Raw genomic sequence first — 72,089 nt, 5'->3', positions numbered from 1 at the left:
TATCTCGAAAAATTGTCTAAGATGTCTAGGGCTATCGGGGCATTTATCTGGGGGTCTCGAAGGTATAGAAGAACATCGTCTGCGTACAAGGAAATGATGTTGTCCGTACCGCCAATACTTATGCCCGCATCAAACAGCTGTTTCCTGAAATAAATTGCTACTGGTTCCAGGCCTAGTATATATAGCATTGGCGAGAGCGGGCATCCTTGTCTGGTTCCCCTCTGAATAGCCCAGGCTCCCGACACCAAGCCCCCTGTCTTGACTCTTGCCACTGGGTTACTGTAAAGGACCTTGACCCATCGGATGAAGTATTCACCCAGTCCAAACTCCCTCAGGGTTTCGGTTAGCCACTCCCAGTAGATCGAGTCGAAGGCCTTGATGGCATCGAGCGAGAGGACTGCCAGGTCTTCTTTGTATTCCTCTGTCTGTGCCATTATGTGCTGAAGCCTTCTCAAATTGGCTGTAGTGTTGCGTCCAGGGACAAAACCACACTGGTCCTCATGTACCAGGGAGCCTATAACCTTTGAGAGCCTTTTAGCGAGTATGGTCGTGAGAATTTTGCTATCATAATTTAGGAGCGCAAGTGGGCGATATGAGTCACATTTTTCAGGTGGTTTTCCTGGCTTGAGCATCGGTACTATGAGGGTCTCTCTCATGGTGCCTGGCAGCGTGCCTTTCTCGAATGCCTCCGCGTAGACTTTGTGTAGTATGGGAGAGAGAATCTTTTCGTATGTCTTGTAGAACTCGGGGGTAAGGCCATCGGTCCCAGGGGTCTTGCTTGTGGAGAGGGACCTAATCGCGTCGGTGATGTCTTCGATCGTAATGACCTCTCCTAGCATATTTCTTTGCTCGGGGGCCAGTTTAGGTAGGTCTACTTCTTCGAGGGTGTCTCTTATGTCTGACTCGGGTATAAGGTCGCTGTGAGCATATAATTCCGCATAGAAGTCAGTGAAGGCCTTGTTTATTGCTTGTTGTGTTTTGTGGCTTGTGCCGTTACTGTCTCTGATCTCTGTAAGGGCCTGCTTCGGATGTTCCTTCCGGCACAACCAGGCTAGTATCCTGCCTGGCTTATCCGCCTCTTTATGGGCTTTCATGGTGCGGGTAGAGAAGTCAAACTTCGAGAGCCTTTCCCATGCTGTTCTGCATTCCTCCCTAATTTCTCTCAACTTGCTCTCTGTCTCAATTGTGGGGGGGGAGTTGGTTTCGAGGTGCTTGATCTTTTCCTCCTTGGCCTCCAGTTCCCTCCTCAATTGTTTCCTGATTCCACCCGCCTCAGCAATCACCTCTCCCCTCGTCACCACCTTCATTGCCTCCCAGAGAGTACTCCATTTTACTACTGATCCCTTATTGATCTCTATATACTCCTCTAGTTTCTCAGCCAGGTGGTCCTTAAATGCAGGGTCAGATAGTGTCTCCACTGGCATACGCCACGTTGGGATAGGAGGTAGGGGGGGTCGCAGGCTGAACTGCACTAATAGTGGGGAGTGATCTGAGATTGATCTGCCCAGGTACTCTGCGGACTCGACCTGGGGGGTCAGTTCGTTGTTTATGAAGAGGTAGTCTATCCTGGTGTGCAGATTATGGGGGGCAGAGTAGAATGAATATGATCTGTCTGTGGGGTGAAGGTCTCGCCAGGTGTCCACCATGTGCAGGTCTTCAATTGTTCTGTGGAGGGCCAGCGCAGGGAGATTATTGTTTCGGCGTGGTGTGGTGGATCTATCCAATTCCACATTAATGACGCAGTTGAAGTCGCCTCCCCACAGGAGGTTATGGTCTCTGTAGAGCACGAGTTTAGCGCACATCTCCTTGAGGAAAGAGGGTATACCATGCTGGGGGAAGTACGAGTTTACTATGCATATACGGGTGCCCTCCAGCATGCCCCATATCAGCAAGTACCTGCCTTCGGTATCCTGCTCCATCCCCAGCTGTTGAAATGGTGTGTCTGGGCTCACCCACGTATACACACCTCTTGCATACTTCGAGTATGATGATCCGTAGCCTTGGCCCCCCCAGTAGTTTGGTAGCTTATTTGCAGAGTCGGCCGAGAGGTGTGTTTCTTGTAGGAGTGCGATTGATACTTTCTTCCTCTTTAGATAGGAGTGAATTCGATTTCTCCTAAGGTAGGACCCCAGCCCCCTGACGTTCCATGTGATTACTCTAAGTTTTGGTGCCATTGCTTGGTTGTGTTAGTTATTGAGGAGGGGTTCACGACCACTTCGGGATTTTTCAGCTTGTTATTGTGAGCCATGATCTGTCCAGAATGAGTGGAGTGATTAGCTCCTGTGGTGAGGTTTGGGTTCGGTTCCATTTGGGCGGATGTTCTCGGAGTAAGGGCAGTCAGAACGATGATAACATGTGTGAAACAATTAAAACCTGTGCACCCAGCGACTGACACAACGGTGGAGTGCTCAGGTGCTCCCGCGCTGCCTGTCCCAATCCGGGTGTCTGGCGCGGGTAGGTGTGTGCTGGCAACTGGCCTGCACTGGTTTTTCGTGGGGTCGAGGTCTTCGTCCATGCGTGGGAGAACGGGCGAGCCCCGCAGCCTTTTAGCAGCTCACATAGTAGTTTTGCTTCTTGAGATTAGAGTTCCCTGCCCTCTCAGGCTGCTGTAGAAGGGTACAAGCATCTGTGTCGGGGCGTGCAGCCCTCATCTTTAGGTACCTTCGTTAAGTTTCCCGTGTGGGGATTCCATAGGGATATCAGCCAGGTTATTGTGCTCCATCCACATGTTAGCCGCAGCTGGAGTCTCGAGAAATATTGATTTTCCTTTGTAGATTACCTTCAACCTGGAGGGATATAGGAGCATATATTTTAGGTCTAGTTTCCTCAGCCTGGCCTTAACCGGGACAAAGGAGTTCCTCGCTCTCTGGACCGCCTGGGTATAATCAGGGTATATCGTGATTCTCGAGTTGCCTCGTATTATCTCTCCTCCCTCCCTTGAAAACTTCAGGATCACCTCCCGGTCTCGGAAATTGAGGACCTTCGCTATGATGGGGCGAGGGTAGGAGCCTGGGGGTGGTTTCTTCTGGAGCGATCTGTGTGCTCTCTCTATGGAGAAGCCCTGCGAGAGGTTCTCCGCTCCGATCTCTTGTTGGATTAAGGATTCCACGAAGGTCGTCGGGTCAGCAGTCTCTGTCCCCTCCGGTATGCCCAGTATCCTGATGTTGCTGCGTCTAGCGCGACCCTCCGCTTCCTCGGACCTCGCCTCCAGCAGGGTCACTTTACGTTTAAGCTCTGCCAGTTCTGATTTCATGGCTGCCGATTCAGTCGCCATATCCTCTTGATGGGACTCCACAGCGGTGACACGTTCAGCTAGGTTGCGAGCGTCTTGCCTTATCAGCTGGATGTCAGCTTTTACTTCCCCTATCTTTGTGTCTATGAATGATTTTAGGGCCTCAATCGCCCCTAGCAGCTGGTCATGCTTGGTGTCCGGGTTGTCTCGTGTTGCTGAGTTATCTGTTGAGGTCTGGGCGATGGGGTGAGATTTCGCCGTGACAAAAGGATCTAGGGTGGCATTTTTGGTTTTGTTTCTTGCTGCCGCCATGATGGGCTGTTACAGTTCTGGTCGGGAGCGCAAGGGGATTCCCGTCGGGGCAGGCGGCCTCTCTGCCTGGCTTAATTTCGGTGGGACATAGAGGTTCGGGGATAATGGACCCCGTGTGGGTCGAGATCCGGGCGCGCCGCGGGTGTGGGCGCCCCGCCTTCAGTGGGACAGGAGAGGACAAAAGAGGTCTGGGTCCCACCGGGAGATAGCGTTGCCCAATGAGGTTAGCTAGGGAGAGTGCAGGAGTCGGGGGTTCGGTGGGAGCCGCCTGGGGTGGGCAGGCAAGGTCCCGCCACCCCGTGAGAGAGTCGCCGGGCCCGGAACGCCGGGAAGACCTCACCTGTGAACGTAGTTTGGGTGGGTCTGGAACCAGTTCGAGGAGTGTAGGTCTGCGTTGGTGGGGGGGTCCGCTCCCCGGAGAATAGGCGGTCCGAGTCAGGAATGCAGTAGGTGGAGAAGGTCCAGTAGCTCCGACTCGGCGACCCCCTCCACAGTCGCGCTCCGGCTTCGTTGGCGGTGTGTCGGTGGATCGACGGGGTCTTGTAGTGGTCCTCGCCCCGGGACGGTAGGGGCAGTGATAGAGGCGCCTGGAGGGCTGGGATCTGGTCCCCGCAGGGTGTGCGCTCCCTGTCCCGCTCCGGGGTCGGTCCGAGATCGTCAAATCATCATGGCCGCCATCTTGGAAGTCTCTTATGGGAGAGAGGGGGAGCCCGACCGGAGCGTCTCAGCGGGTCCCGGCTCTCCGTTTTTTGTCAGGGCAAGAAGTCGGGTGCAGCCAATCGCCTGATTTACGGCTGCACCAAAGGCTGGGCGCCGCAGAGGAGCCGCGACGCTCGAAACGGGAAGCGATCCCGCGCCTCGGTCAGATCCCGTGCACCTCTCTCAGGGGGCCGGGGGAGGTCGGGGCGAAGCGTCGGAGAAGCTCCCCGACCTCCGATTTCTGTCGGAACAAGTCGTAGGGTGCAGCTAATCGCCTGATGTACAGCTGCACCGAAGGATGGTCTGATTTGTTGGGTTTTCGGTACCCAGAACAGGATCGGACTGCGCGGCTCGGCCGGAGCTCACGGGAACCGCGTCCTCACACCATGGACATCAGGCCACGCCCCCCTATGGTGCACTATCATGTGTATATGTAGAGGAAGCAGCGTTACGCAGAATGGATAGTGTATCGTGGATCGATGACATAGTGAGGACAGGACAAAGTTCATGTACCTGAGATGCAGGAGAAGTCTGGAAAATGAGCCGGCACAGCAGACGCTAACCGGCACTAACCGGCTATTCCCTAATGCGCCAGCGCTAACACACCAGGGGACTAATAAAATGCGCATCAAGGACTACAAGAATACTTGGATTTGTAGTTCTCTCTGTAATGGGCAGGATAATGTGAAACAAGATTCAGTGCAATGCTACCAAGAGGAGGTTTAAATACAATACACAATCAACGCGTTTTAGAATTCATGAAATAAGTAGATACGCTAAAATAATGGAATGGCTAAAATACACAATCAACAAGATTTAAAGTTCATAAAATAAGTCGAAATGCTATAAAAAAAAATGCAAAGCTAACAGCAAACAAACTAACAGCAGCAATGTTATAAGGTCAAGGAACTCTGAGGTGACTTGCAATACATGTTTTACATATGGAAAGGGGCCACACACTGTCATTCCCTTTAATACCTATGCTCTTGCTTAATGTCTTGTAATAGATCTTCATTTGCTGATCCATATAATCAATATAGAATCTGTTCGGATTTTAAAAAGCTAACATGCAGTATTGACTGTGTTGCAGAAAAATAGCTTAAACATTTTAATAACATGCATTGAAAAACATTTTAATTGTGTACTTAAAGATAAGTAATAACATGCAGCTGTTTGTTCACATAGATTAACATTCAGCAGTGCACAGATTAAACATTCTACCATAAACAGTTCCTTGGCAAATAATCGTTGTAAAGTATCACAGAATACTATTGAACAAGCAAGGGATTTGAAAAGCTTGTGACGGCTTTAATTAAATGCTGTAATGCCAGCTGGAATTCTGACCTTTCCGGGCTCAAGCAGCAGGTGTTGTGATGTCACAAGGGAAGCATAATAACTGATTACACAGCAGCTGCGATGTCATTTTCCTATTAGAGATCAGTTGTGATTTCACAACTAGCCTGTAATAAGAACATTATTTCCAGGCTCTTATACGGATATTGCAGGCTGTCATGTACTATTAGAACATTATTTACAGGCTTGTATATGGACATTGTGGGCTGCAATGTATATCCTTATAGTATTGTACAGTATTTCATAAAAGATTACTTTTCATTAAGCCAAGAGGCTTGGGTTCATTGTGGATTGTTATAATGGTTGCATTGCATAGCCAAACATGTGTTGCTGACAAGCTTGTGCCTTCTTTCAGTTGCAGTGAATTTGTGGGATCTGAGAAGAATTTGGCTGGAGGATCAAAGGGAACCGCTGTAAATGTAGCTTTGTAGTTATATGTCAAGCTCTTTGAAGGTCTATCCGGGAATGCATATGCGGGTAGGTTAGAAGTATTAAGGGCCTTATGGGAATCCAGGGTCCAGCGCAATTGATTCTGAGGTCTTTTTCCTGGTGATTAGCCTTGAAGCCCAATTCTGGATCATTTGGTGAAACCAAATGTGGTGTTTGAGCCGTCCAACTTAGAGTTTGTGTAGTCCAAACTAGAATTTATTTTTTGCTTCCCATTATTGTTCCGAGACATCTTTGGTGGATGAAAAGGTGTATCCGTGTTGGACTCCACATAAGACATGAGGGGAACCAGGGTACAAGTTTGAATCTGAGTACATGAACTGTGTCTGGTAGTGCACACTACACATGGTCACCATGCTATAGACTACCCCATTTTATAATTTTTACTCCTGTTTAACCAATGTTCTCTTATAACTCCTTATTTGGATTTAGGTGGAAGCAGTAACATTGCAGTAAACAACATTTGAGCGGAAATAAGACATCTGCACATGCACACACACTGTGGTATCAGCACATTTTTCTATGTTTAGATGGTAATACATTAATGCTGTACTAACACTAGTGTGCAATATTATACTTCATGAATGAGACAATGGGGGTCATTCCGCGTTTGGAGGAAGCCATGGTGCTATTAGCTATTAGCACCATGGCTGCCTCCAAACTCGGGTATGGGTAGTCGAAATGGGGACTTACCAGGACATTCAGACCTATCAGGTAAGTCCCCATTTCGAAAAGCATTTCCCATTCCCATTTGAGGCCCCACAGGGCTCAATGGGAATGGGGAAGGAGCTAACAAAGGGCCCGCACATTGCGGGCCCGTTGTTAGCTCCATGGTCCCTTAACGGCACCCGCTAAGGGCGGCTGGTAAAACCAGCCGGCCCTAGTGGGACCCGCTAAGGGACCTCGGAATGCAGTGGTAGGGGGTTAACGGTACCGGATCCTTACCGGTGCCGTTAACCCCCTACCGCCATACTCGGAATGACCCCAATGTCATTCCGAGTATGGCGAGGATCTGTTACACTCACCTGGCTCCCACAGAGGCGTTGATCGGAACTGGACAGCTGCGGTCTCCACCAATGTGATGCGTAGGGCCGAGATGATGGACTGGACTGGCCCACCTAGCTACGTTTGCTTGGCCTGTAGGAATATTCTTCTGCAAATGGAGAAAGGGAATTAACCACCCGCGGAGTTGAGCGTAAATCCCCCCGCCCCCGCTGTTCTCCCCACAGATCGCCTTTGATGTCCCCTCATATAGTCTCACCTGATGGTTTGAAAAGATGAGCTCTCCATCCTGCATTGAGCGCAGGGGCGCGTTGATAACCAGTTGCTTCACTGGCTCGAAGGAATTGGTGAGTTCCAGAACAATATTGACTCCGAGATTCCCGGCAAGACGCCGTAAGTATAAAGTTCATAAGAGTTCAAATGCCTGACTTTCACTCTTGTCCGATTCCTTGCAGGTTGCAGCTTCACCCTAATGAAGAGTTCCTCGTGGCAACCGGTAGTATTCTGGTAAGGATTTGTATTTTCCAACACAGTTCGATAAAATAAAGTCAATATGTAACCTGTTGCTTTCTCCCTTAATCAGGCGCTGAGAGAAAGTATGAAGTCTTGGGGAATAATACCTCTGGCGGTAAAATCAGGTAAGTCTGTTGTGGTGAGGAGGGTTCCCCTTGTTAGTCCCTTTGTTTCACCTTGCTGTCCTTTTGTTTCCCCTTAGGGGCCGGGGTTCGGTCAAGATGCAGTGGAAGCTGCGCCGACCCGTGAAGAGGAATAGTACCCCCGGTGGTAAAATCAGGTAAGTCTATGGGGGGTGTATTCCCTTAGCTCACCTTGCTGTTCTTGTCTTCTCCTTAGGTGCCGGAGTGCGGCAGGAACATGCAGGAGGATGCGGTGGAATGTGAAGATGCTGCGAATGCCGGTGAGTTCAGCGCGGCGTTGCAGCAGGCGAGGCGACGCGCATAAAATAACTTCTTTCTTCCAGCTCAAAGGCGCGATGGATCAGGAATTCAGGTAAGGATTAAAGGTATTGCTTTTGTTCTAACCTTTTCTCCTTCTTTCTCCCTTTTTCTAGGAGCTCCAAACTCGAGGGTGGGCGTGGCAGAAGGCTGGATGCAGACTTGCAGGCACGGTGAGCGTTACGCTGCTGGATACCGAATAATGCGAAGCGTGCGCTGCTCTTCGGGCTTGGTTTAAATAGCCTCCAAAGTAGTCCCAGGTAAGTATTCCTCCCCAGCCCCGCCCGAGTAAAAAATAGTCCCTAAGTAAAGTAGTCCCTTCCAAGCCTCTTTTGGCTTGGAGCTCTTACAGCATGGTCTGCATCAGGTAAGTTTGCAGCATGGTCTGCATCAGGTAAGTTTTACTCTATGAGCCTGGTGCCTACTGACTCTCCATATGAGCCTGGCGCCAGGACGGGACCCGAATAGCCCCTAGCAGGGGTTGTTGGGCTTGCTTAGGATAACTTGATGCCTGCTTCCGGGGTTGCTGGACGTGGTCTGGACGTGGTCTGGGTCCCTGGGGGTAGGCATCATGACAGCACTCCCCCCCAAGGCCCCTCCTAAAGTCGTTCTTCCCTATGGTTTTGGTTTGTCTGGGAAATTCCGGTGGAATTTTTTCACCAATCTGGTTGCATGAACATGGTCACTAGGTTCCCATGACCTTTCTTGCGGTCCATAACCTTTCCAGTTGATTAAATAAAAGAGTTTTGACTTTATCAGCTTGGAGTCCAGGATGTTCTTAACTTCAAATTCGGTTTCTCTGTTTACAAGGATAGGGTCTGGTGGCTTGATTAGTCTTGTCCCTGGTTGCACTGGCTTCAAAAGTGACACATGAAAGACGGGGTGAATTCGCATATTAGCAGGTAAGTCCAACTTGACAGCCACCGGGTTGATAATGGCCTTAATAGAGTAAGGTCCCAAATATCTGGGGTTAAAGGTCCGTGTTCCCTTTAGAGGTATATGTTTTGTGGCTAACCATACTTGGTCCCCTATCTGGTATTGTGGAGTATCACTTCTATGCCAATCAGCATCTTTCTTGTATTTTCCTTTTGCCTGTTTTAAATGTGTAGTTGCTTCCTTAAAGGCTTGTGTAATCGTAGCGTGCAGATGGTCGACTGCGGGCATTTCTAAGTGTTGGGGTGAGTCAAGGTCTGACGTTCGGGGATGGTGCCCATATAAGGTATAAAAGGGGCTTTGTCCAGTTCCAGAGTGTACTGAATTATTGTATGCATATTCGGCGATCCAAAGAATGTCTTTCCAATTACTCTCAGTCTGATGTAACATACAACGCAGGTATTGTTCGAGAGTCTGGTTGGTCCTCTCCGTTGGTGACTGGTCGATAACCTCACATCAATTTTCGCCAATTGACAGCATTTTTTCCAAAAATGTGAAATGAATTGACTGCCCCGGTCAGAGACCAATATGGACGGAAATCCGTGTATGCGAACATTGTTTTCGAGGAACTCCTTGGCCAGGATTGAAGCTGAAGGTAATCCCTTTAAAGGAATAAAGTGGGCCATCTTGGAAAAAAGATCCACAATAACTAGAATAGTGTTAAATCCATTGCATGGGGGTAGATCAGTAATAAAGTCTAACGATAAGGTGTGCCGTGGTGTAGGCGGAATGACTGAAGGTTGTAAGAGTCCAGCTGGTTTTTTCTTTTGACTTTTGTTTTGGGCGCAAATGCCACAAGACATCACAAATGATTTAATATCCTTTCGCCAGGTGGGCCACCAGAATTGTCTTTTAATTTTAGCTTCAGTTTTTGCAATACCTGGGTGCCCCTCCATTAGGGTATCATGATAACGGGAAATTACTAGCTCTTGTAGTTCCTTGTGTGGCAGAAATAGCTGTCCTTGGTAATAAGTCAGATCATTGGTGACAGAGTAGTTCGGGCCTTTTTTTACCCAGTCCTGCAGGGCTGTAGGATCAAAGAGTTGCTGGATCTTTACCTGAATGTCCTCTAGTGTCTCTAGAGTAGTCATTCCAAGAATTCTTTGTTCGGAAATTATAGGTACTGGTTCTGGGTTCACTTCTGCCTCTGCCATCCCTATTCGAGATAAGGCGTCTGCTTTACCATTCTTACAACCTGGTCGATAGGTTATTACGAAATCAAACTCGGCAAAGAACAATGCCCATCGGAGTTGACGTGACGAGTGGGCCTTGGCTGTCTTTAAATACTGTAAATTCCGGTGATCGGTGATCACAGTAAAGGTATTCCTGGCACCCAGAAGATAGTGCCGTCAAGCCTTGAAGGTGGATATAATGGCTAATAACTCCTTGTCGGTTGCCGCATAGATTAACTCGGGTGCTGAGAACTTTCTGGACCAAAATGCTACTGGATGAAGCTGGCCAGTTTCAGGGTCCTTTTGAGACAGGACAGCTCCCATGGCTAGACTGGATGCATCGGTTTCCACTATGTATGGAAGTTCAGGGCGCGGGCGCTTTAATACAGGTGCAGACGTGAATTTCGCTTTCAGCTCTTGGAAGGCATTTTCAGCTTCTTCAGTCCACATAAAGCGTTTATTTTTTTGCAAGAGTGCTGTGATGGGATGTACAACATGTGAAAAATCTGGGATGAATCTGCGGTAGAAATTGGCAAAGCATGCTTTGTACTCCTTTAACTGAACTTGGTGATGGCCACTTAAGGATTGCGTCCACCTTTCGTGAGTCCATTCGGACTCCCTTTGGGGTCAGGATAAACCCAAGGAATTCAACTTCTATGGCATGAAATACGCATTTTTCCAGTTTTGCATATAGTTTGTGCTGGCGCAATTTCTCAAGGACTGCTCAGACGTGCTTCACATGGTCAGATTCTGAAGAGGAGTATACTAGAATATCATCAATATATACGACAATACAAACGTCAATGAGTTCACGAAGGACATCGTTCATGAAGTATTGGAAGGCTGCTGGTGCATTGCACAACCCGAAAGGCATCACCTGGTATTCGAATAACTCATACTTAGTGCGGAAAGCAGTCTTCCATTCGTCGCCTTCTTTTACACGTAGCAGATGGTATGCCCCCGGAAATCTAATTTAGTGTATATACAAGCGTCCTTCACTTGGTCTAGTAGTTCAGGGATCAGAGGCAATGGGTATCGGTTCTTAACAGTTATCTGGTTCAATGTGCAGTAGTCTATGCACGTTCTGAGGTCACCTTCCTTTTTGGGCACGAAGAACAAAGCTGAAGATGCAGGGGACTTGGATGGGCGAATAAAGCCATTGGCAAGGTACTGGTCTAAGTATTGTCGTAGGTGAAGGTTCTCAGGTTCCGTAAGGGCATAGATCCTGCTACAAGGGGGTTGTGCACCGGGTATGAGATCGATTTGACAATCGTACGATCTGTGAGGAGGTAAGGTGTTTGCCTGTTCTTTTTGGAAGACATCCTGGAATTCTTGGTATTCTGGAGGTAGTTGCATGACTATGGTGGTTACTGTGGCCAGGCCTGCGTTCTGACTTTTCTTTGGGTAACAGGTTTGTGCAAAATCCGGGAAGGTTATTCTCTTATCTCTCCAATCAATACAAGGATTATGTGTTTCCAACCAAGGTATCCCCAGTATTATTTGGAACTGTGGGGCTTTGATTAGATCAAACACAATAGTCTCTCGATGCCCATCCTGACCCAATAGTGTCATCTCTGTGGTGGAATGAGTTACAGGCCCAGAGGCAATTTCAGTTCCATCGACTGTGGTGATTACATCTGAGGTGGTTTTTCGGCAGAGAGGTAGATTCATCCTGGAAGCCAATTCATAGTCCACATAGTTTTCTATGGCCCCGCTCTCAATGTATGCCCTTACTGTGTGCATACGCGATGGCTGCCCTGGATCTACGAGGACCATTGGTATGATGAAATGCGAGGTCTGAGTATCCTTCTTCAAGCTCGGCAAGCAGACCTCTATGCTTGTCGGGCGTGGTCGTTTCCCAAGTCTGACTCGTTATGGCTTTTATCAGCAGCTCCTACCATCTTCTTGGGTGGTTTTACAGGGCAATCCCGTAGAAAATGCCCAGAGGTTCCACAATATAGACACAATTGCATTTGCTGTCTCCTTTCTCTTTCCTTCTGGGTTAAGTATCCTTTAACCCCTCCGATTTGCATGGGTTCTGAAGCATCTGCTCCTTTGGGGTTAGCGTGGGTTTTGACCAACACCCGATTCTGAAACTTGGCTCGATTAGCCTTTCTGTTCTGAAGTCTGTGATCTAATTGGACCACTAAGTCTATATATTCAGCGCAGTCTTGGGGTGGGTTCACGACTTGAGCCAAGACATCCTTGAGTTCTCCTCGAAGCCCTCGATGAAATAACGTGATTCGTTTTACCTCAAGCCATCCAGTTTCCACTATCAACCTATTAAACGTTGCGATGTAGGATAGAAGGTCCTGGTTACCCTGTCGTAGGGACAAAAGTTCGTTATCCAGGGCCTGTCCTTGGGAGTGCCGGGCAAATAGTCTTTCCATGCTCGTTTCAAAGCCCTGAAAATCCAGAAGAATTGGGTCATCCTGAGTAACTAGTGGAATTGACCAATCAGCTGCACTGCCGCTGAGATATGACAATACAAAGGCTACCTTGGCTTGATCATTTGGGAAGGCTCCAGGTCTGCATAAAAAGTGCAGGCGGCATTGGTTCATAAACACAGCAAACCTTTTGGGATCTCCGGCAAGCATTCGGGTGGAGCTAATGGAATATTTCCTGGTAGGTTTATTTGCACAGGGTTACTCGATAACACAGGAGCTGGATTTCCCCCGGAACCAGGTAGGGGTGCTTGTCCAGCCTGGCTTTGCAATAGTTGCCCAGCAAGGTCATCAGTTTGCTCCTTTGACAAAATCAGTTCTCTCCTAAGAGCAATGGTTTCTTGACGGGCGGAATGCACTTCAGCCCTCAGTTCCCCTAGTAATTGGGCCAATTGGTCAGTCTCTGAGGTATCCATAACGCCCAGGTGGGAATTTGTGGGTAGGCTTCGCGTTCTGTTATGCTCACCTGGCTCCCACAGAGGCGTCGATCGGAACTGGACAGCTGCGGTCTCCACCAATGTGACGCGTAGGGCCGAGATGATGGACTGGACTGGCCCACCTAGCTTTGTTTGCTTGACCCGTAGGAATATTCTTCTGCAAATGGAGAAAGTGAATTACCATCCGTGGAGTTGAGCGTAAATCCCCCCACCCCCGCTGTTCTCCCCACAGATCGCCTTTGATGTCCCCTCTTATAGTCTCACCTGATGGTTTGAAAAGATGAGCTCTCCATCCTGCATTGAGCGCAGGGGCGCGTTGATAACCAGTTGCTTCACTGGCTCGAAGGAATTGGTGAGTTCCAGAACAATATTGACTCAGAGATTCCCGGCAAGACGCCGTAAGTATAAAGTCCGTAAGAGTTCAAATGCCTGACTTTCACTCTTGTCCGATTCCTTGCAGGTTGCAGCTTCACCCTAATGAAGAGTTCCTTGTGGCAACCGGTAGTATTCTGGTAAGGATTTGTATTTTCCAACAAAGTTTGATAAAATAAAGTCAATATGCAACCTGTTGCTTTCTCCCTTATTCAGGCACTGAGAGAAAGTATGAAGTCTTGGGGAATAATGCCTCCGGCGGTAAAATCAGGTAAGTCTATTGTGGTGAGGAGGGTTCCCCTTGTTAGTCCCTTTGTTTCACCTTGCTGTCCTTTTAATTCCTCTTTGAGGTCGGGATTCGGCAAAGTTGCAGTGGAAGCTGCGCCGACCCGTGAAGAGGAATAGTACCCCGGTGGTAAAATCAGGTAAGTCTATGGGGGGGTAACTAATATTCCTCTGTGTATTCCCTTAGCTCACCTTGCTGTTCTTGTCTTCTCCTTAGGTGCCGGAGTGCGGCGGGATCATGCAGGAGGATGCGGTGGAATCTGAAGATGCTGCGAAGGCCGGTGAGTTCAGCGCGGCGCTGCAGCAGGCGAGGCGACGCACATAAAATAACTTTTTTCTTCCAGCTCGAAGGCGCGATGGATCGGGAATTCAGGTAAGGATTAAAGGTATTGCTCTTGTTCTAACCTTTTCTCCTTCTTTCTCCCTTTTTCTAGGAGCTCCAAACTCGAGGTGGGCGTGGCAGAAGGCTGGATGCAGACTTGCAGGCACGGTGAGCGTTACGCTGCTGGATGCAGAATAACGCGAAGCATGTGCTGCTATTCGGGTGTGGTTTAAATAGGCTCCAAAGTAGTCCCAGGTAAGTATTCCTCCCCAGCCCCGCCCGAGTAAAAAATAGTCCCTAAGTAAAGTAGTCCCTTCCAAGCCTCTTTTGGCTTGGAGCTCTTGCAGCATGGTCTGCATCAGGTAAGTTTGCAGCATGGTCTGCATCAGGTAAGTTTTACTCTATGAGCCTGGCGCCTATGGCGCCAGGACTGACTATCCATATGAGCCTGGCGCCATAGGCGCCAGGACTGGACCCAAATAGCCCCTAGCAGGGGTGGTTGGTCTTGCTTAGGATAACTTGATGCCTGCTTCCGGGGTTGCTGGACGTGGTCTGGGTCCCCGGGGGTAGGCATCATGGCAGGATCATTGTGAACCCTTGGCAAATAGGAAAAGCACAGCATAGGAAGCACTTCAGACATTTTACAAAAACTAAAAACGGTCAGAAATCACCTTTTCACCTTCCAATAAAGTGACTCATTCTATATCACTGTTTCTGGATATCATTGCTCCCAGAAGAAGATGCTGTGGAAACTCGAAGCAGAACCAAGGGCTCTCAAGTCAACAACAGATGAAGAATAAAGACCTTTAACATTCCCCCGGTGACCAAGTGCTATCCCGAAACCATCCTACTCAAGGGAATTCCAGCATATGTTTGAAACCCTGTTGATGACCATAATATGCATGAAGGGCCCTATACGCCAACTGTGGTCTACAGAGGACTGGGCCACAGCCTGATGCAGAAAGGAGTGCTGTGTGTATCCTGATGCACAGTATGTTTTGCTTCAGCTCATTGGGCCGGAGACTGCAATTGGGAATGGAGCTGTGCTGTAAAGATAAAGAGGGATAGCATGGGAACACGGTATTAAAGGGAGAGGGGAAGGAGGTAGCAGGGAATCACAATGAGAATTGATGTGTGCAGCTGGACGCCCTCAATATGAGGATGAGGAAGAGCGACTTTGCAGGGGGTATCCTTTAACACGTGGCCTTCCACAATCCCACTCTTTTATCAGTGACGTTTGCATCTAGATCCCTATGATCACGGCTGAACGTTCCATAGGATCCATACCCTTCAACTGCTAGTTTTTCAAGATGCTAAAGGGTCACCAGTAGGTAGAATCCTTGGGTTCAGCTTACACCATTTTAAGTGAACACGATGAACCAAACCATCTCCAGAAAACTACGCAATAACAACCAGAACATACTATTGAATCGGCCGTGGATGGACCACATACTACAACCAGGTCCTAGCACAATCCATACTGATAAGTAGGATCTTGGGATGCTTGAATCATCTTAGGAACAATCTGGCAGCCCCTGGAAAGCAGAATGTCTATAACCTAAGTCGTTGACCAGCATTGATGTTTTGATGAAATACAATATCACATGAAAGCAGATATACGGTGCTACCCCTTGAGATGAAGTTTGGTCCATGGTAGCTCCTTTTGCGATAACTTCAGCACACACTATTAGTCATGGATGTGTCGCATGCCATTGCAGCCTAGAAATACATTTCCTGCCCCCAACTCAAACAGGAAATGAAATTGAAAAGCAACCAGAATTACAGGTATAAGAGGGTTTATTTACACACCTGCAGTCACTTTGCTCCAGGATTGAGACCAGATACAGATGTATGGTTCAAAGACAGTACCTCCAAATATCAGGATCTCTCAAGATGAATGAGTGGGTCAGTGAGGATCAACAAGGAGTCAACAGAAATAGAGACGCCCCCCTCTTGCTCTAAGAGGCTTTGCCAATGGGGTATTCAATGTCCGAAAATTCTAAGTTATCCATCTCCGGGATTTGGGGCAAGGCCAAAGTGTCCAACATTTCTCCAAATCATGAAAAAAACCTAAAATTACAAAAACAAACATCTTCAAGGAGCCATCGCTCCTTACATCCTCCATAGATGGGTTTGTCTTGTCCTCTGACCCCTTTCAGGGCAGCAGGTTTTCCCCAGCAGTGGGTCCACAGTTCTCAGGCAACCAGGTGTTGTTTGGGTTCTCCTAACCACTGCATCCCAGGGGTTTTACTCATAACTCTCTCCTTGTGGAGGAGACAAGGGCTTCATGCCAGGTTGGACCTACGGTCTGCACCTGTGGGGTGGTTGGTTTCACTCTGGTGGGGTTAAAGGGAGAAGGGTGAACCTTCCCTTTCACTTCCAGGCTCAGACTGGCCTCTAGGGCAATAGGGCAATGTCTGAAGTGACAGCACATGATTCTATATTGGGACAGCTTTTTTTGACATAATGGACCACTTTTTGGCCTCAGGCAGTTTCATAAGTTACTACACTAGTAGTACCCAATGCTACTAAGCAAACACATTTTCAAATTCATTATTTGCAACATAACCAGTCTCTTCCTCGTTTCTCTCTTCCTCCTCAGTCACTTCTTCCTTCTCTTCCTTTTCACCTATTTCTGAAGGTGACAGCTTTGATTTTGCAGACTCACCCTACTGCCCGCCCATCAAATCCCCTCCCCGCTTCCTTGGTTAAGCCTACTTTTCAGCCTCTTGCTCCATTTCTTGCTACTTTGTTTAATCTCTCTCTTTCTTCAGGTTCTTTTCCTTCAGATTTTAAACAAGCCACTGTTGTCCCTCTACTCAAGAAACCCTCTCTTGATTACTCTTATCCTTCTAATTTTCACGCAATATCGCTCCTTCCGTAACTTTTGTTACGTCTGGATGATTTACACCTTTTTTCTCATCTTAACTTACACAACTTACTCCCTTCTCAACTATCTGTTTTTGTCCTGGCTTCTCTATCTGTAATGCATGTCATCTGAAACTCTCTTCTCTTCCAATCCTGCTCGATTTCAGTGCCATATTAGACACTGTAGATCACCCCATCTTGCTCTCAACTCTCTCCTCCCTTGCACTCTCCAGCGCTGTTCTGAAAAGGTTTTGCTCTTACCTCTCTAACCATTGATTCTCTGTTTCTTGGAAGGGCTCCACTTAATGTCATTTTCCTCTCCCTCAGAGTGTTCTTCAGGGCTCAGTTCTTGGTCCTGTCTTATTCACACTCTACACTTCTTCCCTTCCATCGCTTATAGCAAGCTTTGGGTTTCAGGCCCATTTTTATACTTATGACACTCAGATTATTCTTTCTTTACCTTCCTTTAATGACTCTATTGATCACTGCCTTTCCTCCTGCCTCCCAGCAATATCTTCCTGGATGTCTTCTCACTTCTTGGGTCTGAACTCTAAGAAAATGGAAATAAAATGTGTTCATGCCTCCTCCAAGATCTCTCCTCCTCTATTTCCTTCCCGCTGTTGCATCGTCCCATGTCTTCTCAAGCACGTAACCTAGGAATCATCTTCGACCCTTCTCTTTCTTTCCAAACTCAAATCACATCTGTGGTTCGCTCCTGTCACTTTCACCTGTTCAACATTAGGAAAATGTGTCACTAGTTTACCTTTTCTTCCACCAAGACTCTGCTTCAATCCTTGGTTGTTTCCCGCCTGTAATACTGCTTTCCCTTTACGTTTGATTTTGCACTCAGCTGTTAGAATTCTTTCTTTCTACCTCCCTCTACCCATATCTCTACCTATCTTGCCTGCCACAAGTGGTTACCAGTTCAGCACAGTTGTGAAATCAATTTCATTTGCCTTGTCTGCAAATGTATTCACTCCCTTGCCCCTGCTTACTTATGTTCCCTGATTTCTCTTTATCGCCCGGCTCGTAACCTCCATACTTCCTCTCAATGTCTTCTCACTGTTCTTCATCCACCTTTTGCTGCCTCTCGCTATTGCTCTTTTCAGCCCATTGCCCATAAACTTTGGATGATCACCCCTTGACATTCGCTCCTGTCCTTCTCTCTCTCAGTTTAAAAAACGTCTCACGATTAATTTCTTACAGACCTAATTTTCCTGACTGTGTTATTGTATCTGGTCCTTGATCCTTTGGATAAAAGCAATATACAAGCACTGCAGATAAATAAATACAAATATTTTACCAACCACCCTCTCCCCTCACCAAATAGTACTCAAACAGAGTGTTCTGGATAGTAATAAATTGTAATGTGTGATTGTGGGCCACTTTTTTATTGGTGCCGGGACCAATTTAATGCCCAGGTCTGGCTCTGCCACTCCACCCTCTTCTCTTCTCTTCTCTGTGTTCTTTGTTAGGCCCCTCTCTGTCTAGATGTCCCCCCCTACCTCTGCAAATCTTGCTTGGACTGACCTGATCCTCCGAAGCCTCCATGGTCTCACTGGTTAGGTGGGTGGCCTTTCCTTTTCCTGCCTTCTCAGGACCATCTGGCACTATCCCCTCTCTAACCAATCCATATATTTTTCTATCTCCTAATGGTATCTCCTTTCCTCTTCCTGCCAATGATTCCCTCTCCTCGATGAGATCTCTTATTCTCAACGCAGCTTTCTCCTGGATCCAAGTCTTCTCCTCTTACCTCTGTATAATTCTTTCCTCTGTTTCATTGCGCCTCCTCCTTCTCCTCAAAATGAATCTCCAAATAAATATCTCTCTCCTTCTTCCTCTTCAATGTGACATCTCCCTCCTTTCTCTAAAAATCAATATCTCCCTCCTTCAACAGGCATGTGGTATTTCTCTCCTTTCATTCTCCAACAATATCTCCCTCATTCTTCCACAAGAAGGTATCTCTTTTCAACTCATTTCCCTCCTTTCTTTTCAAGGTGATATTTCTCTATTTTCTTTATGACCCAATGTCTTGCTACTTCACAATAGCTCTCTCCTCTCATGAAATAGTAATATAAACCCCCTTCCTTAAAGTAAACCACATCTCCATCCACAGCAAGATATCCCTCTGTCTGCAACAAAACAGAATCTCTACCTTCATTACCATTGTCTCTATCTCCTCATCACACACCAGTCTCCTCTCTGGCTAGGTTTGTACCCGAGAGCTGTGCACACTCTATCTATACGCAATGAAGGTCCCCTAGTTTCTGCTGGGTCAGTCAGGTGGTGTTATCAATGGGAGAGCCAGCGGGAGCACTGCCAGCTCTCTCAGGGAATAACTCCACCTGAATGGGCCAGCTGGGTAAAATTGTGTTTACGCATCCTCCTGGGTGGTGCTCAGGTTCATGGATGTCCCCTGTGTAGTTTACAATGGCCTGACTTCTGATTAGCTCATGGGCATGTGGTCATGTGGCGCGGCGGAGGCTGAGCATAAGGCTATTGTCAAGATCTCCTGCCATCTTGGATTGCAGAATGTTTAATGACAAATCCTGAGGTGTTGTCACTGCTTTAGATGGGGAAGCGCCTTTCTGTGAGGCCAGGTAGGTGAGGCAGCTACCCAACAGTCCGCCTGGCGGTGTGGCTCAGCAGGAAGATCTCATGGGCAGGGTGGGAAGATTTCGGGAGAACGCAATATCTCTTTGACCTTCCCACCTTCACTCAAAACCACTCCAATTCTACATTTTGTAATGTCCCCATGTGTTTTTGTAACACGTTCCAAGTAAGAACTACTGGGACGAGTAAGAGGCCATGAGTAGTGAAGATTACTGACAAGAATGAATGCACACGCTCTAGCCTTTCAAGTGATCCTATTGAACAACTGTCATTAAAAGACAGAGAGGGAAGAGAACTTTGGCATCTTCATTTTCGGCACGGCACCGGCCGTGGGATTGTCCAGGTGTACGCAGATCAGCAGGACGGAGAAGCAGACAGTGTGCAAGGAAGAGAAGCACTCGCGCAAGGCCTGTGACACAGATTGCAGACTGGGAGAGAGGAAACATCCGCCGGTGACCGAGAACGCTGGAGTGCAAATAAACCACTGCCGAACTGCAGAGGAGAGACATGCAGAAGACCGGGGGAAGGCTCTGGTGACTCAGAGAAGCCACCAAAGCTCCTGGGAGACAAACAAACAACCGGAGGGTGAAGGCCATGACCCTTCGAGTACTAGGGTGGCTAATTCCAGTGTTGGAGAGACCTACGAGGTTCATGAGACCCATATTGAAGCAAATAAGGAATCTTCACTGTGGCAGAGTAACCAAGTGAAGGGGGTATGCGATCCATGTTGGGAAAGCATGTCCCAAGCAGTACTAAGAAATAGAAAATGTGCATATAAAAGTGACACTCACAGACCTTAGCAGAGGAGTAAACCAAGGCTGTGGGTTAGAAGAACAATCAGATAAAGAGAGCTGGGACATTAACCAAGTAAAAGGGTTCTGGGACCCATGATGGGGAAGTGCACTGCGAACAGTAATAAAGAGAAATACAAAGCTCACGTTCAAAAGTAACACTCAGAGACCTTGGCAGGAGAGTAAAGCAAGGCTGTGGGTGGAAGTGAAGTCAGAGAGAGAAGACAGTTAGAATGAGATCATTGAGTACCCTACTTGGCAGGAGAGTGGACCAAGGAGAGGGTACTGAGAAAGGGTCAAGGACCCTCAGCACAGTTTAGGAGAGTGAACCAGGATACTCTTCTTCATCGTAGTACCTGGAAGCCGGGTCTGCTCAGAAAGGGTCTGGGACCACAAGACGGCTTTGAAAGGTGTTAAGGCTATCCTTCTGGGAGTCAGGTTTAACAAACAAAGATAAGGATCAATCTTGACCATTGAAAACACTGGAGCCATTTCAAATGAAGTTGGAAAGACTCTGGGGAAAGGGAATCAACCCCTTGGGTCATGTTGAACTTTTGTTTGCTTTCTACACCTTTTTGGAACTTTTGGTTTTGAACTGCAAAGCTGGCTGCAGGCAGACAGCCAAGAGACATTTCCTTTCTCACCTTATGTTGAGTTAAGCTTGTGAGGGACAGGTTAGGATTTGGACACAGGATGGCGAACTTTACTTTGACATTCTGACACAGACAGTTTCATTAGCCACTTTTGTTGAGGCAGGGAAACCCCTCTTAGAGATACAGTTAGTTGGGATTTCCTCCAACTCCCCCTATTTTTGTTATTAATAAAAGTCTATGCCAATCAACATGCCACCCTTGTGCGCGACTCTTATTGTTATACTCTCCCATTTCAATGACTTTACTTTACTTTAGCCAATTTATAACGCGGTGCCATGAACCCTGAGGCATGAGGGTGCATACATGACGAACAAACATGAAAAACAGAAAACTGAAAAGGTTGTCAGCAAATGAAGGGACGGGGCGAAGAAATGGTGAGTGTAAATTTCAGATTCAGTAAAAGAGCCAGGTCTTAAGGGCCTTCTTAAACGAGGTGATAGAGGGATGCTGTCTGAGAGTGCATGGAAGAGAGTTACATAGTATGGGTACCGTGATGTAGAAAGCCCCATTCTCGACCTTCTTGAGTTTACAGCACACGAGTATCAACAGATTCTGGTTGCTGGACCTTAGATCCCTACCGTTGACCTTATCTAGAATGTGACTTTGCAGGTATTTGGGCATAATGCCAAGTCTACATTTAAAGACTATCGTCAGTAGTCTAAATTTAGATCGTGCCTCGACAGGCAACAAGTGTAAGGAGCGTCGGGCAGCTGAGATATGGTCAAGCCGAGCCAGACCCATAGTTACTCGGACTGCACCGCTTTGGACAACTTGAAGTCTGTTGGAGTCCATTTTTACCAGACCGACCAGGAGGCTACTGCAATAGTCGATCTTTGCACCAACTATGGCTCTGGCGATGGTTTCGGCGTTCGCTTGTGAAATGAAAGGTCTCAGGTGGACCAATAGTTTAACGTAGTAAAAGGAGGAGGCAACAACGCTGCTCATATGAGCTCTCATATTGAGGGACTGATCCAATACAACGCCTAATTTTTTAAATTTTGGTTGAGGGAAAATTTCCACAGAGCCTAGCCTGAATGATTTGTAAGAGGGTTCCACTTTGGAGAGGTAGTTGGGGTTACCTCCTATCATTAGCTCTGTTTTGCTTTTGTTCAGGGCCAAATTTTTACCCATCATCCAATTTTCAATTAGTGAGAAGATTCTATTTAGCTCTTGTTCGTCCTAGGAGTACACACCAGAGAGTTGGACTAGGACCTGTGTGTCATCACCGTAGTTCGAGAAGGTAATACATATATATATGGCCTCCTTTCATCACCTCTGCAGTCCTTATATTATTGCCTGTTTTGAACTGCATCTCTATGTATTCAGAGCGTGTGAATAAGTAGTTTAAACATTTTTTTACCAAGCACAGTAAGTAGTTCAGTATGCATGCTACTCTTCTGTTATGGAGAACCTGTAACTTTGCAATCCAAGTGGTGCTGGGAGCAAAATAGTTTTTGCTCTGTCCTTCGTGTGGAGCATGCAGGTATTTTTCATTTCCTTCAAGTCAATCATAGCTTTGTATCTGTGACCCTCCCGCGGTCAGTGCTAATCTGATTTATCCTCCAAACTCTTTCCCTCAGCAGTAGGCAGAGGGAAGAAATATGTTTCTCCACTTAACAGTGAAATTGTGTTCCAACTCTGCTCCTTCATAGGGAAAGGTATTCCCATGCAGAGAGTTTGGGTCTGGCTGGAGAGAGCTTCAGGCCCCCTCCATACTATGGGGACTCCTGTCCTTCACTTTCTCGGGCCCAGAGGTCTTGGAGTACACAGGAGGGGTAGTGGGGGGCAATGAGGGTCTGGGGAGTCTGCCTGTGACTGCTCTCTCTATACATGGATTCGACTTTGTAACACCTGTGATAGCATGTTTTCAGAAACAGAATATCTAGCAAAACAGCATTTGACACTGGAGTTAATCAGGAACAACGGGGGAATATTCCTAGACATTGGGCATCATCAGGGGTTGGGCGGAGTGCTAAAAATGTGGTGGTAACGCTATTACTGTCACATTACCGCTCCGCCTAATCCCAAATTTGGTCAGAAAAAGGGAGATTTATCTTCAGCTTTGAGCTGGAGGTAAATCTCCAGCTTTCTGGCCATTTTTAGAGCTATTACTGCCGACGGTAATAGCACCGGAAAGCCCCCATAGAGTCCAATGGACTCTAAATAAATGGGGAATTACAGCGCCACTGCAACTGGGGATCCGGCATAAATTGCGCCTGGACCGAGTGGCAGTAACGCTAATATCGTTGGCGGTATCTCAGCGCAATTGCCACCCGCATAGCACCAAGGCCCTGATGAGGCCCATTGTCTGTCATTTGTTTGAATCCAGGCTATCGTTATTAATGGCTACTACACCTCCACAAGGGAGCCTGTTGGTGTTATACATCTCCTTATTATTAATAACACTGTTTGTGGATGTCTGAGATGGCAGGCAACAGCAAGAGCAACAATAGTGGGCTAGTGTGTCTGACGTCCCTCTTCCCCATTCCCTTCCCCCTCTCCTTGCAAGACCGACATAATCAGGAGAAGACGCACCGAGCTAGAGTATCAGGAAACATGTGTCTGCTGGGGAGAAGGGCCATGGACCTATGCATGGAAAACACCCTCTTTGGCTTGAGGATTTTAGTAGTTTTCGTAAGCTGTGTTTAGCCCGGTTTTTTTGAGGATGCACCAAACATTCATAGACCCGCTGGGTACCCACAGGAGGATACGGGTATATATTACAACATACACTACTCTTCTCCTCTCCACTTCCCAACTAGATGCCAGGTGATGGGCAGCTCAGAAAACCCATACTAACATATTTTTCCAAAAACACAGCCTTCGGCACAGAGATGTCCTAGTCGAGTACTTAGGGATAGCTGACACTACTATTCGTTGAGGCCCAGCCAACCTCTCCTACCGATTAAATACATCTGCATGCCCAGCTTCATTCAAAATGACAGTGGCAGCAGGAGGTAACTGCAGTACCTTGTGTAGCCTGAGATGTAATTGCATCTTCTGAACTGTCCCAAACAACAGGTAGTAGGCATCCTTCTCCCACTGATTGCTGTTCTGGGCCACAGTCCTTGCGAAAGCCTTGCCTCCCACCTCCTCATGTTCAGAGGTTACAATGCTGAAATAGAAATGGAGGAGAGGAGTGCAAGCCAAACCACTCTGTTGTACACTTTTACTTTCCTCTCCTATGTTTCAGGAGTACTCATTATGAAAACATTTGGTACTCTCTGCCTCCTGATAATTCTGTCGAATTTTCTTTTTCTGTTTGTATGTTGCTCAGTCTCTAATCTGTCCCCACATCCCTGCATGTTCAGTGACTACCCTTCCTGCTTCTTCTTCACCTCATTCTCTACCTACCATTTCCCTCTCCTCATGTTTATGATCCTTTTCCTATTTTACTTTATTCTCTAGTTACTTCTCCAGTTTGTCTCAACAATTGTCAATTAAATTGACCTCTTTTCTCTCCCATCTCTTCTTCTTCCCTTTTTTGTTGATTCCTTCCTTTCTGTCCCTTCCCATTTCCCTCTTTTTTCTCTACTGCTTAGTTCATCCATCACTCCGTTCCCACATTCTTCCTCCCTCTTTCTCTCTTTCCTGTCCTTTTTCTCCCTCGTGCTCTCTTTCTTCTTATCTCACTATATACCCTTATCTCCACCGTTTATTATTTACTCTCTCCCTTCTTCTCTCCTCTTCGATTTTCACACACCCTCCATTCCTTTATTACTCTTTTGCGCCTTCCTCTTTTCCTCCCTCTCTTCATTCTATTTATGATCTTGCATTTACTCATACTTCCTAACACTTGCCCTCTCTCTGTCCTCCCATCATTTTTTCTTCTTCCTTTTTCTTCTTCTGTTCCTCTCTCACTTATATCTCTCCCTTCTCCTTTATCCACTCTTCCTCTTCCACCCCTTATACATTGACATTGCCTTGTCTTTTTATCAATTGTTTCCTTCATAATGTTTTCTCCCTCTCAATTTTCTCCTCCAACCGTTTTCCCTTCCCTCCTACCCTTCCTTCCTTCTTTTCACCTTTATACCTCTCCCCCTTTGAATTTTCCTCCCTCTTTTTTCTTCTTTCTCGTTTGCCTTCCTTCCTTTCTCCTCCCTCCCTTGTTTTTTTAAAATCCCTCTCCACTTTACACTTCCCTCATTCTGTTTCTTCCTTCTCTCCTACTGCCTTCCCCTTGTCTTATCTCATATCATATCATGTCATCTTCTCAAATTAGCATTTTCTTCCGAGGCATGTTTAGCGGTTTGTGTTCAGAGAGTAAGACCACATAACTCCAGTCCTCATCTTGTTCTATGAACACATCAAAATATGGAAGCAAAGCCAAGGGTAAAACTTTGTGAATGCTGCTTTAAGTGGACTAGTAATATGTGCTTTTCCCAACTTTCTCAGGGGTAGACAAACATAAATTCCAGGATGACTTCTATAAGGAGATCCAAAGTACCAAAGTAAAAGGGGCACTAATAATTGGGCAGAAAACAAGTGTACAATAATATCCTCTAATGCTGATTCGTATGTCTCTTGGTTCAATTATATGTTTCTGGATCCCACAAAGTTTCAAAGTACAAAACAAAGGGCCTCATTATGAGTGTGCCGGAACGGAAACAACGGTGCTGGTAAGCCTACCAGCACTGTTGTTTCTTGACTGGCACACTACGACACTGCAGGCGGGTGCCGTCCCACCAGGGTCAGACCTTGCGGGAAGAACGGCACCCGCCCACAGAGTTTCTCAGAAGCACCAGCACCGTTACTAACGGTGCCGGTGCTTCCGTGTTCCCACATACCCATTGAGTCCTATGTGACTCAATGGGAATGGGGAATTACAAAATTACCGGCGCCTGACCGCCGATCATGGAATAGTCCAGTGGCACTGTGAAGTCGAGTGACGGTAATTCATTACGGGTCCTGCAGCAACCTGCCAGTTTTACCGCTATGGTTACCGCCAGACCCGTAATCATGCCCAAAGTCTTTTTTATTAATGGTCTCTCCAAGTCTCTTCACAGGTAAGCAGAAATTCGCAGTAACTCACAGTGTCCGGGTTTAAACGTCCCACCTTTCTTTCTTGGTTCCTTAATGGGGTAGATCTCTGTTTGTTGCCATGGATATCGTGGTATGCTCTCTTCTTTCAAAGTTTCAGGTTTCAGGCGTGGAGTATCGGGGATCTAGGCATCAGCCAACAGTATGGTTTGGCACGACCAGGCCATGCACTGCAGCCGCCACCCGGGAGCTGGTCACCTTGCAAGACCTAGAGGTTGGGTCATTGGTTCCATTCTCTGACCCTGTCGGATGGTTCTGCCTTGCTACTCCAGCACCCAGTTCTAATAAGTCTTATTGATGACCCACAACTTTCTCGTACCTAAAGGATACACAATGAATAGTTTATGTCTCATTCCTGCTCCTGCTGTTTTCTTATTGTCTCCTCACAAATCATGTATCTTGCTTCTTTCTTCACATCCACTATAAACTCTCCACTCCTTCCTCCTCTCTTCTCTGGGTGCCGCTTCTTCCTTCCTGAAACCCATTAAATTGTTCTCCAACTTCCTCATTTGACCTGGTGTACTTCTTTGGTTTCTTCTTTCCCTCTTCCATCTATTAGTGTTCTAGCTATTTGTCTTTGTTAGCTCTTCAGATGTCTCTTTTCCCCTGCTTCCCCTGCCACTCTGTCACTTCCGATCTCAATGGCCCTGGGGTTCTCTCTATTCTCTGTCTCCTTTTCCTAGTCCTCCTTGACCCTGAGCATCCTCTTTCTTCCTTTCATCTGTGAGAAACCTGAGGACGTCCTCACACTCAGTCCCCATGGGTCCTTTTCTCAGGTGGCCAGGGAAAGGCCATCGCTTTTGAATCCTGACACTGGGGGTGGAGAAGCGCGGGAGGATCAAATTGGTGGAGGGTCCTTGGGGATTGGGGAGAGGACAGCCCTAAGGGAGACGCAGTACTCGCCCTTCCCATTCTAGCTTGAACTCGTAATCCCAGAAGCATTTATGGGCTATTGTTACTCCATTTCCTCTAGCCAGGATAACACAGAAGCCACAGAAAGAGGGTAAACGAGAGGAGGGTTAAAAATGAGACATGGTATCCCCTTTGCCTTCTGAAAATCAACCTCATCCTCCCTCAGACTTCATGGGCTATTGTACATAATTTTCCATCATTCCCCTTGGTTACCCCACTGTGGTAGTGGAATGAGGAAGAGGCAACTAGGAGTTTGATATGATATGATATTGTATGATATGATATGATATGATATGATATGATATGATAAGGCATTTATAACGTGCCTGTATACAAGTGTTTCTAGGCGCCACAAGACAAGGGAGGGAAGATATAGGGAAGACAAGACAAACAATCCTACTAGGCCATGTGTCAATCGGATCGTGCAAGTGCGACAATAGGAGTGGAGGCAGAGGGAGAGAGGGACGTGCAAGGGAGAGGAAGTGCGATCGTGGCAGCATGAATCTGACTGTCGCCAAGGCAGCGCAGCTCTGGATAAGTGCAATGAAGGTGGGGGGCTACAGGGGTTACAGTTACAGCCTCTGAGTGTGCGGTAGGCCAGGAGGTAGTGCAAATGCCGACTGATTGTGAAGAGGCCTGGTACCCAGTGAGATCCTGAGGGAGCCAGACAACCAGTCAGCACAGCAGACAGGTAAGTTAGGAAGGGAGCGAGAGAGAGAGGGCAGAGGAATAAAGGAGGGTCTTGAGCTACATCCGGAACTTCAGGTGGTCCAGGTCAAGTCTGAGAGGGACAGGACGGCCATTCCAGAGGGAGGCACCTGCAGAGGAGAGAGATCCACCCCCCACTCTCTGCCTGGCAAAGCATCTAACCTTCAGAGAGTTGAAGCTAGCTGAGCGAAGGGCTCCAGAAGGAAGGTATTTTGGAAGAGAGAGTTGGATGTGGTGTGGGCCCTGGCTCCAGAAAGCCTTGTAGACAACACAGAGGGTCAGAGTAGTGAACACTCGCAAGCCATTTCACAACTCTAGTACTGAGGCCTGCAAAGTATTGTAAATTTGGGACTCAGACTTGCAACCTGTCAAGCGGTTGCAGTTGTATAAAAAGAGAGGAGACCAGAAGCAAACGACCCCAAAAAGCTGTGGAGCCAAGGGCCAGGCAGGGCTCATGAAGGCCACAGGTAGGGAAGGCTCATTTATCGGATGTCCGCAGCAAGAGTTGCGGACACAGAAGAAAGAAGAAAGGTGGCGACAGGGACTGCGAGATCCGAGAAGAAAGTGAAGTGAGAGCGGGGCATGTGTGTGAAAGCAAACGTGTCATGGAAGCCACCACTCTTCATCCCCTTCTTCTGTGTTCCCGCTCGCTCTCTCCCTACTCTCCTTTCGTATGGCCCACCCACTGGGTACTACCCCCATCCCCTCTCTCTTACCTCTGTTGCCAATCCGAGACTGATATTCCAGCTGCCCGTCGTCTTCATTTCTCCTAACATATGAAGTTCTTTGGTTCAGCTCACCCTCTCCTCTGTTCAACTGAAGTTCATCTGGCATCTACCTTTCCACAGGCCCTCAAACATTGCAGAAATCCAGGTTTCCCCAGCACCAGGTATGAACGAATTGTTATCAATTTAAAGAGGCAAGATACATTTTATCACAGAGCATGGTGTCATTCTCATGGCTGGGGGTCCTTTTCCTGCAGGCAGTGAACACAGCTTTGTTAACAGGAGGGTCTTGGAAAGTGTCATGTACCAGCATGGCTTCCCCCGTCTTCTGGTCAGTGCCTTTTTGCAATTCCAAGTTGACAATAGCAGACCGTCCTCATTCATGAGCAATTAGGGCAACATTAAGGGTCCTAAATGCATTCAGAGGGCTGTTCATATTGAAATATTTGGGCAGCCATCCAATTAGTGGTGGTCAAACCATTGAAGTTTTGCTGGCTCCTTCCCCATCAAATGCAGCTGACGTGCAATGAGACTCGAATCCATACATTCTATTCTTAATAGGCTTGGCTGGTCTTCGGCTGCAAAGCCAGATTCATAATCCATATAACTAACTCCTAACTCTCTCTCTCTCTCTCTCTCTCTCTCTCTGAGGGACTTAGGTTGGTGTTTCACCGTGTTTATGGGTTCATCCCTTTGAAGTGATCATAGTATTATATAGTGGGTTAGGTTATGACAGCTCGAGTAAATATGGGCATTTTTGAGTGTGGGCATACAGGTAGGCATATGTACAAAAAAGGGTCACTTTGGCTATGCATGTAGCCTCAAATTTGAGGGTAAGTGGACAATTAATGTTACCCTGGCTAGAAGAATAGATAAAGAGAAGACATTAGATTCACAGATGTGAAACCAATAGATGCACCGTGGCATATAGAATATTGTTGAAGAGCCCAGATTGGTCAATATCTGAGGAGGTATTCTTATGCTGGTTAGATCGAGATTGTTTGGAACTAATTTTGGCAAGAGTTTAACTTGTGCATACGTGTCTTTAAAGTCATGACAAAGCAATGCATGGTGGTAGCATAGAAGGAGTACTGGGAAGCAGTTGATCAGTGCTGCTTTCTAAGTATCAACAGAGGATTCAGAATTGTAATTTTCCTCAACACCATTGAACTTGTATATGCACTGAAGGACGCCTGTATGGTCTGATACATATGCTGTTGACCTATCCACTACTGCTGGCTGAAACATTTAAGACAATCAAGCTAATTTTTTTTTTTACATAAAACATAGGTCCGTTTTAGGTTTTTCTGGAGAAAACCTAGCTTGCTACCAGGGAGAACTTATGAATATACATAAAGAGAGTGGCCCTGGTCTTGGTCATCTGCCCAGCAATGTTTGACCATGTATGTATCTTGCCCAAACCTACTGAAAGTTGCTTTAAAGGGCTTCCATTTTGTTTTCAGGCTTCCTGGTGCAGTGATGTTTTCTCAATGTTGTGCTGCTTTGCATTGGGGAGAGATTTCAATTTGTCACATGATTTTTTAAGTGTTTTTTTTGTTTCCATGCTGCTTGTACACACATAATCACATGCTGTTAATAGGTGGTGTTGTGGAGTCTAGCTCAAGTAATGCATGGCTAAACTCTAATAAATATTTATTTTGGTAACAAAAATGATACAAAGTTGCCCACTTCTCCCATGCAAAAACCACCAATCAAAGTAAAGAGGTATAAGTGCAATGAATAGAATAAGCGTGCAACTTCCTGAAAATTAGAAAGATGTCTTCTGAGTGTATAAGATCAGCAATTTTGTAAAAGCCTGGGCTACTGTGTAAATTGGGTCTAGATTTCTCGAACACTGCTTGCAAGAACTCTGTTAGTCTAGGATTAGGGTTTGATGTCCTGGTGCCACCTGCTACAACCGTTTTTTCACATGTGGTGGTAAAGTAACAATCCACATTGGGAGGTATTTGTCGAATTGTGATTCAAGTGATTTTTCTGTTTACATGTAGAGTCCAGTAGCACATGCGGTTAATTGGTAGTGCTGTGCAGTCTGGCACAAGTATTGCATGACTTAATACTGACAAATATTTTTTGTGACCACAAAAATGATGCAACATTGCCCTTACTCAATCCCATGCTAAAAGAGTTGATAGTGTTAAAAAGGGAGGAATGAAATAGAAGGGCGTAGCTTGCACCTCCCTGACAATTTAGAAAAACAGCTCCTGAATGCATAAGATTGAACATTGAGTAAAGGTTAGGCCTCCTTTTTGTAAGTTGGGAGTACAGTTGTGGACAATTGCCTTTAAGAGCTCCTTTTGTTTTCCCTGCCTAGTGCACAGATGTTCATTCCACCCATTAGCTGCATTTATATACATTCCATACAGGCTGCTCAATGATGCATTGCCCAACACTGACAAATATTTTTGTATGAGAGCTACTCTGATATGCGCAGATATGCCACCATTTTAACCTATGTATCTTGGCAGTAGGCATTACTGTGGAACTAGGCACCAGCATTTGGTGTATAGGAGTCCCCAACTACAAGCTTGAAACATTGGCTCTATAAAGGCTGACGTACCTTAGGCTGTTAATTGGTGGCACTAACCAATCTTGCACTAACACACACCTATGGCAGTCAACTAGTACTTCTGGTTAATCGGTGGAATTGTGCAGGGCGGCACAAATCATATAACTGTAGGCATGCTGCCTTGTGTCACTTGTATCACTGACAAGTATGTATTGGTGGAGGAACAATCTAATGTGCAAATTTAAGCCACAATGTTCATATTTTTACCAGGGTATTGTGCAGTAGTCTGGAACCAGGCACCAGGAAATGATGTTCAGGGATGATCTATCACAGTCTTACTATGCAACGTTTTGGAGTTGGGGATTGTGAGACAGGCATGATATCAAGAGATGACACAGACACCAGATTTCAATTTCAAACAATAGAATCTTTATTAAGTTTCAGGATGGTGTAATGCCTAACTTGCCCTATAACTATGGTGGGATTTTCCCTACCTAAGAAAAATCAGGAATGTCTATGTTTGTAAATCCAAATCAAAAGTCTGTCTGTGTCAGAACCTATGCTTGCCCTCACTTCTAAATCTAAATGTAGTGTAGGGTTATTCTAAATTAACTAAAACGTGTTTAAAATAAAGTTTCCCATCCCCGAGTTTAGGATACAGTTTCCACAATGGTTGATCCCAAATATTCCACCAGGACTTGGATTTCCCATGTCCAAGTTCAAAGCACACTTGGTTTCAGTATACAATGTTCAACTGGGTTGACACTATTCCAATAGGAGCTCGGAATTCCCTTCCTCAAGCTTGAAGTACTAGTTAACAAGAAAACTGTCTCACATTCTTCCCGAAGGACTTTAGGGTACCCTTCCCCAAGCCAATGTTCAGCAGGAGCTTAGGGTTCCTTCCACAAGCTTGGAGTACTGGTTCACAAAAACAGTCTCACAAAATTCAGCATGAGTTTGGGGTTCTCTTTGCCAAGCTTGAAATGCTAGTACACCAGTTTCATAATATTCAACGCTTTCATGCATTAGGGTTGCTTTCTCAATTCTACTAGATTTGTTGGAACTCTCTGGTCTAGGCGCAGTTGACAGACCACACGGTCCACCCACCACAGGGCACGTAACCAGTTGCCCTTGTCTAAGCTGTCTATCATCTTGACTTGGATTTGTTTGGCTCTTCACAATTAATTCAAAAGACTCCAAAGTTTATTGGTTGTTCAGCTATGTTTCTTGGGACCTTTTTTAATCTGTTGCCCAATTTCCACTTTGTCGACTTTCACTGACAGCCTTTTCTTCTATTGGTTACATTTTAGGTTTGCTAGTTTGACATTTGGCTCACACTTCACTGCTCCCCTCGACTGCTCGCTCACACCTTGTTTAACCTCTTTTCCGTAGTATTGACAGCTCTCGTTACTTTCTAATTGTCCTTAGTTGTTCAGAGACTCTTGAGCATGTGTAACATTCTCATAGGTGAACACTCTGATACAGAGTTTTCTAGACAATCCATTATTAGCATCGCATTCGTTTGTTTCTTCATTCCGCTTTAACCGGAGAATGCCCTTGACCACTCCAATACAATGTACCTCCGCAACTTTCATACACCCACTGGGTTTTTTGCATTCTCTGAAACTCACTGGTCGTTTTGCTGTTTTCTTCAGTTCCCTCGCTCACACAACTTCTTATACTTGAGGTCCGGTCTAACCGCCTGACCCTCAGACACCCCTGGGCTGATTTCTCCACTCAGGAGAACAAGCATTGCTCTGCCATAACGAAGGGACCAGCACTCTCTATGGCACCCTTCTGCCACCTTCACTGGCTCCCTGGAGATATGGCTCCCTCGCCACGCATCCGCACTCTGCTTCACCTTGAAGCCTTTTAGCATCTCTGCGTTCCATTCTCCCTTGGCTCATCGCGGATTGGGCTGGCCTTCTTGCTGCTCTCTCTTTTTACTCACTTGTGCTCCACCTTTAATACACCTGAGCACTATCAAGGGGTTTCACGTGTGATTCTTTCGCCTGGGTTTTCTGACTCCATTTAGACCAATTACTGGGCCATCCCTGGCTTTCATTCTTGTATTCTTCAAGATCCCTCTTCATTGTACCAGTACTATAGGATATCTGAATTACTCTTTGAGGCTTCTTCCTCTTCACAGTACTTTGTGTGAATTCAAGGGGAAAAATAGGACATGAACAGTAATATCCTGTAACGGCTGAGGGAGGGTATGGTAGTCAGTATTAGTAAAGGGGGGATACCATGTCTCACCCTCCAGCACCCTCTCCCCAATCTCCGAGGACCCTGCACTCAGGTGATCCTCACTCGCTTGTTCACTCCCAGGGTCGGGATCCAAAAGCGATGGCCCTTCCCTGGCCAGCTGAACGTAAGATCCCTGGGGAGTATCTAAGAGAGTGCCTTCAGGTTTCTCACAGGACCAGTATCGGATGTACAATGTTGCAGTACTGTAAGTCATTAATTGGTGGCGCAAAGTAATTCGGCATTGACACATGTCTACAACAGTCAAGTACCACACATGGTTGATAGGGGCAATGTGCAGTCTTGCATAAGTAATATGTCTTTATTTTTCACCGGATTTAGCACCAGTCCAGTTAGTAGAATAGGGCAGACCTCTAACAGGCAACCTTGTGCACTTGGGCACCAACATTGGATGTATGGGAATTGTAAGGGTGCAGAAGGAGGAGACTGACACACAGGTGACATGAATGTTGGCATAAACTTGTATTTATTTTATTTTATATCCACATCTGCCTGTGATCAATCTCATGAAGTGCTGTTGGATTAATTTTAAATGGGTGGGTGTGCACTAAATGGAGGTGTACAAGCAAGGCCTAGTACTTGTACACCTCTATTTAACACTCTGCCTCATTTTGGAGAAGTGACACAGTGGAGAATGGGCATCGAGCGGAGATAAGATCTCTGCTGTGCTAGCCTACTCCATCTCATCAGTGCGTTTTGTTCTTTGCGCCTGCATGAGTTTTTCATGCAGGCATAAAACTAATGGATTCCCATGGAAAGTGCTTCGATTTTGTACCTGCTCAAAACCGGATGGATTACATGGGCACCCATTAGTAAACTCCACCTGCAACGCGTAATTTGCTCTCAGCATTTATTTATTAATGATATAGAGAGGAAAATTGACGAATAAAAGCAAGTTTGCGATAACTTCACTCTATCCTTGTCCGCTCCATTTCGTGTATATTGAAAGTTGCAGGCAGGGGACCCAACAGTACATAGGTGATTATCCTGGTGGTTTCCTGCATGCAATAAACGTTTTTAATAAAATTACCATGTATGTGTCTTATTTGTTGGTAGGCAACTTCTCTCTCTTTTTACTGTATACGCCAATCCAGATTGTGTTGCTTTAACTTCTCAGTCTAATCAGAGTATGGCAGTAGATGACCCAAGTATTACATTGGATACTGTAAAGATATTGGTGGCATTTGTGTGAGTGTTTGGTTAGATTTCAAATTGCATACTATTGTTTTCCTTCAAGGTACAATTTTCTCAGAGGATGGGGAAGGGGAACCACAGTGGTATGTCCGATTTCATCCTCCTGGGTTTTGAGGAACCTCCGGAACACAGCATCATCCTGTTTGTGTGTTTTCTAACAATGTACTTGATTACACTGGTGGCCAACAGTACTATGATTTTGATCATCTCGGTTGATGGTCAGCTCCAAACTCCCATGTATTTTTTTCTCAGAATCTTGTCTTTCGTGGACATCTGCCTGACAACCTGCACAATTCCCAAACTCTTGGTCAATATCTTTGCGAAAAGGAAAACCATCTCTTTCTACGGATGCTTTCTGCAGATCCACTTCTTCATCTCCTTTGGTATCATGAAAGACTTTTTATTGGCCATCATGGCTGTTGATCGCTACCTCGCCATCAGTAGACCGCTGCACTATGTCCTGCTGATGAATAGGAGAGTCTGTGTCGCCCTGATCGCTGGGTCCTGGATCATCGTCTCTGGACACGCTGCATTAAACAGTGTTTTGACATCTCAGTTATCCTACTGTGGATCTAATGAGGTACATCACTACTTCTGTGAGCTCACGCAGCTCTTCAAGGCATCTTGCTCAAACACGTTCATGAATGAGTTCCTATTTGTGAGTGAGTGGCCACTGTTCCTGTTTGGACCCTTATTAGTTATCATCATCTCCTACATCCTTATCATCATCACTGTGGTGGGCATGCACTCAAGGGAGGGGGGAAGAAAAGCATTCTCCACTTGTTCCTCTCACCTTTTCGTTGTAACGATCACCTATGTTCCGCTGCTGTACACGTACATTCGCCCGTCGTCAGTAGATTTCATCATGAAGGACCTCATCATGAGCGTGATGTTCACTATCGGGTGCTCCATGCTCAACCCATTTGTTTATAGTATTCGGAACAAGGATGTCAAGAAGGCCTTGATTAAGGCCCTGAACAAAAGAACATTTTCATTGAAGAAATAAAATCAGACGTTGTCATTCATGATTGTGGTTTAGCGATGTCCACTTAAAGGATTTCTCAAACTATGGCCCTCATTACAACTCAGGCGGTAAGGGGTTTACGGCGCCGTAAACAGCGCCGACCCTTACCGCCTGAGTACGAGGTCCCTTAGCGCCATGGCGGATTTAACACCTGCTTTTAGCAGGTGTTAAAATCCATGGCGCTAAGGGACCATGGAGTTAATTACGCCACCGTAATTTACGGTGGCGTAATTAACGCCTTCCCCACTCCCATTATGCCCTATGGGGCAAAAATGGGAATGGGGAAGGGTAAATGGGGATTGGGGACTTACCGCCCCGCCAAGGTCAGAATGGGGCGGTAAGTCCGCCAACCACCATGGCGTAAACGTAGTTTACGCCATGGTGGTAAAGTCACGGCCCAGGCGGTAACTTACCGCCTGGGTCGTGATGAGGCCCTTTGTGTTAACTCACACCCAGTGTGTGTTCAATTTTGTTTATTTTAAAGTTGGGGTGTGCTCATTATCCCCACCAACCCTGATGAAGAAATATCTGCCTGCGTGAGAAAGCCTTTCCAGTTTTGGCATTAACCATGAGAAAGGAAGCTGCAGCCATCTGTAATGACAGTGTGCAGACTTCATGTATGAATATGTGCACCAACAGTGTAGTGGCAAATTTAGTACTGTTCCCTTGCCCTTCCTTGTAACAGAGCGGGAGCTATATATGCATCATGAGGATGCATTGCTCGCACCCATTCATGATCTAAAAATAGGTCATTTGCACCGGAGAAAGACAGATTGACCAATCCCAATCTATCTTTCCCAGGCTCGATTGTGCAATCACCCCCCCCCCCCGCACCCACGGTATATAATAGAAAAGGGACTAGATCCCTTTTTCGTATGGCTGCCACCATCCCAAATGTGAAAGTGATGCTGTTGGACATTTGAAACAAGAATCCCAATGCATATCAGTCAAGAGAAAAAGAATGCCTGGTCAAGACAAATTAGTTTAAAAAATACTAAGCAGCTCAAAAGAGGAGCATATGAGCCAAAAATGAATTTAAGTGTCTAATGCAATTAAAATTAAATTGGTTTAATAAAGGGTTATTTTACAGCACACTTTAAATGTACAGCCTGGAAAAACATTCACCAAAAAGTCAAAATATTGTTATGGGTCTTTTAATTGCTACAAGGATCAAGCACCAGGCTGGATGTGAATGGACCAGGCCGACCTGTCGTGTAAGGAGAGCCCTATATAAAGCCAGGGCAGGTGGCAGACGGTATGCAAATAATTATACAAGAGGTCTGGGAGCCCCTCTACCGATAACACACACGGCCAAATAACCTGTTCTCTGGTTAGATTCCCACTCAGGAGGGTTTACAACCACATTTTAGCTCACTGTGCCTTTCACACGTAGCCAATTAAAGTTACACGACTTCAGACCAGCTTGACTAGTTTTTGCAGTGCAGCTTGACTAGTTCTTGCAGTGCAGCGGGCTTGAACTGAAGAACAAGCTCTTGGTGGAGAAAGATGCTTTTGGGGTCCGCATCAGCATGCAAAGCTCTTGGGTTGCTGTGACGAGCTCTCTCGGTTGGTCCTTTTAGAGATGACATCTTATGGTCTTGTGAACATTAAGCTTTTTGCAGAGATGAAATTGATCCGTTTTGGGTCTTGTTGAAATAAAGTCACGCATTTTGGTTTCAGTGGAAATTCACTTCTCAGCTTCAGTCACTGCAGAGTCTGTTCCACGGACCATGTACCAGGAACTGTGTTTTCAGCAGCAATATAGGCCAGGCTTGCTGAGTGAGTGCACAAGGGAGGATGCATATTGTCACAATTCACTTGCTCACTCCCACGTCTTTGGGGCATTATTTGGGGCATATACAATATTAGAATTAGCTTCCGATCCCTGTGAGATATGGTCGGGTAATTTGTGGGCTCTAGGATCATCTTTCTAAATTTACTTTCCATTTGGATGCATTTTGAGATTGTTGCATCGAGGATGTTTTTCTATTCAAAAGACTACTTATCCCAGAATGCCTTGCACACTGCTTCATCGCCAGCCTTGCAAATCAAGTATGGGTGGAGGATATAGACCACCTTTGGCTGGCAGAAGCAGTCCCCTTAACTGCACTTATCAGACACCCGTTGTCTGCGCTTAATTCTTGCACTTGCCACCTGCTAGCCTCACTGTCTGTTGATCACTTATTCAGCACTTTCCACTCCTCCCCTCCCACTTGCACTTTCCCCCTTCCCTCTCCCCTGCACTTGCGCATGCTCAGTGTCACTGGGCCTAGTAAGATTGTTGTTTTTGTCCTCCCTTGTACCCCTTCCTAGCCTCATTGTGCCCTGAAACACTTGTGTATGGGCGCAATATAAATAAAGTATATTATCATATCATTTGACCCCACCCGAGGCATGTGATCATTATTCTGTTTTAAAAGCCTCAGTTTGCTCAGTTCAGCTCCCTTCCAGAGCAGTAGAAGGGGAGATTAGGGGCTTGTTTTAGTGGTTTGCCTATTCCTTATGCAACCCTTGGTTCTCCACTGATCTGCTCTGGGTGGATACCTATCAGTAAGGCACTCAGTGTATTCTGTGGAACAGGTTTCTGGGGAGATCTGTAAGAAAATGATAAAACTGCCCGACATGTGGAGGCAGCATGACAGCAACCTGCAAGGTAGAAAGGGGTGGCAGGGGACACTGTTGCGCTGCTTATTGAGCATTCCTGGGGTCGTTTGAGGGAATTAGGGGGTTAGGGGGCTAAGTGGGTAGCCATGGTCTGGTGGGACGCGAAAAGCAAGTACCCAGTGAATACAATTTCTTTGGGTGAAGTGCCTCAACCTGGAGTGGATTGTTGAAGGGACCTCCAGCACCCTCCTCTCAGAATACAACACCTATTTGCAATATACACAACACAAAAAAAGATTAATACAATGACAGATTCCGCAAATGAAAGAATCTCCACCACAATTGTAACGATTTAAAATCCCTTTAGATGGTATATGGTATTTGTGTACTGTTTGGTTTTAGCAAAAACTAAGTGGCCGCATTCAGCGGCCACCTCACAACTTCTTAACCGGCATAAACACAACTGTATAATGTACATCTCAGGGTCTTGGTGAAACTCATCTCAAAAGCATATGTCAGCTTGTGCAATAGTTAATAATAATTAACAGGCACATGCAGAAGTATACAAGCTTGACGCCAATCCATAAGCTTAAATAGCGACCCTACCTATGAAATAATTCAGGTAAATTAATAAATGCATCTGGTATTAATTAAGGTGCCGCACACAGTTAGTATTCCATGTGTACAGTTTGCCTCTATGTTTCTCCTTCTAGATTCCCAAGAAATGTCCCAGCTCCTTATGTCCCAGCCCTTGAAGGCAGGTCAGAAAACTGTATTCACATAGCTCCTTTCCCCTTTAAATGAAATGTAACCCTTGGCCCCAGTATCCGAACCTTAATCCTTAAGTCTACTCTAACTAAAAGAAAACAAAATAAATACATCGAAAAAAACATTAGGGAAACCTACATTGAAAAATAGAACACCAAAATCAGCCTGACTGGTCCTCTGCAATACCTGCGGTTGGATGCTGAGCAGCACTAGCCTGCTGGAGGCTGCTGGGGCTGGGCAGCAAGCTCCTCCTGCCTTCTGATGAAGGATTCTTCTTTCTTCTTCTGTGGCAGGAAGGATGTTGGCGCTCGCTGAGGTCGGCAGGGCCGGGGAGGTTTCTTGGAGCTGGAGCCAGACTTATAAGAAAGAAGGTGCTGCTCTGGCTTGGGTTTCGCCCCTTCCTCTGTTTTACAGTACAGTATGACAGACTTGAAAGGATGGACCCAGCTGGGTGAGCCAAAGGCCGGTGGGGCTGGGTTACTACCTCCTTCTCACTTTGCTAGCCCCTGTTGTCATATAAAAATATATGAGTCCCTAAGTGGAGTTCGTTTTATAGACGCAACTGCACTGGAATAGCAGAAGTCTTTAGTGTATATAAAATAGGCGCGCACAAGGAAGGAACACAGGTAAGACTAAGGAATATGCTTCCTTTTTACCTCTGCGTCCCAATGTAACAGGAAGTGGAGTTCCCTGACGGTGTTTGGTTGGAGTTATGGCTGGTTACATTTCTGTTTTTTAGGCAACCAGGAGCGCAGTTGGGGTGCGGGCTGGGGGTACACTGCTCCCTCTTGGCAGCTTCTAAGGGTTGATTTTCTTGTGATCCGTAGGTGAACTAGCAGTACTGTTTGAGAAAGAGGGGCCTGGAGGATAAGGCGGCCATCTTGTCCTTCCCTGCTGAGTACTGAGGTCAGACATGACTTTGTTATTTTTCTTTCTATAACCGGGTGCAGGGACCTTGTTTATTATAGCGTGACTGGGCAAGGCTTCAGCTGTCAATCCTGAAACCTTCCCCCTGGCCGCAGACCATGGCTTGCGGATAGCAGCCTCCGTTTTTTTCAGTTTTGTAATGTATGATCAGTCACATGTTGACGTTTTCAGGGGTTAACAGGCCAAAACGATTTACCTCTACACCACTTATAAGTAAAGACTATGTGAAAGGAAAGGTTCTCTCGGGAGTCATAATCCAAATTCTCGAGACAACTATTTTTGAGCATATATTGATCGATTCCATTTTTTCTTTCAGTCCATCTCACCTTAGATTTACAGACAATTACATTTGCAAGCCACATGTATCTGAAGCTGCCATTTTATGATAATCTAAACAGTTGATTGATTGGCCCAAGTTCAAATCCTGAAGTTAGTGCCCCTTATCATGATGTTATTGCACAGCATAGCCAAACATCTGCTGTCAGCATCTACAAAATCACTTTTCCGCACACAACCCACAGAAGACACTAATTTAATGTGCATATACATATTTTGTTTAGTCGTGTCGCACAAAAACAAGTTCACATTTTTTACTTTTCAATAAATGTAAGGGGTTGAGATTTTAGTACATCAACATGTTTTGTATTAAAATGCAAATATTTAAATACATCGATCACAGCCACTATAGCTATTGATGGCCATAGTCATTGAAAGAACAGCGCAAAAATCAATAACATTTTTGGTAGTTAAAATGAGTCCAGGCAATAAGAAGCATGTTATGAAAGACAATAACTGTCCAAATTGTAGACAAGGTTATGGTTATACTTTTCGATTTTTATTTGAGATACTTGAAAAAACATTGTTTCTTGTAATATTTGTTGTTCCAAGTTTTATTCAGCGTTCTTTCTTTTGAAATGCAATTGTTCCACTGACAGCAAAATCCATACTGAGTAAATATCAATTTTTTTATTCAACTTGAGTGCCAGTTATCACGAAGCACATGGCATTCCATTGAGTTGAAAAAGGTGTGTGCATTGGTCTATGTTTTACTTCGATTCACATATTTATTACTGGCATGTTGGTTCGTATCACGGGAACCGCTAATGGGCAAACGTGCGTCACGCTCATCCCAAATCAATAAAACCATTGGTCCTATGGAAATGGTGATGCTCCAATGTTGAGAATAAATTCCTTCCACAGAGTATGGCTTCCATGGCACAAGCACATTTTGGTCACACAAGTAGGAATCAATACAAAAATATTTTAGTATTTTGCCAGTGGCAATAAACTTAACATTATTTCCTACTTTTAAAAGTATGCATGATTTCTTATAGATCCTGCAGATAGACACCCTGCCTGCAGTTATTGACAAGACAATTATTGGTAGTCATTTTCCATTAGTGAATTATTGGGAATAATTAACGACTTAATTGACAACATCCCACGTAACATTTTATAATGTGATTACATATTGATAAAAGAAAATAGATATATGTGGGTTTGTATATTAAAAGAATGAAACTTATTTAAATAAGGAAATAGGTAGTTAGATAAATATATATTCTGAATTAGGTAATGAGATGCAGATACTTGGTTAATAAATGAGAAAGATAAAGAAATAAGCTAGATAAACTCCAAAATAATTAGTGAAGGATAGATAAAGAAAGAAGTAGGACATAATAATGTGAAAAGTTGACAAATGAAGAGCAATAAAGGAATACCAATAGTAAAAGGTAGAAGACAGAGATGATGCATTATATATAAAGTAGGTGAGATCAAGAAAGACCAGATATAATGAGAGTAAATGGTAGGTGCAAAGAGAGAAATACATAGTGAATGATAGTGAGACATATTAATAAAGATATTAATTTTTACTTAGATAAATAAGTGCATATTTAGGTATAGTTTGAAATATAAAAATAATTAGTAAGATAACTAGAGACAGAGGAGAGACAGGATTGTAAATGGATAAAGCAATACATTATTGAAATTAAGAATGAAAAATAATTTGCAATTGAGGTTTGACATAAAGAGAAATATTTAACCCAAGTATAGTTTAATATATAGAGATACACAGTGTACACAGAGAAGTAGGCATCAACAGAAATTTAAATAAATATATTTTCACTGGTACATAGTAAAACAAAAAAACAGAGACAGAGTTTTTTATATTACCAGAGGGAATAGATGGGAGATATATGGGGATGAATAATGAAGTATAGAGAGAAATCAATAGAATAGATTCAGGATCAAACAGATAGATAGAGATAGTAAAGAAGATATACCAAAAACTGTAGGAATTAACGAGAGTAAAAACAGATAAAATGATAAGCTACCAAGAGAGATTCAGACAAAGCGATAGAGTGAGAGAGAAACAGAGAGAAGACAGAAGCATAAACAGAAAGGGAGACAAAAGAGATCAGGCACCAGATGTGGATAGAACTAGATGTATAGTAATTTGTTGTGTGAGAGCTGAAAAGGTTGACAAAAGTGAATTACAATACCCAGATCTGAGAATAGAGACACAAAGAACTATAGACGGACAAACATGGAAATATATAAGGAGTAACAGTTGGCGAGATTAGGAAAAAGGAGAGATGGATAAAAAATAGGAAAACAGATCTATACAGTTAAATATAAAGAAAGGTTTATGCTTGGAGAGATAAATAGAAACATATACATATAAAGAGGTAAATAGAGAGTGAGAAATATTGAGAAAAAGAGAAATGCATCTATAAAGATAGATGCAGATAAATCTACTGACATATCGAAATATATAGAGAGAAATATAAAAGATAGGTTGAGATACCAGACATATGGCCTCATTATGAGACCGGCGGTAGCCGTGCTGGTAAAACCGGCATGGCTGCCGCCGGTATCATTTTTTTGCCGATGCCCGCGAATGGGCAACTAACGGGTCATTACCGCCCTGCCGGACCCCGTAATTGCCCATTCCCCTTGAACCAAAATAAAATGCTTCCCATTCCCATTTGAGCCGCATGGGAATGGGAAGGTCAGATGCTCTGCTCGCGGGTGCCGGTAAGCCCACCAGACCTGGCGGGCGGAAGGCACCCGTGAGCAGAACTCATAGTTTGCCAGTCCGGTAACAACTGCACCAGCAAACTTACCGGTACCGTTGTTACCGGACCGGCAAACTTATAATGAGGCCAATAGTCTGAGGGATGGTATTTGAGAAATATAGGGTTTAAGAGGTATCTATATATAGATTTAATGAAAAATAGATACATAAAATACAGAGAAATTGAGAGAAAGATTCATTATGTAATATGATATGATAGGTTATTTATAACGTGCTTCATACGTAGAGGTTTCTAAGCGCGGACCTGGGGATTAAACCTGTGTTGCTCCATGTCGTCTTGCTTCCAAGGCGAGCAAGTTGCCCCTGAACTATCCTCCCGAGAAGGAACCAATATAACCAAATAAACAATGAGAGAAAGAGATAGTAAAGTTTATAAAAATATATCAAGAGATTTAGACAGTGAGAAAAATGAAAAGCGAGAAGTAGAGAAAAAGTAAATATGTTCAAATGGATAGAGACAGAATGAGGTGGAGAGAGGCAGACAGATAAAAGAACAAAGAAAATAAACAAATTCATAATGGATGGGAGAAAGAAAAAAGACCAAATATAACAATTATAATGGCAACCTTCAATTGACATACTTTATATGTGTAAATTTGGGAAAATAAACAGACATGTAATTTTACAATAAATAAATAAATTAATACCATACATAAAAATATAATCATGAATGTCAGACTTTGGAGGACACTCCACAGTTGCAATGTTCTTCGACATAGCCTGTGCCGTGGTAACATGTGGAGTTGTCAGGCTGTGTATTTCCATTGTCGAAACAGTCAAAGTGAGATCTTTCATGAGGTTGAAGTGCATCTGCTCTAATACCATGTTAGCCACCCATTCCTTTTTTATTTTTGTAAGCGCCATGGTGTATCACAGCATACCAAATGCACCAGCAGTTCCCTCGGATTGCCTATCAACATTCTCATTGTGAGCAAGTACCGGCAGCCTTGTACGGGCCTCCATACGTCTATGCCAAAATGCAAACATTTGGGCCTGCACTTCAGACATATTGGCCTCATTAAGAGTTTGGTGGTAGTTTGGAGGTAATTCTGCGGAACTACCACCAAACTCGTTTACCACTACTGCCACTTTTTAGTGGTGGGATGGCAGTGTAAACCCCCATTTTTGGAGTCCATAAGATTCCAACGGGATGTTGGCTTAATTACCTCCGGTGGTAGTTCCGCCATAGTAATTCCACCAGAACACAGCAGTAGGATGAAGGATTCACCCCACCCCACCCCACCACCAATCTCATAGTTCGTCTGTGTGGGAATCAACCAGCAATGGAATTACTGCTGCATTCCTGCCATTTTTTCCCACACCACCGACCACATACTGAGGCCAATAGTATGGAAAAACCTCCAAATCCCCAGTGTGACAAAATACAGAGAGGCCCTTCAAATCTTTTGACAGCACTTTCTCATACACTACCTTTTGAAGGGCTGTGTGAGCAGGGTACACAGGCATACCCACTTTTGCTTACGCTCCAGCTCGTTACTCAGAGGTCTATTTTAGCACACCTGACAATGCTTGTTGCATTCCCTTGAGTGTTTGTTGGAAGAATAATGGAGAAGGGACTGCCACCTTTGCCAAAGAATCTCAATTGAACCCTCGCAGGTTTTCAAACACCAATTTTAGCAATGAACTCAAGCCCTAAAAATGTACAGAAACTTGAGATGTTTCTAAGTGTTGATACACTGAATAATGGAGCACAATAACTAATTACATTTCCTTCTGTAACTTTGCAAAAAATGAGTTGAGGGGTGCAAATACAATTAACCAATGGCTCCCCAGAAGTCCTCCTACATTTTCCAAAGTCGCATTTTATTATTTTAAAATCTCAAACAGGGAACTGTCATATGCTTCCTCTATAACACTCATCCTGTGATGTGGTGCATTCTGATTCGATGGTGGTAGAGAATTCCTCCTCACTTCCAATGGAGTAGTCAGTGTCTTTCTCCTTGCCATCAATCAATTTAGGAGATGCCTCAATTAATACAAACTGGGATATTTCCTGAGTTTGAGACTCTATCGGAAAAACAGGGATGAGTTGATCTTTATATTGCACCAATACTTTTGACACCATAGATTAGGTGAGTGGATTTGCAAGTAATCACGACACCTCTTCAGAGGGGTCTGTCAGTTCAGGTAGACATTCTGTGATGTAACAATGATCCATCATTACTTTCTGGCTACTGCACATGGGCAACGTACCTCTGAACTTTGGGATGAGTTGTTGAAAACCTCCACAAACATTCCTCGCATTTCAATGCAGTTTGACAAACGACATCTCATGTAAGTGGTGAGGTCTGAGTCTTCCTATTCTTCTTTTTCCTATAAAAAAATATTAATAATTCTTTCTAACTTTAGCAACATATTAATATCAACCTTATCCACTATAACAAATATTAAAGAAAGAATATTGGTGAAAGTTTTCATTAATAATTTGTATTTACCCTGTTTTTCTTTTAATGTCTTTTGAATCAGTAAATGTTGATGTGCCAATGTCATCTTCCCAATCTGTAATATTAGAGATCAAATAATTGGTCATCATTAATGGATCTCAAAGTAATGCATGAACATTAATTTTAAAAATCATCAATAATTATAAATTAATATTTATCTGAACTTACATTCCTGCTTATGGAAAGACCTATTATTTGACATATAAAAAACAAAATAAATATATGTCCATCACTTTTCATAAAAGTATGGCTGATTTCCTTGAATTATGTCTGTTCTGTCATATTCAAAATTTGTCATAATGATCTTGTTGGTCCTAAAATTAAGTGATACACACAAAAGATAAACACACACATTCAAAGCAATAGCATACAACTTCAGAAATTGTATATAGTTATGAAATTATATACACAAAACGTTTTTAACATAATAGAAAACAACTGTCAATTAAAATTTTGAACCTGTGCTTCATGTGTTTCTTCATGGCCCATTGCATCAGTAATAAAATCCTTCTACATCACAAAGCATAAATTAAGCATATAAAAAGTTATTAATTATTGTAATTTTCAGTTTTTCTTTCAGTTCATGGGAATTGTATTACATTGCAATTTATTCTACATTATATGTAGTGAGAATATGATTGGTCTATATACCCTAACCACGGACACGGACACAAAAACATATCTGTCTAACCGTTTACACTGTGTGCTATTCCTTGATATGTAAACATGATTTGCCTTCACAGCGTCATATCACAGCTCAAGAAGTGAAGAGAACACATACAAATAAAAATAATCATAAAGGCATAAAGTTATCAAGATTGACTATAAATAAGGTTCAGGCAACCAAGGTAACTCCTCCACTATACCTCCAAAAATCTGCAATATTACCGTCTGGCAATACCGCCAGTGGTAATACTGGCAAACTTGTAGTTTGGTGGTGCATGAAAAATTGAGGTAAACAGAATTACCTCCACTTTTTTCCTATACCGCCAAACTCATGATGTCTTCTATATATGCTAATGATGGACTCTGATTTAAAAATATTAGCAATCTAAACAATCACATTGTATTATATCATATGATAAATACAGAAGAGTGGCCTTTACAGTACCATACTTCAGCAGTACAAGTAATGAGAAGACCACAAAATAAAAATAATGATTACAGAATTATATTAAACATCATAATATGATCAATGATCAAAAAATCCCTTTGACTAAAAATAAAGTTATTAATTGAACTAAAAGAAAACAATTTTCAAATATTTACCTGTTAGACATTGCTATTGTTATAGTAAATAGATGTTAAAGTTATCACAACAGCCTCCTCCTTTAAATCAAAGTAAAACACACAACATACTATACATATAGTAGTTGTGTCAGGATGAAGTGAGTGCAAAAGTTTCATGCCCGCTTGAGCGTGACCTACACATCTTGATAGCCGGGACAGGACCTTGAAAGAGAAGTGTAGAGACATGGTTAGCTTGTGGTTTCTGTCATCAATATAGAAACATGTACATTGTGTATTTAGAGGAGAAAACAATTCAATGCAATCAAACAAAACCCACATTTTCATTTATGCATTACTGGTAACAGTAAACAGTACAACGTGCATGCAGGACACAACAACGAGTATAGGATGTTTTCATATTTTTCCAAAGGTACATGTTAGGAAAAACAATATGCACAGCCAATCACATCTAAAAACCAATAGAACTTTGAAAAGTATCTCTTGAAAAAAAAGAATACAATTTATAAACAGGTCAGATATCACACACATACATTCATTTAAAAATGTTGAAATATCCTATGTATTACCTCCTCCCCCATATCAGTTCCAAATGATGATCAGTATGTTGATGCTGCACAGGTGGCCTCCTGTATATGAAATTTAGTTCATTATGATAATAATGTATACAAACAAAGATAGTATTGTCTATAAAGGTAAAAATATATGTAAAATGAACAAACTAAATTAATGTATATATTGTTTTAATATCAATATCATAGATCAAGGTTATTGATCCAAATATAGCACATGGCAGCATACAGCTACAGTCTATGTGTAGAGAAATTTAGAATTATAATAAGAGTACTTGAAAGGCAAATTAGGTCCGAGGTGATTCAGGAAAAGTGGTTAACATTGAAGCGTGATCCTGTTGAAAATCAATGCATCTATGAACATACTCAATACTAAACATATAGTATATCCAAAGCATGGACAATTAAATACAAAACATTGCAATCTCTTTGCAGGTCATAAGGGCTGACTGGAGGGTTAGGTCCTTTTTAGTGAACAATGGAAGATTCATACACATCTGGTGAGAAGTGGATACTGGACACGTTGAAGCGATTACGCATTACCTCCTGAAAGACATCCTTGTCTCGGCTGTCAACTTCAGAATATGGGAAGCCACAGTTGAACAACCATACTCATATGAAACATGTGTCTTTGAGAAAATGTGTGCCACTGATCTGGGGGTCTTAACATGGATGAAATTCGGACAGCCAAAAACAATAGAGAAAGGCATGTTTGCTGCTTTAGACATTCTGAAATTAAATATAAAAATTAAATATTGATGATCAAAGTATGCAACTGATTTATAAAACAATACTTTAGACATCTATAACAGAACATATAATGTAAGTTGTTGTTTAAAGATCTAAAAATACATTAAAATGGGATAAATATTGCAGCTATATGATGCAACATAAGGGAGAGAAAACAGCACAGAAAATACTATGAAAGAACTTCATAGATAATTTAAAAAAGCTAGAAGAAATTCAATTACCTGTGTCTTTATCTTAAATCTCCATGCCGATTCTTCAATGGAGACAAATAGTTGTGTGATGATAATATCTGTATTAGAATGCAGAGAGGTTTTCTAGCTAAGAATTCACAGTCAATTTTTTATACTTGGATTAGTGGGTGCGTATGTAAAGTTAGTGTGGGGAAGGACGGCGCTGGTAGTTTTTTTGGAGGCATGCTATACATTCAGGACTCAACCTAATATGGCTATGTGTAAACATTAAAGGATAGTTCCGGGACTTTTTTTTTATTGTCCCTACGGTTCGGCCATGTGTTTTTAAGCATAAATCGGTAGATCGTAGAAAACTTTCCTATGGACCTTACCCGACTTTTCGTCCATTAACGCACTCGAAATCAGCCGCCATTTTGTGATAATCCTATCATTTCCCCCCATCGCCCTGGCTCACCTGCCTTTGCGGCACTAAATCAAATCCCCCGCCCCTGAAACAGACTTTATCAAAACATTCATATTCCCCGCCTCTATCCGTGACGTGACTGTACTGCGTAGGCAAACGCGCCCAGGCGTCTTCTACGCGACTCCACACAGAACCCGGAAACCAACACAGATCAGCTCACAACACAGCGCGCCACAATTCGGAATATGAAACTGTACTTTTAAATCAAACCGCAAGATTGTAAATTTGGTTAAGTACATTTATTTGCATTTTTCTTTGCTCTCGATCCAAAATAGTTCGTCTTGAGGCAAGCGATGTTCGTGTGCAATACACAGGGTGTTGGTTTACGATAAAATAAGCTCTTCGGTCGCACTGATAATCGCATGGCTGTTCCAACAACGAAGCACTAGGCCACCACAACGGTATTTATGTTGCATCTAGCCATTAGTACCGCGTAAGGGCATACTTGTACTTGGCGATCGTCCCATAAAATGGTCAGGGTGGTAACGTTGTTCACGTGGAGAAGCAACTGGCGGTTGTAAAAGCCATCTGCCAGTGTCTGGTACTCGTGACACATACAATAATGAAGGATGTACCTGTTTTAAAAACATAAAAAATGAAATTAGTCTCACCATCAGATCTTTATTAAAATTATTCATTTTATATATTAGGTCGGGAAATTATTTCATAGCTAGGACAGTGCAACTGGGTATTATACGTCATTTCCAGTAACCCACCCCCTCTCCTCCGCCTTTTTCAGAGCCGCCTGAGCGCCAGTGGACCACTTCGTCACTGATATGATATAATATGGCATTTGCAACGCGCCTATACACAAGTGCAGGGGGAAGGTAAAAGTGCAAGGGGAAGAGGAGGGGGGAAGTGGAGTACAAGGTAAGTAGCATAAAATAATAAATACATTGGGCCAGCTGGTGGCGAGTGCAAGGTAAGTGCAGAACAAGTGCTGGGAAGGGGGGGCTGTAGGATACTGAGACAGTCCCCCAGTGCAGGGGTTGACAGGGAGGCAGTGCAGGTGGAGAGTGGAAGGGCCCAGGACCGAGGTCGCAGACAGTGGACCAGTTGTAGCAGGGGAGAAGGAGAGAGAAAGCAGAGGCAAAGAGGAAGGTTTTGAGGTGCTTCCATAAAAGGAGATGGTTCTCCTCAAGATAGTGCGCGGTACAAAACAATATGCCACATAGAACGAACAAGTACAACTTAACCCGTCTTTAAAGCTACTGTATAGTAATTAAATTGCGGTATAAACTCATCTAAAGAGTTACTTACATTATATTTGCATTTTCCATTGTGTCTGTGCGTAGGGCAGCCCCGAAATACCACTCCTTCTATGCCGACGTTATTTCTTCTAATGAACGAACATTAAATGGCTTTCGTTTCTGAAATTATATTCATTATCGTTTACGTTATTGCACCACACCCCCAAAAAGAAGTCTTTCGGGATGGTCCCGGCCTGTCAAGGTCAAATAACAATAGAACCTTATACTGAGTCGTGGGCCATTCCGGCACCCGAGCAAAAAATCAAAGCAGCTGTCCTTCACTTTGAACGAGCACACATTCCTAGTTAGCTACATTCAGTGTAAGGCCATCTCACAGGACTTGAAATTTACACTCCATCTTTGCATTTTGTCTGCGTGCATTCGCAGCCCCAGAGAACCATAAATACGGAGACATTCTATATTTTTTGAAAAATGATTTATATTACTGTTTGGTTTAATTTAATGCGCAAATGAACAGGGTTGGATAGACACATTGCATGTACACTGAGCAATCACTTTTATTTACACATTACATAGATACACATATTCAATGGGCCTGCAACATGAGGAGACTCGAGAGAACAGACAATCAAATTACAATCATTTAAACCGTGATGTGTATTTCTCAATGAGCTCTGCTTTAGGTGGACATGGAACAGAGGCAATGTTGGGTGGCAATGCAGTTGTCCCCTGCACAGGTTCGTTCACAACTCCATGTATGTGCCTATCTAGGACATCAACAATAAGTCTCTCAATAAACTCATATTGCATATCCTCAAACACTGGTTTGATCACCCATTGTTTACTTCTTTTAGTGAAGGCCTTATTGTAGCGAAGCGTCCCTAAAGTTCCGGTCGTCCTACTTTGTTGACGGCCAACATTATGGTTATGTGCCAAGACTGCTAGAAGAGTCCGATTTATCATGCCCTACATGCCAAAATGCAATTGTTTTGGCCTGTACTTTAGGCACATATTGTGGAACACCTCCAAATCTCCTGTGTGGCAGAATTCCGTGAGTCCCCTCAAATCTCTTGTTATAGTTTTATCAAATACAATCTTTTCAATGGCTTTGTGAGTGGGTGATGAAGGAATCAACCACTTCTTCTTCCGTGCCTCCTCTGTGGACAAATGGCCATGTTCACAATTGTGGAAATGTTGGTTTGTGGTCCAGCGGTGAACGTTGCTACAGTGTAGCATTATTGACCGCCATTTTTCCAGTAGAATTTCCAACGACCCTCCACATGTTTTTGAGCTCCACCAAAGATGGTTGCTGATTGACTTGGACCACTGTGAAATACCTTGCATATCTTTTTTTTTACCTGCAGCCGACATTTTTTTATTGATTGTTTTTGCAAGATGCCATACGTCAAATTGGTGATTTATATTTTTGTACTCTTCTCTCATTGTCTTGCCAATTGAAACGTGTCTGTCCGTGGCTATCAGGTCGATCACCATTCCCCGCGATTGTAGTTCTTGCAATGATTCTACAAAGCCAACTTTCTCCATGGCCACCTAGGATGTACTTTGTGACACCTGCACGACCACCGAACTCACAATTTTCTTACTTTCCATGTCCTGAAAGTGGTAGGTGCAGTACTTGGCTGAAAATCCTGGGCTGTCGCACTGTCCATCACCGGCTAGCCTGAACCGTTTGCCCGCGAATGTACTATCAATAGACATTTTTTCTATTCTCCAAGCTTCGCTAATGGCTGGAAATAGATAATCGATTTGGTATTTGTAGAACTGAGTTTTCGCAATGAAATGGATTCCCACAAACTGAACGAAATACTCTAACTTTTTAAAACTTGAACCACTAAAAAGTGCGGACGCTGCACAAAGTAGATTGCCTGCTGGCAGTTGCCCCAGCATGGGTTGTGCAGACCATGAGAAAGGATGATATTTGGTACAGGTGGCATGTATTTTAAGGTTAGTGCCTCGAATTGCACGAGTCACATTAATCAATGGCTCCCCACATACTTCCCCACCAACCGAATGCCCACATTTCATCCTCATAATAATATCAATCAAACAACTATCGAATACAATGAATTTGGCCTCTTTCCTTATACTGTCATTCTGCATCCCAGCTGGTTCGGCCTGTAAGGTTGAGGACATGTCACTCACATGAAAGGTAGAATCTCTGATATCGTCTTCCGCTATGTTCAGTGAAATTGATGGTGTTTCATTGTTGTCCACTTCATTCTCTTCCATTGCAACATCTGTTCCTTCTCCGGCGATGGGTGAATAAAACAATTTCTTGAACTTTCTCGCGGTCTTAGTTTTTGCGGGTGTGGATTCTGTGAATTGATCTCCGACTGCATCCAAACTACCAGGAGGACATTCACTATCAATGGCTGGTGGTGGTATAGCTCCGTTGTCAATCACTTCATATTCTTCCCATTGGCACGATGCATCTCCAGTCTCAAGTCCCTGCCAAAAGGTTTGACAAGCAACATCTCTCGTTCGCTTCACTGTCTGTGTAGATCTAGTTCGTACACACACTCGCAACTAGAGGACAGATTGGAAAAGGGATGTTCAGTTTAAACACAACTTACAGTATTGAACTATTAACAGTGAAAAACAACATAATATAGTGACCAGGACACTAACCTTCTTTTGCTTTCTTTTCTTTGAAACTTTCTTGCCTCGAACTTCAACATCAGGACGCTGTTGCTCCGACTCGTGTGTGCATGTCTCCACTTCCTCTTGCGCTGCAACGACTATATTTTCATGATAAGCACATCCATCACGCACTGACGCTCCATCGACTCCCTGAAACATAGAACTTTCATTAGTATGTATAATAATATTGAAAACACAAAATGTACTTGGGGACCAATACCCACGTACATCTCAATAGCAAAACACGAATTAACGCATTGTGTAGAACATTCAAACGACAATTATTCACGCATTGTTGATCTAGTTAGATGGAACTGTCAAGATCCATACCTCGGGCTCCGCATAGACTTCCATTGATGATATTATTGAAGATGACGCTTCAGCAACTCCCTGAAACACAGTAATTGGATTAGTATGGTTTTCTATTTTGTTAAAAAAACATAAACTTTGTGCAGGCGTCAACGGCTCATCTAAATAGACCTGCACAAATGATCAGTTGTCTAAAATAAGTAATGGATATCAAAATATGATTCGATTTGCTCGATCGTTGGAAGTGTCACCACCCAGAGATCTGCATCAACTACTAGGGGTGATGTTCTTGTAGAAGAAGCTCCGTCATCTCCCTGAAACATAGTACTTGCGTTAATAAAGAAGGAAGTATAGCGGATGTAATCACGTCATATGATCTCGCTTGATCGAACTGTCAGTATCCATACCTCGAAATGCATAAGAACATCAAGGGACGCTGTAACTGCGGTGCACACTTCTGCAAGCTGTTGTGCCGACCCGTAACTGCATGCTCCCCCTTCTTCTTGGACTAATGCTCCATCGACTCCCTGAAACATAGGACTTTCATTAGTAATGAACACAATATTGAAAAAAGAAGACACATAGGAGGGCGACGACAGAAGGACATATCAATGGCTAAAAACGAAAGAAACATTGTGTGTAACAATCACGCTACAAGAATGCAAGATCTGATGATCTCCATTGATGGAACTGTCCGGAAACATACCTCAAGCATCTGAGTGACATCAACGGTTGTCGTCAATGCGTTGGACTCCTCAGCATCTCCCTGAAAGACAGTACTTGCATTATTTTGGATAACAATAATTATAACTGAAAACAAAGACTAGAGGACGAGTACTAGGGTGTACCATTAGGTAAAATAATTACACGATAAATTAAAACTATTGATTTACATGCCTAAAACAAGTCAGTGTCAGAATAGCTAAGTAAGATTACCCGATAGGCGCTTGAAGTGGCTGATGACTGCAATAACGACACGGATGGAGAATCTTCCGCCTTCATATTGAGTGGATACATAAATGGGGAAATTATTGTTAGCTAATGCTACACACTACCGCAAGGCCGAGAGCTAACTCCGTAAACTTGACTCACCAGTGGAGGGATGTGGACGAATAAAGTGGGAATAGTGGTTGAGAGCAATTTTCGCTTCGCTCGCGGTCTGTTCTTCTTTATTAGCAATGATGTGGAGTACATGTCTGAGCTAAAGTGCCTGCTGCAGATGCGGTATCGATCACCCCTCTTGTCCGCAAAGACTTCTAGGACTCTACTTTCAAGCTCAGACAGTGGATATCCGCAATATCGGACCCATTCTCTTATCTGATCTATTGTCTTAGGGAAAACATGCATTATAGTACCTTCAGATTTATTATGGGTCTTCGAAGGGCAACCGCCAATGGAACAGGCAGGCATTGTGGAAAGTTCTGAAAAGTAAAGATCAACAATTCTCTATGAATACCAATGTGTTAAAAAATTAAATGACGCATAAAAGGTTCAATGCAAGGTTCGTTTTGGTTCTTGGAACTATACACGTTATTCACATGCGGATAAGTATTTGAATAACTTTAAAAAAATAGAAAAATAATTTGACTAAACTCAGAACATGCGACTAGTTCCTTGCATGTACTGTCTTGAACGAAAAGAAAACATGGATGCAATTTGATGACTACTAGCAAATAGATATAAATTAAAAAATTGGACGCAAAATGATTATGGTACATGGCCTTACCTTGACGAACAAACAGTTAGATACAGGGATCAGAGTAGTTTCTTGTCGTAGAACACGGAGCAGTTCACAGGTTGCAAACTGACGAGTTTGCTCGAAGTGGTCACGGAAGTTCACAGAGACGAAGAGCAGATAACCAGCACCTTCATGGGTTGACTAGCAAAGCGCAAAGAAGTTCTCATTAGAAATATGAAGTGGGTTATAAAGAATTTGAAACAGGGGTGTGTTTGTGAATGAATGACGTGAATATGTCGTGGCATTATGCGGTTTGCAGGGGGGCGTCCCGCGTGAGGGGGGATGCTTGGCAGGAGACACGGGGTCTGGAGGTAGACATGGGAACAACAACCCATGCTCTATAGACCACTTTGAAGTGTACATGGTCTTTGGCACCTCTTGGCCTTTATCTCTCCCTGACAGCTCCACTTGCCAGCGCAAGTACCCCGGTGCGAACTGCCTTTGATAGGGCGGGGGGTTGATTGGGGCGGTGGTCGTGCAGACAAGGCACAGGAAGACTCGTGAATGGAGACACACTTATGTGGATTGCAGGGGGGCGTCCAGCGTGAGGGGGGATGCTTGGCAGGAGACACGGGGTCTGGAGGTAGACATGGGAACAACAATCCATGCTCTATAGACCACTTTGAAGTGTACATGGTCTTTGGCACCTCTTGGCCTTTATCGCTCCCTGACAGCTCCACTTGCCAGCGCAAGTACCCCGGTGCGAACTGCCTTTGATAGGGCGGGGGGTGGATTGGGGCGGTGGTCGTGCAGACAAGGCACAGGAAGACTATTCAATGGAGACACACTAGATTCATTTAAAAAATCAAAACAACCATTGTTAAAATATATGTTGGGTTTTATTTTAGATCTTAATTTCAATTGAACATAAATAATAAACATTACACATTGTAAAGTTCCGGTTGCAGCACATCCAGGGAAAATCCGCGGTATTGTCCACTGTCGCTGGGGAAATGTTGTCTAATGGCAAGTACCGCACAGGCAGGTATTACTCTCCGAACGCGGTGTCCGAGCCTCCCGTGAAGCCACCAAGTGAAGCAACGATAGGCCACCAGCCTATACCACCTGTGAAAAAGAAAGAGGCAAACTGTATTAAAATGACAAAACTTTCTTATCAATGTCGATTCAGGTAAAAAATGTCATTCTGCTTTCAAAAAAATTCTATCTAGAAAATGCACAATATGGAACCAATTTACATGCGTTCGAATGATATGTAGATGTAATTTTATATGTGGGAGACGGCCATGAAATAGTAGTGGCATCACTGACATCACAACCAGAGTATACTTACTCGTTACTCGGATTACGCGGACGAACAGTGCCGCGAAGTTCGTGCATAAGCACCATCATCATCCTCAACACGGTCCGTGAGAGGCAGGCTTCCCTGAACTCTGGCAGCTCGGTGATGCATTGCGGACTTGGCTCGCCTTCCGAAATGTAGGCCAAGCACCAGGAATTTTCACGGCAGCAGCAGTTCTCCTCCTCAGTTGGCATTAGCTTGCAACCGATTGCACGTGCACCAGGTGGAGATGCCGTCCATGCGACATGGTCCAGGCTCTTCATCCGTTGACTGGTCCTCCCAACTGCCGTCCGAATCCCCATCGTTTTCGCGTGCTTGCCTTTCCAGTAGTTCCTCCTCGGTGTACTCGGGCTCGTACATATACGGCATTATTGTAGCCATTGTGTGGTAAAGAAAGTAAAATAATTTACAGAGATGGTACAGGTGTTCACAAGGCCTAGAAGCGGCGAAGGTAGCTGACCAGAGCAGAGAAACGAGTCACAGAATACTCAAAGTAACACAGAGAGAGTAATGGAATCGAAAATCTGCTGCTGTGTGTTGTGAAACGGTGTGTTTATACTTATTGAGGAAAGAGGCGTCCTGCCATTTCCATGGCGACACTTCATTAGCTGAGGCGCAGCGATTGTTGACACGAAACGTTCTTTGGCGTTGGGAAATGGGCGGTACGCGTCTGCTGATGTCATGCTCAGGGGCGGGGGATTTGATTTAGTGCCGCAAAGGCAGGTGAGCCAGGGCGATGGGGGGAAATGATAGGATTATCACAAAATGGCGGCTGATTTCGAGTGCGTTAATGGACGAAAAGTCGGGTAAGGTCCATAGGAAAGTTTTCTACGATCTACCGATTTATGCTTAAAAACACATGGCCGAACCGTAGGGACAATAAAAAAAAAGTCCCGGAACTATCCTTTAAGGTGGGTGCAGGATTGATGACATAAAAGTATGTACACGAATGTGGGTTCAACACTGACCATGGTGAGTGCAGGGTCAAAGTGCCTTTGAGTCAAACTGCCTTTGATAAGGGAGTGGGGGTAAACAGGACGAATTGAGCAGAAAAGATCCATGCCGGCATGAGTGGTGACATACTTATCTTGATCGGCTGGACAGGGTATTCAAGGAAAGTATAGAGACAACAGGTCTGGAGATGGCCATCTGGCCAACGAGCACAAGATGTAAGACCTCTTTGAGTTGTCGATTGTGTTCGGCACCTGGGGCATGGAGGAGAGTGAGCCCACCCCTCTGCCCTCCATTGTGAGTGCATGGCCAAAGAGAACTGCCCTCGAAAAGGGGGCGGGACAGGACAAAGTCAGGGGAATAGGTCCACCGCCACGTGAACATTGACATACATATGTTGATTGCAGGGACAGGGTCTTCAATCGGCAGTATGGAGACACCAAGTTTGGGGTAGCCATGTGGCGAAGCGCCATTATATGCAAGTCCCTTTTCAGCTGTGCATTATGTTCGGCATCTGAGACATTAAGGACAGTGGGAAAACCCACCCACCCCCTTTGTGAAAGCATGGGCAAAGTGAGAACTGCCTTTGACAAGGGAGGGGTGTGTCAGGATGAAGTGAGTGAAAAGTTTCATGCCCGCTTGAGCATGACCTACACATCTTGATAGCCGGGACAGGACCTTGAAAGAGAAGTGTAGAGACATAGGTCCGGGGTAGTTATGTGGCATGGGGACATTAGTTGCAAGACCCCTTGTACATTGTGTTAATCACCTGGGATGTGCAAGACAGTGTAAACACCCACCCACACCCATTGTGAGTGCATGTCCAAATTGAGAAATGTCTCTGATAAGGGAGGGGTGGTGGGTTGTATTATGTTGAAGTCAGCAGAAAATGAAGAATGCCATCCAAGCAGTACGGTGAAATGTATTGATTGGGCACATAGAGCATACAATTATTTATTTGTACATTCTTATGTATTTATGGGCTATGGTCAAGGTGACTTTGACAAGAACTATTATCCATGTTTCATTTAATTAGATCATTACATTAATTTGAAACAACATCAAAAGTGCCAAGATGGTTCCCATTTACTTATTCTACCAAACTTTTCTGTATCCATAAATGTAACACCTGAAGATGTACAGTACATGAAACAAAGAAAAACATGATAAGCAAGGATAAGAATAAGCAATGTGAGCTCTTATAGAATTACTTTAGTTATTGTCTTGTCACATGTAGGGTTCTGCCTTGGTGTATGCTGTAACATATATCAGAAAAACATGAATGTGTTGATGTGCGTTCATAATAAAACAACAATTTGGAAACAAAAACATGAATATCAAAGATTGATAAATGACTCAATTTAAAGTTATTATAAGTTTATCAATTTTATTATACTTTTAAAACTTGTCAGAGCCCTAACTTTTGAAGAAATAATAGAATGACAATACTCTCCACAGGTTATATTGATTAGGATTTCGGAATGTCTGGACAAATCCAGATGACTTGGAAATTCCTCCCGGATGGCTCAAACGATACAGGCTGGAATGACCAGATGAACTAGGAACTCCATTTTTTTGTGAATCCAACATGTGTACGATCTATAGGCCTCAAGCCGGTACCATCTGTGTAAGCAATAGATAAATAGTTTAGTTGAGCTAATTGACAAATGTATTTGTACGTTTTTTGTAAAACTTGGAAAAAGGTAGGCTTGGATAGGAAAACCAAAACATAATATAGCTGGAGATAAAGATTTACACATCAAATAGTTAGAAAATAAGATATGCAAAATATGTTTCCAGGAAATCAGCCAAAGTTGGAATTGATTGACATCGAAGGTATGTACACCAAGTAGAAACATCTTGCATTCGACTCAGATCTGGATCCTGTGAATCACTGACACCACTTTCAGTAATTTGACATTTTTTTTGCTGGCATTCCCGCTCAAACATTTCCTCATACTGCATTCTGGTTCATTCATGTACCCCTGAATAGTGGTCATAATGTTCGAGGATTGTAATAGGTAAACAAAAACTGTGGGGAAACAATAATATTTAGATTGATATATTAAATATATGTATGCATATGTAATTTCTAAATAGTAGTTAGAAAAAAAGAGTGAAGAGACACCGAACTATTTTGGGAAAATCAATGAATAGTCAATTATGTATTGGGAAAAATGCATTGGTTAGAATAGACCATACTGCAAACACAAAAGCAATAGGCACATAGTAATAATGTGCACATGAAACAATGTCCTGATCGTATCAGCTGGTTCAGCAAACACATTTGTTTATTATGGAATTATGGAAATGCAAAGTACATGCAGAGAAAAGTAATTAGAAGTAGTGGAAGTATTTTTTTGTATAGTATGTGTCGTAATTGAGAGCTGAACCGAGCAAAAGAAATGAGCCTAGAAGGCAAGTAATAGAATTGATGGACACGAAGACTGGAGAAACTACAGTGTTGCCAAGGAGAAAGGGTTTTTTGATATTTATTGAGCGCAGACACGTCTTGAGATTTTCATGGAGACATGTCACTACATTTTGTACAGAAGATGTTTGTGAAAGTCATGGACCGACATCGACAGGGGGCGTAGCATAGTGCTCTGCCATGCTGATTTCACACAGAAGGGCACGTGTTATAATTTACTGCCACAGGGCATTTGAACTTGGGCCAATCCATTGACTGGGTGTATGATCATAAGATAGCGGTTTCAAGGGTTGCAGAGGATTTACACTTTAACAATGTCAACATTATTTACAGTGGCATTTATATTCTGGTGGACACAACTCTGATCTAAATTGGTAATTATGATGCTCGACGTTTTTAGATATTGTAAAACATGTTTTCCGTTTGTAAGTGTTGAGATCTTTCAAAAAGGGGTTGAAGATCGGAAAGTGCTCATAAAAAGTCAAAGTCAAGCGGGGAGTGACCATGGGCGGCACAGAATTGCGGGCAAAATTGGAGCTCCCCCACCTTTCACTAATAACTACTTTCTTGGGCAACACTTTACATTTATTTTCCTTCCCCTCCGTTGGACATGGCTCTACTATCCTCTGGTGAAGTAATCGAGCATCCTTCTGGCTTTTTTCCATGATCTTTGCTGGGACGGTGACGAGGCCTGATGCAGCAGTGTCGAGTTGTTACTGACACCGCATTTCCCCAGGTCGGGCCGCGTCGGACGTTTGGTGCAGCCTTTTTCCTGGGGGCATGATTTTGTTTCATAACACCGGCAAACCCAGTGAAACAGCCGTTTCTAAATAAAACCAAGCATTTAAGGTACACTTAGGGCTCGATTCATGGGAATATTTTAACGGAAAATAGGATACTTGCGTGCCAAACTGCGTGTGAAATGGAGTTTGGCGATTCATGGAATGGAATGTGCAGTATATTCCTTGGGCTTGCGTGGATTTTGCACAGGCTCGGCATGTCTATGGTGATATTTTGTCATAAATGACTTTTGGCACAAAAAGGGAACATTTATTTAAAAAAAAAGAAAAAAGAAAAGGAGTAAGGAAAAGAAACATTGCCCTGCTATTCCCATATGGGAAATTGCTAATTAATCAGATTTATTACCTCTGGAAGGGATAGCTTTGACTGTGGCTAATTGACACTTTTCATTATTTTCCCAGTAGATGCTGGGCTAATTGTGGTATTTTATTATTATCCTTGCCCTTTCTTCTCAATATCTTATTGACAATGCTGTAACTTTTAATTATTGAACCATAACAACAGCTGGAAACATTACAGGTCTCGCTCTGAATTAAACTACCTCCTGGTTGCTCTCAATCGCCTTTCACTATGGCTGCACAAAAGGGCCAGGCAAAGGGCTCTGCCAATAAAGAAGCATCAATGCCAGTGGCGGCCACCTTAAAAAGGCCTAAAAGTGACTCCCCTCCTCCTGCTCTAACAATTCTTGAATCAAATATGGAGATGATCTTATTGGAAATAAGAGCACGCAAGCCTTTATGTAAACCACTAGCATTAAACTCCAACAAATAGATGAATGTTGGGTACACTTTGAAAACAGAATAGAAGAGGCGGAAAGAAGAATTAGTGCAGCTGAAGATGTTGCCACTAGAGTTGCTCACGTGGAAAAATACATACTTACTCTTCAGAAACAGAATGAAGACCTGGAAAATAGGAATCGTTTAAATAATCTCAGCCTTTTCCGGCTCCCCAGAGGGAGACGATGCTGCTCTTTTTTTCAAGAAACCCCTTCCCAACATCCTCAATTTGCATTCGTCCATTGCTCTTCATATTCAAACGGCAAATAGAGTTGGAATTAAAAGAGCAGAATCACACAAGAAAAATGCACCAAGAACAATAATTTTCTTGCTTCTTCAATACACTCAACTTCAACTGATTCTACAAAAAGCTAAAGGCATTGACCATTTGGTTTGTAATGGCCATAGGATTTTATCTCATAAGATGTGTCCAAAACTACAGCCCAGCGAAGGAAAGAGCGTCTTGCATACCGCCCTATAGGGGTGTCACGGTATTAGTTTTATGACGGTACTATAACCTTCTTGCCAAATGACGGTATATCATGGTTATCGCGGTATAGCAGATGGAGTTAACCAATCTTAAATATTTTCTAAAAGGTCATAAATTGTCAGATTTATCATCACAAACAAAACCAGGCACCCAGGGCCAGAATTGGGCTTTTCAACATACTTTCCACTGAAATGCCACCCCTTGCTTCTACCAAACACAAACACACGAGTGGAGAGGAGGAGGGGGGAGCCCTGCTCCGACTGGCAAAGCAAACTGAATAGCTTCTCTTAAGTGGTCATTTTGGCTTTTAGCTCCCCCACTGGCTACTGGTGAAGATGAACATGTTGCCATCTTTATAACCTGCATTCCACAGATCAATGGAGGCTGATGGTAGTATAAGCTTTTGCGCATACACACACACGCACACTCTCTTTACGTTACAGCCTTTAGTTTTCTTGCAGGCCAAAAGATGTTCATGTAATCACGGACATGTTACCCTTTGGTATGGCAGCAGGGAATACCCACAGAGATGATTGAATTTAGCAGTGTGACTTATATGTAAATTCAATGATGGAACCAGGCAAATACCCCATTGTCATATGTTTAGTAAACATTATCCATTATAAATATATAAACCCCAAATCCGCCAACCCAAAGTAAACCCTTTCCCTTCTTGGCACTGTATTTATTCTTCCTATTGCTAACATGTTGATTTTGTGTCAGGCACGTGTGGTATATGGAATGGCATTAAAAACTGCTCCAACTGAAACTACTTGGCAGATGGCACATCCAACAGTGCAAGACCAAGACTGCGCAGCACTTGCTTACTGCAGCCTTTCCAAATCAGATTGAAAAGCACACTTAACGGTACAAATGGTATACCGGTATAAACAATGTGACGGTTATTATTGTTCAATTGAGTGGTTCACGGTATCTTTAACGGTATACCGTTATACCGTTACATCCCTACCGCCCTACGCTCAAGCAATTGAATGCAAGATACGGTCTGATTTACCCTTGCATCTTCAAAGTCACCATTAATGGCAAGACTTCTTCATTTGAGGATCCCGCTGATTTAAAAAAAACTACAAAGGATGGAGGCAATGGATACTGGTACCACCAGTCACATATAATACACCTTCTTCCCTTGCTGGTCTCAGTCTCATGATTCATCTCAAGGAGGAATTATTCTGGAATAATCACCCCTCTGGAATTGTCAATTTAATGACTTTCTGGCGTAGTCCATCCTTCTGGTTTTCGCATGCTATTTCATCCTTTATGGGATGCAGATGCACGCCCTTTTGGCATTTGACAGTGCGAGTCTGACTTTTGAACTTTTTACTTTAACTCTATCTCACCTCCTCATTTATTTTAGGTGGGAATGCTTTGATCAACATCACATTACAAGTTCTTATTGTTTAACACCATTGAGTCAGATGTTGCAATGCTGGCTCTTTTGTGTCCCTCCTCTTTATGCTTTTTGCTGCTATTCATGCTATTTCAATTTTTGGAACTTTCTTTTTCTTTTTGTGCATGCTAACCTTTTGACATGCAAAACATATTTTGATTGTAGATAGGCTTTAATTATGTATTCTTTGTTTAAACTATTATCTTTATCTCTCTATACATTATGACTTTAATGTTCATGGCATGGAATGCTAAAGGTCTTAATAATCCAATTCAGAGACAAAGGGTTCTAGCTCATATTAATAGATTTAAACCAACTATTACATGCTTACACGAAACCCATGTATCATTACGAGAATCCATGAAATTGAAAAACGTTTGGGTGGGTGAGGTATTGGCAAGTCAAGCACATGATAAAGATAATGGTGTGGCAATATCAATCAAAAAGGGCACTAATTATCAAATGCTACATAAGGATTCTGACACGAGGGGGGCGTGGCTAACTGGCCATGGAATAGGACATGCTGCGTGAGAAGCTCCTGATGATCCGACTCTATTTTTGCCAAATTTACCTGCTGAAACTGCAACGAACGCCTAGAACTTTGAGGATCAGGTGTCGGAAGCCGCACGCAAAGTGAAGTTCGCTGGAGAAGCTCATAGTCCCCGAGAATCGTGAGATATACATGGTTTTGTCGGTGCGATTGTGTGGCTGCTTCGACTCCAAGATGGCGGCTAACAAAGGAAAGGCCTCCGAGGAGAAACAAAACTGATTCCCCGGACCTGCGGGACACGGCTGCGGTAAATTGCCTGGAGAAGTAACACAATTGGGTGATATGGCAGAGTGGTCGAATCCATGAAAGGTGCCCGGCCTGACATACGCGAATGGAGCCTCGGCGATCTGACCGCAAGAGGAGATGACATTGGATGCTTGGGTGACGAGGCCTACGGAAGTTGCATGGGGAGTGGGAGGTCATAGCCCATCCACAAGACAATTCGAAGTGCCATCTCAAATGTGCGTTAGGCGACCTGGAAGCCGGACCATTGTCGGACCGAGGACGGTGCGACAGCAGCACTAAAGCGGAGGCGTACAGGAGCAGCGGGAAGCGCCATGTCGGCGAAAGGGTTGCGAGTTAAGACCAAGCAAGCCACGATGGAGACTTTCACGAGAACGCAAAGGACCCCCTCAACATCAGTACAGAGCGTGATCGAGACCCCTGCGGAGGATGCCCCCGAAGGGGATAAGCACCAGATCCTAGAAGCTATAATGGGGCTAAGCGCTAAATGGGACTTGGCAATGGAGGATCTACGCACAGCTCTGGAGAATAAGATCGATGCTGTGGGTACAGAACTCACCCTGCTACGTCAAGATGTTAGGGCACTTGCAGAAAGGACCAGCGGTTTGGAAAGTGGGGTGAAGATTAATGCCGATGTTAGCACGAGCAATGCGAAGGAGATTCATGTCTTAAAACAACAGGTCGCTAACTTGGAAAATCGTGTGGAAGAGGCGGAAGGAAGGGCGAGGAGAAACAACATTCGCATGGTTGGCCTTCCGGAGGGAGAAGAAGGCCAAGATCCCACAAACTATGTTGAAAACATGATCCTGCAAGGGATCGGAGCTGGTAATCTTTCGCAGGGATTTACGGTGGAGAGGGCGCACCGCGCCCTGATGAGGAAACCCCGGCCGGGGGCCCCGCCAAGACCGATCATCGCGAGGATCCTGAATTACAGAGATAGAGAAAAGATCCTCGAATACTTTCGTAAGGGCGGCACGATAGAGAGAGCATCCACCAACATCACAGCATATCCGGACTACACGATGCTGGTACAGAGGCAGAGGTACAGCTACGTAGCCGTCAAAAGGAGGCTGAGGGCAGCAGGAATCAGATATATGCTTCTGTACCCGGCACGATTGAAAGTGCTACATAAGAACAAAGCGCTATTTTTCGATACCCCTGAGGATGTTGTCGCATGGCTGGACCTGCAGGGCTGCCCGGAACAAGAAGCGGATCGGGATCTGCAGGATCATACAAAATGAAGATTCAGTAAGAAGAAGGACCCTGATTGTATGGAGAAGCTGTGACTAACTGAACTTTGTACACAATCTGAGCCTGGTGCTCGATTCGGACTGGAATATAGTGAGTGTAACTGTAATCGGTAACGATTTGGCAATTGAATGTGTAATGTTTTTTGAAAGGAGCAACAGAACGCGGACGACCTACCCCAATAGACTATTAGTTTCAGCGGCCATTAGGGCGGCTTTATCCTACTGAGCCCTGAGTAGAAGCTTGCGCTCGGCAGGGGTAGATGTGGGGGTGCCTGAGATCCAGGAATGGAGCTGGGCAACGGTTGGGGAGGGTATTGTTGGGGGAGGGGTGGGTGGGCAGAAAGTTGGGGGATGGGGAGTTGAGTGTTTGTGTGGTTATGGGGAGTTTAAGTTTTGTTTCAAGCCTATTTGGGAGAATCAGTTTGTGGTACTTGCGGTGCATGAAGGGACGTAATCGATGGAGGATCGGGTGGGTGCTTATTAACAACCTATGGGGGACCTCAGGATAATAACGTGGAACGTCAGGGGCCTTAACAACTACCTGAAAAGAAACAAGATCATGATGTATCTGAAAAGGCAGAAAATAGACATCGCATTACTACAAGAAACGTACTTGACGCGGGAGAAGTTGGACCTAGTTAAGAGAAAGTGGAAAGGGACCGTAGTGGGCTCGCCATACTCTGCATATGCCCAGGGGGTGCTAATCTGGGTGGCACTGCATGTCCCGTTCAAATTGACACAAGAGGTGGTTGAAATGGATGGAAGGATGGCTATACTGCGGGGGCTGGTGGAGAGCAGGGAGGTATGCATAGTAAACACGTATGCCCCCAACCAAAACACAGCAGCATATTTCAGAGCCCTGTGTACCAATCTTAGTGTGTGTATGGGGAGCGCGGTGATCTGGGGTGGGGACTTCAATTGTGTGTTGGATCCAGTGGTGGACAGGTCAGATGACAGGGTGGGTAAGCCTAGCCCAGCGGAGAGAGCGTTCCGGACGCTGCTAACAGATTTTGGTTTTACAGATGCGTGGAGGATGAAACATCCCACTGAGAGGCAATACTCACACTATTCAGCTCCGCACCAACTGCACACTAGGCTCGACTACGTCTTTGTCACAGCAGATGTGATGTCCGAGATTACTCAAACCGAATACAAGGCCAGGGTCCTCTCGGATCATTCGCCCCTGATCCTCGGATGGCAATATTGCCCCCCGAGGGCGAAAATCCCTACATGGCACCTCCGAGCGGAGGCGCTCAAAGATCCAATCTTTAGAGAAGATATAAGAGAGGAGATTACTAACTTTTTTGTGGAAAATACTGGAAGTGTTGACTCTGCGGGCACACTATGGGAAGCTTTTAAGGTGGTGATGCGGGGGCAGCCATTGCTAAATCAAGAGGGTTACAGGGTGGGGTCTTGGCTGACCTACAGAGGGCAGAAACAGCTAGAAACAACGTTAAAGAGCGAAGATGTAGACACAGAGCTGGTACTCCAACTACAGCAACAATGTGCAGGGCACTGGGAAAGACTCTGCAATCTTAATTATAAGAAATATGTTGAGAGGCAGCACGCGGGGGGAGACAAGACAGGCCGCCTTTTGGCCTGGCTATACAAAAGCGAGACCCCTAAGCCTCCGATTAGGACTATTATTAGGGAGGACGGAGAAGAGGTGGCCACGCAAGAGGGGGTTAACAAAGAATTTGTGGAATATTACAGAGTGCTGTATGGAGATGATGAGATAGGCGACCAGCGCACGATAACCGAAACGTTAGAAGACATAGGGCTGCCCAAGATAAGCGACGAAGAGAGGGAGGAGTTAGATGAGCCAATCACGTTGGAGGAATTAGAAGAGGTAGTAAAGCAGCTGCCCACTTGTAAGGCCCCAGGGGCAGATGGGTTCCCCAGCGAATTTTATAAAGTATACCAGGAGGAAATCCTCCCCCCAATGCTGGACATGTTGAATGAAGTGTTTGAGATAGGACGGTTGCCTGAGTCACTTAGAGAGGCGATTATAATACCGCTGCCCAAGCCCAATAAACCGGAGCACAGATGTGGTTCCTACAGGCCCCTGTCGATGCTCAATCAAGACAGCAAGATTCTCACAGCTGCCCTTGCAAATCGATTGCGGAAAGTGATTGGCAGACTCATACATCCTGATCAGACGGGTTATGTCCCGAGCAGGAACATTACACACAACCATAGGCGACTTCATTGGGTGGTCGAATGGGGTGTTAAGAACGAGGGTGAGATGGCAATAGTGTCTCTAGATGCAGTCAAGGGTTTTGACTTGGTCAAGTGGTCATGGCTATTGGCTGCTTTGGAAGGGTATGGAATGGGGCCGTGCTATATCAGGTGGGCCAAGATGTTGTATAGTGAGCCGCTTGCCAGGGTCCGAACGGGAGCGGTGATATCTGAAAGATGGCAACTTGGCAGAGGCACCAGACAAGGGTGCCCCTGGTCCCCGATGCTTTACATCTTGGCCCTGGAGCCTTTGGCAATATGCCTTAGGGCACAGTATGAGACGATTGGCATTGAGGTGGGAGGGGAACGACACTTGATATCCTTGTACGCTGACGATCTGTTGCTGTACTTGCAATACCCAGAAGAAAATCTCTTATACATACTTGAGGTGATGGAAGGTATGCAGAGTTGTCGGGCATCTCGGTGAACCCCCAAAAGTCTGTCATGTTCCCATTAGGTAGCTATAAGGGGATCCCTGCAGAAGGACTACCGGTGCTACAGGTACCGTGGGCAACAAGCTCTTTTCGCTATTTGGGCATAGATATATATCACACGGCGCAAGATGAAGACAGACACAATACGGAAGTAGCTGTCGAGAAAATCAGAAACAGCATGCAGTTCTGGGCAAGATTGCCTTTGGCGATGATGGGGCGGGGGGCTATGCTCAAGATGGTAGTTCTGCCCAGGCTTTTGCATTACTTTAGTAATATCCCATACATAATACCCAAGAAGTTTTTTAGTAAATTGAACAGCATGTGTAGGGATTTCTTGTGGCACGGTACCCGAAATAGGGTGGCGTTCTGGAAACTGCAGAACATTTATGAAAAAGGAGGTATTAGACTGCCCCATTTTGAGGTTTATTATTTGGCGGGACAGTTGCAATATGTGGCTGAGTGGCTTTCCGATGAAGTGACCCCTGAGCACAGGGTGCTTGGGTAGGACTGTGCCCCGTTTTATTTGAAAGAAATGATCTGGCTGTCCGAAACTGAAATGAGGGGGCGCCCTGCGATGTTGAAGCTTGGGTGGAAAATTTGGCGTAGGGCTTGTCGTCTAATGGAGGTCCCATACCCGTGCCTCCCGCAGGTACAGTTGATTGCTTTGACAGGAGGGGATGATCAGCTAAGGGCGATTGTTAGGACCTACTGGGAATCGGTGGGGCTGGCAAAGCTAGGTGATGTTTGGCAGGAGGGATCCATTAAGGAGTTTACAGAACTCAACGAAGAGGCGGGGCTACACACGGGGCAATATGTCACATACATTAGATTGGTGCGAATGATTAAGAGCACCTGGCCAGAAACAGTTTTGAGAGAAGAACCAGATGCAGTTTTGGAAGCAATGTATGATATGTCTGAAGGGGGTCATGAGATCTCGAGACTGTACGAGATGGTGATGGCTAAGGTGGGTAAAGATTTGACGCATCTGAGACTGGACTGAGAGATGGAAGTGGGGGCCCCGATGGAGGACGGGATGTGGGAGCGTGCCCTGGGTTACCACAAAAAAGTATCTAGAAATGCCAGATTAAAACAAATTCAGCTGTATGAAACGCATAGGGCATACATGACCCCCTTGAGGATATCTAAGTTCCGAAACGCTGGCATACAAGTGTGTCCTAAATGTAACCTGGAAAACGCTGACATGACACATATGTTTTGGTCGTGCCCGTTTATTAGATGCTACTGGAGTGATGTGGCGCAGAAACTGGCCGATGAAGGGGTTACTCTTGTCATAGACACGGCTTGGGCCTGCTTACTGGGCGGGTTCCCTAGGCCACGGAAACTCAAACATATTGAGAAACTAAGAAATCTGCCGTATGTGCTTGCAAAACGTAGGATCACCATGGGGTGGAAGAAATGCCACAAACCTAAGGTGGATGTATGGTGGAAGGACTTACAGAAATGGGCGGAGGCTGAAACGGTGGCATGGCAAGATGCGAGTAGCCGGGCTGATGAGGGGGAGGTGGGCACCCTATTGGCTATAACAGAATTGTTTGGAGTAATATCAAACCCAAAAGTCTCCGAAGAGGACGAAACTCGGCCGCATGTGCCAAACACTGAAAGAGATGGACAAATAGGCTCACGGGGGGAGGGAGGGATAATGGGAGCAGTGACTACGATAACTTGATGTGTAATTGAACCATTATGATTATGCTGCTTGTTTGGTTTTCATTGTTTTGTTTGTATAAAATCAATAAAAGAAATTAAAAAAAAAAGGATTCTGACACGAATGGTAGATGGGTTTTAGTGAAGTTATTAATTGATTCTCAAATGTTCTCAATTCTTAATGTATATGGGCCCACTAACCCCAACCCCAGCTTCTGGAGCAAGTTGAAACAAATGATTTTACAATTGGATCTTCCTAACTGGATATTATGCAGGGATTTCTTTAACATTATTGATCTTTTTCTAGACAGAAGACGTCAATTTAAACACAGTAATTCATATGATGAATTTACAACATGTTTAGCAGAGTTTGGGGTTGTTGATTTTTGGAGGTTCTTACACCCTACTGTTATATACTTTGGTAGGCAGTGTTTATAGCGAAAAAAAGTAATGAATAGCTTTTTCAGTGAAACATAAATAACGAAAAGAATATCGAATTTTAGGTAAAAGTATATATGGGGGTTTGGTGAGGGATTAAAAAGGGTAGGGGGATTGAGAGGGTAATAAAGTTGGGGAAATTGGGGGTTGGGGATACCCCCAAATTAAAAATGAGAAAACTTGTTTTCATTATTTTTATTTCACTAAAAATGTTTTTGTTATTTTTGTATGCAGTATAAAGACATGGAACCATAGATTTCACCTTTAATTCCCTCCCACATAATTTGTAATCGCGCATTGATTGTATTGGTGTTGCCAAATCCTTGGTATGTGCAATAATTAACTCTACTATTGAATATCGACTAATATCAGACCATTCTTCTGTAATCACTAATATAGAATTAGGATGAACCAAGAATAGCAGAAGCAGATGGAGATTTAACAACTCCTTCAAGAATTTAATTAAAAAAAATCATATATTGATTTTCATCATTTCTTCTTCCATATTAATAAAGATGATGACACATCTCCTGCCAATAATTGGGATACTAAACAAGGTGGCCTTACAGGTATATATATAATTTCCTTTGTTGCTAAATGGAAAAAAGAGACCAAAAAAGATTTAGACGCTCTTTATGGTCAGCTATCAATTGTTTGAGAGAAAATGGCAGGAGACACGGGGTCTGGAGGTAGACATGGGAACAACAACCCATGCTCTATAGACCACTTTGAAGTGTACATGGTCTTTGGCACCTCTTGGCCTTTATCTCTCCCTGACAGCTCCACTTGCCAGCGCAAGTACCCCGGTGCGAACTGCCTTTGATAGGGCGGGGGGTTGATTGGGGCGGTGGTCGTGCAGACAAGGCACAGGAAGACTCGTGAATGGAGACACACTTATGTGGATTGCAGGGGGGCGTCCAGCGTGAGGGGGGATGCTTGGCAGGAGACACGGGGTCTGGAGGTAGACATGGGAACAACAATCCATGCTCTATAGACCACTTTGAAGTGTACATGGTCTTTGGCACCTCTTGGCCTTTATCGCTCCCTGACAGCTCCACTTGCCAGCGCAAGTACCCCGGTGCGAACTGCCTTTGATAGGGCGGGGGGTGGATTGGGGCGGTGGTCGTGCAGACAAGGCACAGGAAGACTATTCAATGGAGACACACTAGATTCATTTAAAAAATCAAAACAACCATTGTTAAAATATATGTTGGGTTTTATTTTAGATCTTAATTTCAATTGAACATAAATAATAAACATTACACATTGTAAAGTTCCGGTTGCAGCACATCCAGGGAAAATCCGCGGTATTGTCCACTGTCGCTGGGGAAATGTTGTCTAATGGCAAGTACCGCACAGGCAGGTATTACTCTCCGAACGCGGTGTCCGAGCCTCCCGTGAAGCCACCAAGTGAAGCAACGATAGGCCACCAGCCTATACCACCTGTGAAAAAGAAAGAGGCAAACTGTATTAAAATGACAAAACTTTCTTATCAATGTCGATTCAGGTAAAAAATGTCATTCTGCTTTCAAAAAAATTCTATCTAGAAAATGCACAATATGGAACCAATTTACATGCGTTCGAATGATATGTAGATGTAATTTTATATGTGGGAGACGGCCATGAAATAGTAGTGGCATCACTGACATCACAACCAGAGTATACTTACTCGTTACTCGGATTACGCGGACGAACAGTGCCGCGAAGTTCGTGCATAAGCACCATCATCATCCTCAACACGGTCCGTGAGAGGCAGGCTTCCCTGAACTCTGGCAGCTCGGTGATGCATTGCGGACTTGGCTCGCCTTCCGAAATGTAGGCCAAGCACCAGGAATTTTCACGGCAGCAGCAGTTCTCCTCCTCAGTTGGCATTAGCTCGCAACCGATTGCACGTGCACCAGGTGGAGATGCCGTCCATGCGACATGGTCCAGGCTCTTCATCCGTTGACTGGTCCTCCCAACTGCCGTCCGAATCCCCATCGTTTTCGCGTGCTTGCCTTTCCAGTAGTTCCTCCTCGGTGTACTCGGGCTCGTACATATACGGCATTATTGTAGCCATTGTGTGGTAAAGAAAGTAAAATAATTTACAGAGATGGTACAGGTGTTCACAAGGCCTAGAAGCGGCGAAGGTAGCTGACCAGAGCAGAGAAACGAGTCACAGAATACTCAAAGTAACACAGAGAGAGTAATGGAATCGAAAATCTGCTGCTGTGTGTTGTGAAACGGTGTGTTTATACTTATTGAGGAAAGAGGCGTCCTGCCATTTCCATGGCGACACTTCATTAGCTGAGGCGCAGCGATTGTTGACACGAAACGTTCTTTGGCGTTGGGAAATGGGCGGTACGCGTCTGCTGATGTCATGCTCAGGGGCGGGGGATTTGATTTAGTGCCGCAAAGGCAGGTGAGCCAGGGCGATGGGGGGAAATGATAGGATTATCACAAAATGGCGGCTGATTTCGAGTGCGTTAATGGACGAAAAGTCGGGTTAGGTCCATAGGAAAGTTTTCTACGATCTACCGATTTATGCTTAAAAACACATGGCCGAACCGTAGGGACAATAAAAAAAAAGTCCCGGAACTATCCTTTAAGGTGGGTGCAGGATTGATGACATAAAAGTATGTACACGAATGTGGGTTCAACACTGACCATGGTGAGTGCAGGGTCAAAGTGCCTTTGAGTCAAACTGCCTTTGATAAGGGAGTGGGGGTAAACAGGACGAATTGAGCAGAAAAGATCCATGCCGGCATGAGTGGTGACATACTTATCTTGATCGGCTGGACAGGGTATTCAAGGAAAGTATAGAGACAACAGGTCTGGAGAT

The 72,089-nt window shown here is 44.4% G+C and overlaps 1 protein-coding gene across 1 annotated transcript; it reads left to right on the top strand.

Annotated features, from left to right (window-relative positions):
- Positions 1 to 34,323: 34,323 nt before the first annotated feature.
- Positions 34,324 to 35,268, top strand: LOC138471761 (olfactory receptor 1L1-like). Its single transcript, XM_069609575.1, has one exon. It carries the CDS (start codon positions 34,324 to 34,326, stop codon positions 35,266 to 35,268), a length of 945 nt encoding a protein of 314 aa, XP_069465676.1.
- The last annotated feature ends 36,821 nt before the right edge of the window (positions 35,269 to 72,089 follow it).

Source organism: Ambystoma mexicanum, chromosome 8 (genome assembly GCF_040938575.1).
Source record: "Ambystoma mexicanum isolate Mex_15411 chromosome 8, UKY_AmexF1_1, whole genome shotgun sequence".
Classification (NCBI taxonomy): Eukaryota; Metazoa; Chordata; class Amphibia; order Caudata; family Ambystomatidae; genus Ambystoma; species Ambystoma mexicanum.
The sequence above is the reverse complement of the archived record's forward strand: the minus strand, read 5'-3'. Positions and strand labels throughout refer to the sequence as shown.

Coding starts and splice junctions, on each gene's coding strand:
- LOC138471761 (XM_069609575.1), top strand. CDS start 34,324: ATGGGGAAGGGGAACCACAGTGGTATGTCCGATTTCATCCTCCTGGGT.